This window comes from Heterodontus francisci, chromosome 31, assembly GCF_036365525.1.
Source record: "Heterodontus francisci isolate sHetFra1 chromosome 31, sHetFra1.hap1, whole genome shotgun sequence".
Classification (NCBI taxonomy): Eukaryota; Metazoa; Chordata; class Chondrichthyes; order Heterodontiformes; family Heterodontidae; genus Heterodontus; species Heterodontus francisci.
The window spans coordinates 33589153-33661241 of NC_090401.1; the positions used below are offsets into that span (position 1 = coordinate 33589153).

Sequence of the window (72089 nt, forward strand, 5' to 3'; positions counted from 1 at the left end):
CCAAATTCCACCCATCGATAATAAGCTTGAGACTTGTAAACAGGAACCATTTTTTTTCAAATGTCAGGATTTTATTGAGATCTTTCAGAAATAGAAAAACAACAGTTGTTACATTTTACTTAGTAAAGCATGTATAGAGCCCTTTTCACATTGCAGGATGGCCCCAAAGTACTCACAGCCAATTAAGTACATTTGAAATGTAGTCATTTGTTTAGTAGCACAAATACAGCCGCTGACTTGCTCACAGCAAGGTTCCATAAACAGCAATGAAATGAATGACTATCTACCCTAGTCAGTTGGTCAGAACTTGGAGAACACTTTGCTCTTCCTCAAAAAAAGTAACATGGGATCGTTTCTGAATTAGCAGACAGCTTCAATTCAACATCTCATCTGAAAAAGGACACCTCCAACAATGCCGCACTCCCTCAGTACTGTACTGTGCCAGCCTACATTATGCGCTTAAGTCTTGGGGTGGGGGGGGGGGGGGGTGGCAGGGGCATGGAGGGGTTAAATCTACAGCATTCTGAAAGCGTGCTACAATCAAGCTGACACATTTCTTCAGCACCCCTACCTCCTTCCCAACCCCCATTAGTGCTACCACATGATTTTGGCCTGCTGTGGCGGGACTAATGCAACCTAATGTAGTCCAGCTACATTTGTAGTTCCTTGTTACCACTTCAACTTGGAGATATTGGAAATTTGTTTATATGTTCCGATAAATGTTTATACTTATTTTGGGATGGGCACAACTATTTGAGCCAGCAGGGGAGGAACTTCCAGGGAACACAATATTAGATTGAATTAACTGATTTGGTTGATGGTTCACTTGATAATTAAATAAAAGCCAAAGGAAGAGACATTAGGAAGGGTAATTAAAAGCTTGGTCGAAGAGTTGGGTTTAAGAAGGATCTTAAAGGAGGAGACGGAGATGGCGAGGCTGAGGGGTTTAGGGAGAGACTATATAGAGTATAAAAATTGGCAAGTCATGTTGCAGCTGTACAGAACCTTAGTTAGGCCACACTTAGAATATTGCGTGCAATTCTGGTCGCCACACTACCAGAATGACGTGGAGGCTTTGGAGAGGGTACAGAGGAGGTTTACCAGGATGTTGCCTGGTCTGGAGGGCATTAGCTATGAGGAGAGGTTGGAAAAACTCGGATTGTTTTCACTGGAACGACGGAGGTGGAGGGGCGACATGATAGAGGTTTACAAAGTTATGAGCGGCATGGACAGAGTGGATAGTCAGAAGCTTTTTCCCAGGGTGGAAGAGTCAGTTACTAGGGGACATAGTTTTAACGTGCGAGAGGCAGAGTTTAGAGGGGATGTGCGAGGCAAGTTTTTTTTTTACACAGAGGGTGGTGAGTGCCTGGAACTTGCTGCCAGGGGAGGTGGTGGAAGCAGATACGATAGCGACGTTTAAGAGACATCTTGACAAATATATGAATAGGAAGGGAATAGAGGGATATGGGCCCCGGAAGTGCAGAAGGTGTTAGTTTCGACAGGCATCAAGATCGGCGCAGGCTTGGAGGACCGAATGGCCTGTTCCTGGGCTGTACTGTTCTTTGTTCTTGTTCTTTGTTCCAGAGTGCAGGGTCTCTGTTACTGTGGTTGCAGGTGCCAATAGTGGGGAAAAGGGGAAATGAGATGCACAAGAGGCCACGGTCAGAGAACAGAGAGTTCCTGAGGGGGAAATTGTAGCGATTGAGTGTGGTTACAGAGGTGTCAAGAAAAGTGATACAAAAATAAGTTGGAGTGAAATTTACTATAAAACTAGCAGAGATCTGTAAAACAGTACTTCTTTAAATACAGGATTTCTAGTTTATTTTTTCACTAAAGATTGTAACGGAATCAAAACTTCTCACTCTACATAAAGTTGTCCATGTGTAAAAACAGGCCTGGGAATATAAATACAAATTTTGTCAAGAGTCTCACCATGTGACTTGTTTAGAGTCATAGAATATGAATGTCTAATTGGGAACTGTTTTGTCCTGAGTTGAAAAGGCAGGTTTATATTTGATAGGTTCAATATTATTCAAGGAATAAACACCACTTACTTGAAATTTGCCTGTTATAATTTCAGCATCTATCATTGAAGAAAATGGCTTCCTAACTATTAATATATTAAAAGCAAAATACTGCAGATGCTGGAACTAAAGACCTGCTACCCGACCCGATGGGACCAGATGACAAGTGTCGGGTTCGGGTCGCTCTTCCGGGTCCAGCTTTCGGGCTCAGGTCTGGTCGGACACACACAGCAAGAAGTGTTAAAAGTAAAAAACCTACCTGAGCTGGGAGTCTAGGGTGTCAAAGAGGGAAACTCTGAGTCTGCGCAGTGTCTCTATGCACGCTCATGCTGCAGCTTCCTGCAGATTCAGAGTCATAAGGTAGGTAAAGGGAATATTCCAGTAGTCTGGTTGGGTCGGGCTCGGAATAAAAATGGAGGGACTCGGGCCGGGTCGGGCTCGGGTCCAGTGTGGTTCTGGTGGGTTTTTTTTTGTGACCTGAGCAGGTCTTTAGCTGGAACTGAAATAAGAACAGAAAGTGCTGGAAATACTGAGCAGGTCTGACAGTATTTGTGGAGAGAGAAACGTTAGAAATGTCAGGTCTGTGACCTTTTGCCTGAAACGTTAACTCTGTTTCCCTCTCCACAGATGCTGCCAGACCTGCTCAGTATTTCCAGCACTTTGTTTTTAGAAAATGGAAGGTGTGTGCTTGGACAGAGGGCAGGAGAGATTAAATGACAGAGATGTCATGGAACAAAATGCAAATGGAGTGCTAAATAGTTGTAGCGATAAATAGTTGTAGCAAAAGACAAAGCATGAGTCCAGAGAGAGTGCTAATGGCAGAATAATGAACAGCTCTCTGAAAGCAAAAACATGAAAAACAAGTTTAAGACTAACACATGGTTAAAAAATAATAAATGAAAATATATAAAAATAAATAACCTTGCTCCATAACAAAGCCATTGTTTAGGATTCAAGTTTCATAGCAACATTGTAACTGTTCCTTCAAGTTTGCGGGGTGGCATGCCCATTGGTGTAAGACTGTGTATAAACTCTGGACTGTTATCTTCTTTGGCTATAGAATCAATGCTGAGGAATTCTCTTAATTCACCTGACAGCTTTTCTAAAATTTTTCATCAAAATCTAGAGAATCTTCATTTTTAGCTCGAATAGCTTTCAAATAATTCAGTTGCATCAAATCATTGCCCGCATCATTTTGCCATACTTAACCAATTCCATCATCTCATCCCCCCCCCATACAATCCCCATCCCTCACAGAAACAATCTCTCCAGCAAGATAACTTTGTTGTTGAGCTCCCCTTACCTTCCACTGTTTTTGTTCTCCAACCCCACCCCCACCCTGCCGCCATTAACTGTTGGTAGACGCATATGTGTCACACGCTCCAGTCCTCCGCACGCCCCACCTGCCTCCGCGTGCACCAGGCACACCGAAGTAAACCCACCGACAGACGCGCTCTTAATAAAAACTAAGCATGATCATCATAGATGTTTCCATTTTCACCCACTTGTTTATAAATTACTTATTTATAATTGGCCTCATCTCACAAGAGTGCTGACCACCTTTAAGAAGACTGGAGAAGCCATGTGTAGTGCCATGAATGGAAATATAGCATAAAATTCATATAACAACAGGTTTGATTGTTATGAACCCAGCACAGTATTATAGGGCTAGATACTGGGCAATAGAATGTAAATTCAGGGAATATCCAGTGAAGACCCAAAATTTATAACAACTTGCTTAGGGAAGCAGTGCAGATAATCGATCCACAATAGTCAGTTCTGCTGTACTGAAAATGTCATCTCCAAAGCACTGAGGTAGTTCCAGTGACTAATACAGTTTGTGAAAAATGTTTCATTTTATTTTCATTTCTCAGTTATTTACACTCTGTTGAATAAACAGATTTTTTTTCTGGCCCCCAAAGTACAAAGAAAATCAATCTGGACTTCTAATTCAGTCATGATTTAAAAACACTGTTGTTCTAAAGCTAATATAATGCATTACAAATCTCAGCTATTAAACTCACATGTATGTGATCATTTAGAGCATATCACCCATTAGATCCATATCTAATTAAATAAATAATTAATCCCACAGTAGAACCTTACTTTTAATCTTGAAGATTTCAATTCAGAACAAAATACACAGTCATACAGAATAATAAAGCATATTGTAGTGGAGCAAGCTTATCAACTCTTGCTGCAATAGCACATACCTGTTCTGGATCAGTCTTATTTAAAAATCTGGACCTTGACATTTTAATCCATGATCACCTAAAACCAAATTCCTTGTCTTCCTTTCCCACACAGCTATGTGAATTCGGTCCTCTTAGCACCAAGACTGGTTAATAAATAATACAAAACATATATTCCACAGTGCCTACCGGTCATGGAAGGCATCCAGTGACTGGGTAGACATTGTAAATGAGTGCTCGAAGAGTCACCTGAACATGCACTAGAATTTGAAGCTTAGGCAAGCAGTCAGAGACACCATTTCTAGCAAACTTCTGTGCCTGGATCTGGAGATAGTGGCAGGATGGCTGATAATCTTGGACCATGAAGAGGAATTGAGGATAGTGGTAATAAATCAGTCAATGAAGATCTCTGTAGAATGAGTTAGTGATTACTAAGGCAAGCAAAATATTAGTTTTACCTTGTTAAAGGTGCTGTATAAATGCAGGTTGTTTTATGTGTGAATACTACAATTCTACATTCCACGGAGTCCAAGCTTCAAGGACATTTTATAAACTTAACATATATCTTAACATGAGAGAAGAGTCCTTAACTAAAGGTCAATCAGCCTAAGAGATTGAAGATTATTTCCTTTAACAAACTGAGCAGCAAAAATAGACAGACACAAGATGTTAATTTCCTACACATTACACGACCAAAAAACAAATAATATGGTTTCAAACAAAGTGAAGTTTCAGGGTATGCTGAAAACAGTCGATTTGGCAATAATGATAAGAAAATCAAAATGGGGTTTGTTCTTACCCCTGCTATTGAGAGTTTATACTGAAGTCTGATCAGATAGAGATTTTGATGGATAAACAAACTGGGCTGCCTGCAGCACCACTACACTAGTTGGAATTAACGTGATAGTAATATGTCCCTTTCTCTTTCCACAGATTCTTACATTTCTAAAACAAGCCAAAACATGGGCTTTGTATTTGTTCATGTCTGGTTGTTAACGTAACTCAAAAGCAATTAGGGATGGTCAATAAATGCTGGCCTTGCCAGCAACGCTCACATCCCCTGAATGAATAAAAAAATACAATTCCAGGACCACTTTGAGTACAAAACGATGCTGCTGAATAGCTCCAGCATATGTACAATACCATAAAGGACAGCTTATCAAGTGAACTGGACATCTGGCAGTTGCAACTTTTTTTAATGTTACAGCATGAAAGAAACCCAGAGAGAGATTTCTTCAGATCAAATCCTGAAGGTCCAATTTCTCTTTAGCAAACAAAAACTGACCAAGAGGTTCTCCATTGTAGGACTAAGTCCCTTGTAGTTTAAAAAAAACAAAACATTTAATATTCATCACATAACACTCTAAAACAATTAAGTTTTAAAACTGTAACTGGACATTTTGTAGAAGAATTAACCCCCCCCCCCCCCCCATCATTCAATTTAACAGGAATGAGAAACAACTATCACAATTGCTGCCATTAACATTTTAAGGGGCAAAGAAATGTAGGAGATTGCTGGAACATGTCTCAAGAATCCCTCAATAACGTATCTTTTTTTCCCTTCCTTTTAAAAAAAAAGTTCTGGCACAGTATCTGTTTACTCAGTCACTGCTCTCAATTTTCTCATATATTTGAACTTTTTCATCTGCATCGTCCAGGATTTCTTGTACTGCATGAACTTCATTGCTTCCTGGACCTTCTCCACCTGAGCTCAGGACCTCCGTCTCCCCATCTGGTTCCGTGGATATCCATCCAGATTCTTTGTCGCTTTCCTGAAATTCCAGATCCTGGTCTGGCTGCGCATCCAGATCAATAGGCTCATCATCATGACCAGAGTTCATCAAACACGCACAGTTATTGCACAGCCCATAGCACTTGCCATCATGTTCCACAATTTTAGCTGCAATGCCGGTGAATGGCTTCCTGCAGACTTTGCAGATAACAAGCTTTCCTGACTTGTGGATCTGGGAAAAGTTCAAACAAAATATAAACATGAGGGAAACTAAAGCTACAAATAATATCAGGGATTGGTCAAGACTTCTTTCTAGTGGCAGAAGGGTCAGTAACCAGAGGACATAGATTTAAGGTATTTGGCAAATGAACCAGAGGTGACATAAGGAAACATTTCTTTATGCAGTGAGAGGTTGTGATCTGGAAGGGTGATGGAAGCAGATTCAAAAGTAACTTTCAAAGGGGAATTGAATAATTATTTGAAATGAAAAAAAACTTACAAAGCTATGCGGAAAGAGCAGTGAAGTGGGAGTATTTCAACAGCTTCACCAAAGAGCTAGCACAGGCACAAAGGGTCAAATGGCCTCCTTCTGCGCTGTATCATTCTATGAACTCATTGCTTATGATAACTTCAGTGCCATTATACAAATTGTAATTTTTTTTGGGGGGGGGGGGGGGGGGGGAGTGGGGAGGCAGGTGCAAGTCATCTGTTTATAAGAAAATGTGGAAACAAAACCAGTGTGTAATAGATGTAGGTAGCTCCCACTGACCAACGTTTAAGATCTTTTTCTGAAATTAAGATAGCTTTCAAGTTCAATTCCATCTCTGCTAAATGGGTCAGGACCTACCTCATTTAATATACAGAGCCACAGCTGACACACAATGCTCTATGGTTGAATGACAGCAGAGTTGTATCAGTTTTAGTAGTTCTTAGTTAATCATAAATCTTCTGTAATCTAATGGACATATATTGAATTTACTATGATCTGTTACTTGTATGGATGTATAATGTTAAGCAGGGTTTTTTATTGAGAAACCAAAGCGAAAGGCCAATATCATAAAAAATGCCACCAAGATTGACAAATACAAGGTTAAGTCAAGTAGTAGAGTTTGATTACACTAAGTTTGCATTTTAAAACCCTGTAGATTACAGGAGGAAGACTGAAGGAGGTAAGAAGTTCCATAATTCGGTGCCTGATCTCATCCAAGCGGTCATTCTGGTACTGATCAGTCTTACTTCTCCCATTCCAGCTTACTGTTTACGTTATTATACAACAGATATTGGTCCTACAGAGGTTACAGGAATTCAAGGTCCTGCTTATACTGTGACTAATATAGCAAAGAAAAATGATTTGCAACCTCGAAATGCAACAAGATTTCACACTCACAGTCAGGACATGGCTTCGGAGATGCTCAAGTCGTGTGAACCTCTTGCCACAGGAGTCACAAGGATATGGTCGCTCCCCTGTATGTGAGCGAAGATGCCGCTTCAAGTCAGACTTCCGCTTCACTGTATGTGTACAGAACGGGCACTTGAATCTCATCTTTGGTAACATATTGCAGTCTCCTTAGAAAAAGTGCAGTACAATCTTTTAATATAGAAATTAAAATATTTGCAGTATTCTAAATTTGCATATAACCAGATGAGAGATTGCGAACATAAAAATATAAGTTCTAAAGAAAAAATAGCTTGTTGGTGGCATTTAAATTGTTGGCAGTCTTGGAATAAGGAAAATGTTCTGATGCTACATTTAAAGCTGTACTGTCTCACAATCTTTTGCACTTATTCAATTCCTACGCAAAAGGGACAATACACAGCATCTTACCTTTTTTCCTCCTGCCTATCTGAAATTTACAATCAGACATCAAATAAAATGGGCAACAGTATCTTTCAAATTACTGGACTATTGAAATACCTATATGCAGCAGAACTTGCATAGATTTACTCTCATAGATGTGGGGTTTACTGCCTTCAGATAAGAAAGGCACTAGATAAAGCACCTTTACATAAAGAGACAGAGATGCCCAGATACTGAAACACCCTGGCACTGTACCACCATCCGCTCCCCCCCACCCCCGACTCTAAAGGGTATGCACCATTCTTACCTGCACCTTCTCCACTCCAGTCACCCACAACTTCCAGAATTGTAGGCATTGGAGGATACCAGTCTTCAGCTTTTCGACCTCTACCTCGAGAAGGTTGCCGTAAAGAGTCACCGTTTCTTCGTGGCAACGGCCAGTCTCTCGGCAGGACATCTGGCTCATGCCTGAACTGATAACTCATGTGAGGAGCACTCAGTTCAGAATCTGGTGATCTTTTCTCCTCAGCTTGGGAAACAGTGTTTATGTGTTCTGATGTTCTCGCAGTTACACCAGAACCACACAGACTAGTGACTTTGAAAACAGAGAGTTCAGGTACTTCCTGATGCACTCGATTATTGACGAAAGAGTTCGGCAGCTGATCTCTGGGGGAATTCTGAAGGTTTGCAACTGGCTGATGAAAGTTGAGGTTTCTCCAGGAGTGTCCAACAATAGCCCCCACATCTGAGCTTTTCTGAACATGAACAGAGCTAGCCTCCAGACCTCGACTGCTGGTATACAGAGATGACACATCCCCACACTTATTCTCACCATTACTGGAATGGCTGAAGTATCTCTCTTTCTCACTGATGTCCAGAGAAGATTTGATGAAGCTTTTACAGACACTGATCACATCAGTCATTTGCAGGTAGCTGGCAGCTGACATCACATCAATCACATTTTGGCTTGTGAGAGACAGCCTCCCTGAATATATGAAGTCTAAAATAATTGTAAACGCATCAGCAGAAAAGACGTCGAAAGTGGCTACTGTGGGCTGTCCCACATCCTGTGCATTATGCAGGAGAAGCATTCGGAAGTAGCCACTGCTGGCAAACAAAATGTTACGATGACCCTTGAAGACTCTTCCCTCCACGATGATGCTGCAGTCACAAAACATTTCTTGTTTGCGCTGTTCATTTAACTGTTGAAGTAAACGGGCTTGGTGAGAGGAGATCTCCATTTTGAGAGCAGTCTGCTGTGAACTCAGCCTGCTGTGGACATGAAGAACATCACTTAACTAATGAGAGAATGAAGTCTCAATTCATTCTAAGTTTCCAAGTAAGGTTTTTTAAAAAATGGTCTTCTGTATTAGGCAATAAGGAGGAATTATGTAAAAGGTGCAATAAAATTGATTATACTTTAGTAAACCAAATATATTACCAGGTTCATAAAGTGTCTATCTGAACTGTCTCATAATAAATCTATACATTACGGACAATTCTCAGTTGATTCCTGTTCGTGTTTATTTCTATAGTTTAAGATTATTGCTCAAAGCCAACCTGTAAGCAAACATTTTATGTAGAAAGCACTCCAAGGAGATCACAAAGAATCTATAGGATTGTGGACAGTTCTCCCAAATCATTTCAATGAAGCAGAACTGAAAAGTACTTTAATGAGCGTTTTTGGATAGTTTGTGTCACCCTAAAGTGTCACGAAGTTGCTTTTTCGAAAATATAAATTCATCCCCCTTGCCATATATAGAACTTAAGAGTAGGTAACAAGGTGACCAACTGCATTCTCTTATCTACAATCATATGCTATGTTTGATATATGCACATACTTCCGTAAAATGAAACAGATCATCTCACAATATAGCACTTTCTTCCAGCTTGACCCTATTATACCAAAACTAGAAGCCATAAATGTAAGAGTCACTAATAAATTCAATAGGGAATTCAGGAGGAACTTCTTTACCCAGAGACTGGTAAGAATGTAGAACTCACTACCACAGGGAGGAGTTAAGGCAAGTAGCATAGATGGATTTAAAGGGAAGCCAAATATGCAGATGAGGGTGAAAGGAATAGAAAGGTATGTGGATAAGATTAGGTGAAGAGGGGAGGGAAGACACTAGGATGGAGCATAAACAGCAGCATAGATCGATTTGGTCGAATGACTTGTATCTGTGCTGCAGATTCTATATAATTCAGTGTACAGGAGGAATTAGCATCATATTGTAAAATTCATTACCTTCCACTTTACTTGATGCAAAACCACACAAGAACATTTCAGTGGTTAGAATGGTGCACCTAACAACAACTGATATAAATTCCAACAGTTCAGGAAATATAAAGAAACCCCAATATGATAAAGGATGGAAAGTTGAATAATGCTAAATTGAAATGTTATTGCTTTTATGGGTCAGGCAAAAATTTCAGTTTCCTGGTGTTGGAAGTGTTACTTATATCCATTGACCTTAATCAGAAAGTTAAATAAATTAGGGAGAGTCTATTAATAGTGCGAACTGTGCATGGCAAGGTGGTAAGAGCTCTTAAACAATTCTGACTATTACAGAAAGTGCCGGAAATACTCAGCAGGTCTGGCAACATCTGTGTAGAGGGAAACAGAGTTAACATTTCAAGTCTTTGACTATTTATTTGTTTTTTGTCTTTTACTACAACTATTTAGCACTCCATTTGCATTCTGTTCTATGAGATGTCATTTAATCTCTCATCCCCCCCCCATCCAATCATAGACCTTCCCTCTTGTTCTTCTCCACACCACCACCCCCTCCCCCCCACCTCCCACCTTTTCACTCGCTCAAAGACCTTCACATTTCTAACTTTTACCAGTTCCGAAGAAGGGTCACAGACCTGAAACGTTAACTCTGTTTCTCTCTACACAGATGCTGCCAGACCTGTTGGGCACTTTCTGTTCTCATTTCAGAGTTCCAGCATCCGCAGTATTAGCTCTTAATAAACTATTACAGTCTGTCTGAACATTCTGAATCTGCTCCCCTTGCAAGCATCCTATTTACTCATATACATAATAGCAATACCATGTTTAGAAAAATGTGGGTTGGTGTGTGCTATATGGCAGCAAAATTGAGTTCAGAAGACATCATAAAACACTACAATAAAGCTGGAGTCTAGCTTTTTGTTTATAGCTTTCTATATTTACAGTTAGGAATATGAAATTTATACTTGAAATGTTTCTTTAATTTTTTTGTTATGATTTTGAAATTTTGTTCTGCGGCCCTAAGATCTTTGTTGGGAATCAGGATCAGGAAGGGTTGAGATTTCAGTTCAACCATGCCACAAAGAATTGTCCAGGCCAATAATTATCCCACAACCAACATTGTTAAACAGGATTATCTGATCATTTACTGTTGTTTGTGGGACCTTGCTGTGTGCACACAAGTACAAGTAAAAATACTTAGCTGTAAAACACTTTGGAATGTCCTGAAATCGTGAAAGGTGCTATATAAATGCAAGTTTTTTCTTCAAGGAGTTCTGTCTTAAATTGGCAGTGAATGCTATTGAACTGCCATTAATGCCACGATCTTACCAATAAACTGCTAAAAGAAAAAAACTTGTATTTTTATTAAGTGGAGAATATGGTTAATTTTACCTCAATAAGGCTATTTTATTGCAAGTGAGAAGAACGTAACTGCTTGGGTACATAATTGGTTAAGGGATAGGAGGCAACAAGTAGTGGTGACCAGCAGCTTCTCTAAGCAGACAGAAGTATGCAGTAGAGTCCCTCAGGGGTCTGTATTAGGGCCACTGCTCTTCTTGTTATACATAAATGACCTGGAGTTGGGTATAGGGTGTACCATTTTGAAGTTTGTGGGGGATACACAAAACTTGACAACACAGTAAATAGAGCAAGGGATAATAGCAGACTTCAGCTGCACTTAGAAAAGCTTGTGAAATTAGCAGGCAGATGGAATTTAATGCAAATAAATGTGAAGTGATGCACTTTGGGAGGAACAACTTGGACAGGCAGTATAATCTAAATGATACTATTTTATGGGGAATACAAGATCAAAGGGACTTGGGAGTACATGTTCACAAATCTTTGAAGGTGGCAGGGCAAGCTGATAAGGCGGTTAAGATAGCCTATAGGATAATTGTCTTTGCAAATAGGGACATAGAATACAAAAACAAGGCAGTCATGCAAACCTTTACAAAATACTGGTTCGGCCTCAGCTGGAGTATTGTGCAATATTCTGGGCACCACACTTTAGGAAGAATGTCAAAGCCTTGGACAGTGTTCAGAGGTGATTTACCAGAGATGAGGGACTTCGGTTAGGTGGAAGGATTGGACAAATTAGGATTGAGATTTACTAGAGATATTTAAAATGATGAGGGGTTTTGATGGTGTAGATAGGAGAAACTGTTTCCTCTGGCAAATGGGCACAGTTAACCAGAGGTCATAGATTTAAAATAAGTCAAAATAACTAGAAGGGAAATGAGGAGCATTTTTCCCCAGAGGGCTGTTAAGATCTGGAAAGCACTACCTTAAAGCATGGTGGAATAGGAACCTTCAAATGGAAACTGGGCGTGTACTTAAAAAGGACTAATTTGCAGGGTTATAGGAAAAAGGCTGCGGTGTAGGATTAAATTGCATAGCTCTTTCAAAGAGCCTGTACAGGCATGATAGGCCAAATGGCCTCCTTCTTTGCTGCAATATTCTACGATTCCATATTGCTATCCCATAGCTTGCCTAGTTACCCCCCATTCTTCAAGATGTCGGATAATATAGTGACCAATGTGAGTTTAAAAAAAAACTTTTTCTATACACTTTCTGTCTACAAAATCCAACTTCCTGTCATCAACATTTTCCATTATAAATTCTGTCCACATTTATAATAGAACTTGTTTATTAACTTATCACACCTTCTTGCCAGTTACAATGCTATAGTGCCCAAGTTTAGTATTTCCCAAATACAAAAGCAAAATACTGCAGATGTTGGAAATCTGAAATAAAAACAGAAAATGCTGGAAATACTCAGCAGGTCTGGGAGCATCTGTGGAGAGAGAAACAAAGTTAAAGTTTCAGGTCGATGACCCATCATCAGAACTGATAAAAGTCACAAATGTAATAGGTCAAATGGAGGAGGGTGGAAAAAGAACAAAAGGAAAAGTTTAAGATAGGGCTTAAGACATTAAATGACAAAAGAGTTGGTGGGGCAAAGCCAAAGGGAGTAGTAATGGGATGAGTAAAGAAACAAAAGATGCATTCAGAGGAGTTGTGAATGGCAGAATAACGAACAGCTGCCGTGCGAAAGCAAAAACAAGAGGAATGAAAGAGAAAACAAGATTAAGGCTGAAATGTTCCAGTCCAACTTGGACCCATCCCTCAACTCTTTTTCCGGTACAATAGTAACTGTATCGGTGCTGTTCCCTGCTCTCACTCTGAACTGCAAAACTTCAACTTTGCTTCTAATTTCCACCCTTCTCTCATCTTCACATGGTTCATCTCCAAATCTTACCTTTCCTTCCTCAACGTTTGTCTCCATTTCTGGTGACAGGCTGAAAAGAGGAGGAAATAGCACTGATACAGTCATCAATATACCAGAAAAAGAGTTAGGGAGGAGGCCAGAGTAGAGCTGAAACATTTTGGCCTCAAGCTTGTTTTTCTCTTTTTTCTCTCTCGTTTTTGCTTTCGGACAGCAGCTGTTCACTATTCTGCCTTTGACAACTTTTCTGGACTCATCTTTTGTTTCTTTACTTGTCCGATTACTACTCGCTTTAGCTCTGCCCCAGGAACTCTTTTGTCATTTAATGTCTCCCGTCTTCTGCCCTATCACAGACTTTCGTTCTTTATCCACCCTTCTCCATGTGACCTACTTAAAATCTATTACATTTCTAACTTTTCCCAGTTCTGATGAAGGGTTATCGACCTGAAAAGTTAACTCTGTTTCTCTCTTCACAGATGCTGCCAGTTCTGAATACTGAGGAAAGTTATACTTCATGTGGGGAGTGCAGCCAGAGCCAAGTCATGGCACCATGTGTTAAAGGCCTGTTACCCGACCCGAACCCGACATGTGTCAGGGTCGGGTCAGGCCCCTCTTCTGGGTCTGGCTTTCGGGCTCGGGTTGGGTTGGGCCGGACCAGACATACACAGTAAGTGCTCTGCTGGTAAGTATTGAAATTAAAAATAACTTACCTGAGCTGGGAGTCCAGGACAAAACTGAGTCTGCGCAGGGAGCGAGTGACGTCATCAAGCATGCGCTGCAGCTTCTTGGGAGGTTCCGAGTCGGAAGGTAGGTAAAGGACAGGTCGGGTTATGTCGTTGTCGGGGTCAGGCTCGGGACAAAATCAGAGGAGGTCGGGCTCGGGTCCGCTGCGGTTCAGTCGGGTTCTTTTTCCTGACCTGAGCAGGCCTTTACCATGTGTGGCTCAGTTGTACAGGGGGGCTCAAAAGACGACTAGAAGAGCAATAGTGATAGGATATTCAATAGTTAGGGGAACAGACAGGCCTTTCTGCAGTCGCAGACGTGAATCCAGGATGGTGTGCTGCCTCCCTGCCAGGGTCAAGGATGTCGCTGAACAGCTGCAGAGCACCCCGCGGGAGGAGGGTGAACAGCCAGCAGTCGTGGCCCATATTGTTATGAACGACATAGGCAGAAAGAGAAATGTGGTCCTACAGTCAGAATTTAGGTAGCTAGGTAGGATATTAGCCAGCAGGACCTCAAAAGTAGTAATCACCAGATTACTCCCAGTACCACGCACAAGTAAGTTTAGAAATATGAGGATAAAGAAGATGAATATGTGGCTGGAAAGATGATGCAGGAGGGAGAGCTTTAGATTCTTGGGACATTGGGACCAGCTCTGGGGGAGATGGGACCTGTACAGGCCAGACGGGTTGCACCTAAATAGGGTTGAGAGCGGTTAATAAAGCGTACAGTATCCTGTAATAGGGACTTGGAGTACAAGAGCAAGGAGGTTATGTTAAACTTGTACAAAACACTGTTTCGGCCTCAACTGAAGTATTGTGTCCAGTTCTGGGTGCCACACTTTAGGAAAGACGTGAAGGCACTGGAGAGAGTGCAGAAAAGATTCACGAGAATGGCTCCAGAGATGGGGAACTTCATTTACAAAGAAAGATTGGAGAATTTGGGACTGTTTCCCTCACAGAAGAGAAGGCTGAGGGGAGATTTGATAGAGGTATTCAAAATCATGAGGGATCTGGACAGAGTAGATAGGAAAAACTGTTTTCACTCATGAAAGGATCAAGAACAAAGAGCACAGATTTAAGGTAATTGCCAAAAGAAGCAATGGTGACATGAGGAAAAGCATTTTCATGCAGCAACAGGTTAGGTTCAGGAATGCACTGCCACAGTGTGATGGAGGCAGGCTCAATCGAGGTATTCAAAAGGGAATTAGATAGTTATCCGAAAAGGAAGAATATGCAGGGTTAAGGGGAGAAGGCGGGGGGATGGCTCTAAGTGAATTGCTCATTTGGACAGCCAGTATAAACATGCTTCTGTGCTGTAACAATTCTGTGATCAATTATCCTCAGTCCTCCAATCCCATTTCATTTGGTCTCAAGTCCTTACTTACAACACTACAAGAGATAAACTTTTTTTAAAAAGTCTTCCAAGATAAATTTAATTTATATTTAAAAATAAAGCATACAGCACTTTTTTTAAAAAAGAAAAATAAATTAAACCGGTGATAGTTTTAGGTAAATTAGCAGATTTCCTGGTGCACCTTAACTCATTTCTGCCAACTCAGCTCAAAGTTCCCAAATCCCATCTTTATGTAATGATATCAGCTGAGGTCAGGACTGCGCTCGTTCTGATACTCACACATTAACAACAATCACTTCAGGAGTACTTGGTGCAACCAGTGCCCCCAAAACCAGAATTGGACAATTTGAGGGTGAACACATTATTTTAAGAAAAAAAAGACTCAAGTTTCCAAAAAATGAAGTAAAAATGCGCTACTCCAGCATAACCCTAGCGAGGAGTCGGTTGAGACTAAACTCACCGCGCGCGCAGTATCACTCACAGAACCCGCCCATTTTCTGCGCCTGATTGCAATTGCTCGGTTAAAGTGCCAATCAAACGACAGCGAGACAATGGATAACAATACCGAATAACGCCCGGATCCAATCCGCCCGCTGAGAGCAAACCGCCCATGCTCGCGACCAGCCCGGGACAAACAATCCGCCCGTTCATCGCGCGCAGCCCGTGCTCGAGACCAGCCCGGGACAAACAAACCGCCCGTTCATCGCGCGCAGCCCGTGGCAAACCGCCCGTGCTCGAGACTAGCCCGGGATAAACCACCCATACTCGAGACGAGCCCGGGATAAACCGCCCGTTCATCGCGCACAGCCCGGGACAAACAAACCGCCCGTGCTCGGTCTTGGAACCCGCGCTGAGCCCGGGCAACCCCTCACCAGGTTCCTCAGCCGAGGCTGACTGAAACATATTTCCCCGAGTCGGTCCTGCGCACCGGATGCTATCAGCCCGCACAGTCCCGGCCCAGCGACCGCTCAATCAGCCAATAGCCCGGGCTCCGTGCCACCCTTAATGGGGAGCGGGCTCCGTGCCACCCTTAATGGGGAGCAGCCCCCCCCCGGTCGTTCCCTGAATGTTTGATTGAATCCCGGCAAAAAGCCCCAAACCCTTTTCTTACCCACGATCGACGCTGCACTCCACCCGTTCCGACCCGGACGTACTTTTAACGCCCGGATTTACACCCGGAGGCACTTAAAGGCGAAATATAACGAACTATTGAAGTGTAATTTTCAGTCCAAGTGCAATGTTTGTACATGTTTTGACCGCTTTCGAGGTTGCTGTCAGTTTCCCACGTTATAGTTTTATTTTAAATGGTTTGTCTTAAAACAGTAGACAGTCACCATTTTGCATTGGGCTGCGGACCTCCCCATGGTCGGTTTTAAATTGCAAGAGTGGCGGCTGTTACATGTGCATCGTTGGTACTCTCCAGCTGGGTGTACAGAGGATCATATACTTAATGCACATGCAGCCGGTGGGGCTATTATTTTAAAAACTGCACAATGATGCTGAAAAACCGAAGCAGGAAACTGAAAGAGACTTCGGAGTCTTAAGCTTCCCCCCTCTAACGTCCAATTAAGGTAGATCATTGAGTGCACATTACGAGCGATTATTCACAAATTCGTACACTATTCCTATAATGTAGAGTATTAGGTTTCAACACTTGAAATATACAGGACAAGGATGGAATTGAATAATCGTCAAAGCAAATCGAACAAATTCACATTGAGGGATTTTCTAGGTTCGGTTGAAGCTGGAGTTAGGGTAGACAATGAAAAGCTGTTCCCATGGTACATGGACTAAGGGACACAGATTTTAAGGTTTGGGGCAAGAGCTGCAAGGAAATGGGATGGGCATTTGAGAGAAATAAACTTGCAAGGCTATGGCAATGGAGCGGGAGGATGGGACTAACTGGATTGCTGCACAGAGAGCCAGAACAGACTCGATAGGCCAAATGGCCATCTGCATAATGACTATGATTCATTATTGCATACGCCAGAGGATGCTAAAATCTACTTAAAGAATCAAACTTAAATTTTCATCTCATTGGATGCACTCAAGACTACCTCCCAACCTCTCAAATGATCCATCATACCTCTATCAGCCATGATCTTGTTGAATGGCGGAGCTCGAGAGCCCGAGTGGCCTACTCCTGCTCCTAATTCGTATGCTTGTAAAAACTGAGAAAGAGAAAAAAAAATATTGCAGCTACTGGTTTCAATTCTCACTGGAAAATCTTTTTAGCAAACAAACCTAATCAACCAAAACAGTCAAGTTCAATTTGCCTAAAATACAGTGGGACAAAGAAATTATGAACACAGCATCAAAGAACAGTTCTGATGAAAGGTCACAGACCTGAAACGTTAACTCTGTTTCTCTCTCCACTGATGCTGCCAGACCGGAGTATTTCCAGCATTTTGTTGTTAAAGCCAAAATATTTAACCTTAGTTCAATTATAATAAATCTAAAGCAACCTGTTGAATAATGTATTAATTTTACAAAAAAGGCTTTGTTTAAGGCAATTTCATTCCCCCATATTGGAAAATGAAGTTTGTTCAGAAATATGGAAGACTCTTGGGTTGATGAGAGACAATCTTGGTAAAATAATTTCATTTTTGTTCCTTTTTGTATGTTTGTTCTGATAGTTTTATTTCTGCCAGGTACAGTGGACTCTGGTCTTCTAGTCCTGATAGTATCTTTCTCTTGAACTCAAATAGAAAGCCTTCAAATTTACCACATGTAGTATATAATCTCTTGAATCCCTCTCCTATTCACCTTACTTTCTTGGACCTTTGCTTATGTTCACTCCCCCTAAGAAGGCAATCTACTTACCCTTCTATTGTCCTTAATGTGGTACTTTGTATAATTCTGGAAATTGCTCAAATTATCCATCACCATGAAAGTTTTAGTTTAATCTATAATCATTCGTGTGGTTTTGACAAGGCCTTTCCATAGTAATCTTGTACCATCCTTCATATCTTGGACATTTCTCAAGCCTTTGACAGTAACTAAAATTGTATGGTTCAGATCTTATCATATAGCCTCACACCAGAGCTGTGTTCATGGCTAACCACATTCCATTCAAATCATTCTATTGGTGCTGCAGCTGATGTCTCAAGTCACTGTTTTCCTATTAAGTCATAGGTTCCCCAGAGTTGTCCTCTCTTTATATCAATGGTCTCCTCCAGATATCACTCAAATGGGGGCAGAAGAAGTGGGGTATGATTCTTAATGAATACTTTGTCTTCACAGACAGTAGAGGAGGAGGAGTATGGAATATCAGGGGATAAACATAATGAAAGGGGAAATATTAAATAGTTTAGCATCTTTGAAAGTAGATAAATTGCCAGGCCCAGATGAAATGCATCCCAAGCTCTTGAAAAGCAAGGGAGGAAATAGCGAAGGCTCCGACCATCATTTTCTAATCCTCTCTGGCTGCAGGCATAGTGCTAAAGGACTGCAAACATTGTACCATTGTTTGAAAAGGGAGAAAGGAATAGCCCGAGTAATTACAGACCAATCAGCCTAACCTCACTAGTTGGCAAATTATTGCAGAAAAAATTCTGAGGGATAGTAATAATCAACATTTAGAAAGATATGAATTTGTTAAGGGAAGGTTGTGTCTGACTAACTTGATACCTCCTCAAGACATTCAAGGGTCAATCAGAGTTACGCATTTGATATTGTCTACGTGGATTTTAACAAGCCTTTTGACAAGGTCTCACATGACAGACTGGTCAGTAAAGTAAAAGCCCATGGTATCCAAGGGGAAGTGGTAAATTGGATCTAAAATTGGCTCAGTGGCAAGAAGCAAAGGGTAATGGTTGAAGGGTGTTTTTGTAACTGAAAGGCTGTTTGCAGGACTCAGTACTAGGTTCCTTGCTTTTTGTGATGTATATCAATGATTTAGATTTAAATGTAGGGGGCATGCTTAAGATGTTTGCAGGTGATACAAAAAATGGCCATGTGGTTGACAGTGAGGAAGGAAGAAAGCTGTAGACTACAGGAAGATTTCAATGGACTGGTCAAGTGGTCAGAAAAGTGACAAATGGAATTCAATCAGGAGAAGTGTGACATACTGCATTTGGGGAAGGCTAATAAAGACAAAGGAATACACAGTAAATGGAAGGTTACTGAAAAGTGTAGCAGAATGGAGCGCATGTCCACAGAACCCTGAAGCTACCAGGACAGCTAGATAAGGTGATTAAGACGACATACATTCCTTTATTAGCTGAGGCATAAAAAATAAAGAGCAGGGAAGTTATGCTAGAATTGTATAAAACACTAGTTAGGCCATAGCTAGAGTACGGCATACAATTCTGGTCACTGCATTGCAGGATGTGATGACACTAGAAAGTACAGAGGAGATTTACGAGGATGTTACCAGAAGTGGAGAACTTAATGAGAAAAGATTGGATAGGCTAGGGTTGCTTCCTTTGGAACAGAGGAGGCTGAGGGGAGATTTAATTTGAGGTGTATAAAATTATGAGGGGCCTAGATACAGTGGATAAGGAGGACATATTTCCCTTTGCAGAGAGGTCATAACCAAGGGACATCGATTTAAAGTGATTGGTAGGTTAGGGGGGAGTTGAGGAGAATTTATTTTTCATCTAGAGGGTGGTGGGAGCCTGGAGCTCACTGCCTGAAAGGGTGGTATAGGCAGAAAATCTCATCACATTTAAAAAGTACTTGGATATGAACTTGAAGTGTTTTAACCCAGCGATTCTCAAAACTTACTTAAATTGAAGCACCCTTTTTCAAATGGATTAGTAATTATGGACCCCCCCAATCTAAATTATACTAAATAATGCTCATGAAAGATTGTTTGGGGCGGCACAGTGGCGAGCACCGCAGCCTCACAGCTCCAGCAACCCGGGTTCAATTCTGGGTACTGCCTGTGTGGAGTTTGCAAGTTCTCCCTGTGTCTGCGTGAGTTTCCTCCGGGTGCTCCGGTGTCCTCCCACAGCCAAAAGACTTGCAGGTTGATAGGTAAATTGGCCATTATAAATTGCCCCTAGTATCGGTAGGTGGTTGGGGAATATAGGGACAGGTGAGGATGTGGTAGGAATATGGGATTAGCGTAGGATTAGTATAAATGGGTGGTTAATGGTCGGCACAGACTCGGTGGGCCTGTTTCAGTGCTGTATCTCTAAATCAAAAAATCAAAATCAATAATCATTTTAAGACGATAGGTATTTACAACAGATATCAGTGAGTTGGGCGTGTCTGCTTCTCACTGCAGAGTCTGTCTCTCCTTGGAAGGAGCCCAGGGAAAGCAGGAGAATGAACATGGAAGCATATCAGGAAAAAAAACTAGAGGAGCAGGGAGAGAGAAACACTGGAGTAGCAGAGCACACCTGTAATTGCCACTCATTTACTTACTTTTGACCACAGTGCCCTGGGCAGTTGCCCACCTGTAAGACTGGCCGTGTGTCACAGACCTTTTGGAAGGTCTCTGTGAACTCCTAGGGGTCAGTTTGAGAACCACTGCCGTACCTACAAGGCTACAGACCAAAAGCTGGAAAGTGGGATTAGGCTGGATAGCTATTTTTGGCCAGCACAGACACTGTGGGCTAAATGGTTTCCTATTGTGCCATACATTTCTATGATTCCAAGTCTATCCACTCGTGCTGTTGGTTCTTCTTTACATTTATCAAGTTCCCTAAAACCACACCTTGCTTTCAGTCACCTCTCTGTGATGTCTGCAAACTTACATCTAAATCTGAAAAGCATTCAGCAAGGCAATGACAATCTTATTTTAATTCTTCAAAGATGCTTTCTTCATGTCTCTAAGAAGTCTAAACAGCAGCTGCTATTGTTATCTTTGATGGCTTCATTTACAATCTTCATTTTTGACCTCAAATGGAACTTCCATATCTGAAGAAGCTTGGTTTCCCCTTTCATACATTACTGTTCTCTCCCACTTCAACAATTCTGAATTTTATCTAAAGGCGTAAAAAGTTTAGCACTGCTTCCATATTTTGGGAGGCTTTTCTAGCACCTCTCTCACACACACCTATCAAATGACAAGCTTGTTATTTTCTCCTGTTAGATATCTATAAATGCAAATTGTTGTTGCTGTGAGAATCCATCGACACTTCTAATTCCACACTTTGTACAAATTATAAATTTCAGTTGAAAAACCTTCAGCAAAAAGAGGAAGAAACCCAGTTAGTTACTCCCCCCCCCACCCCCGAGGTAACAAAGAGAGAAGCCAAGCAGCTACCAATCTAGATGAACTTTCAACAATAACTAGCCTCTAACTGATCTTAGACCATGTCCTCACAGGGAGTACCTGAGCCTTAAAGTAACAGGGTAGTTTAGCAGTTAAACAATGCAGCCCCAGTCCAGAACCAGGCTCCATGAGCAATATTACAGGAAATCAGCTAGTTATATTTGTGCCATCACTAAGACCGCCTATTTCCACCTCCGTAACATTGTCCGACTTCACCCACATCTCAGCTCATCTGCTGCTGATATCCTCATTCATGCCTTCCTTACCACTAGCCTTGACTATTCCAATGCACTCCTGGCTGGTCTCCCAAATTCTACTCTCCATAAACTTGAGGTCATTCAAATCTCTGCTGACCTAACTTGCATCAAGTCCCGTTCCCCTCTCACTCCTGTGCTCGCTGATCCTACATTGGCCCCTGGTCAAGCAGTGTCTTACAAACATCCGAATTAGGAGCAGGAGTAGGCCCCTCGAGCCTGCTCCGCCATTTTTATTTTATGATACAGCACTGAAACAGGCCCTTCGGCCCACCGAGTCTGTGCTGACCAACAACCACCCACTTATACTAACCCTACAGTAATCCCATATTCCCTACCACCTACCTACATTAGGGGCAATTTACAATGGCCAATTTACCTATCAACTTGCAAGTCTTTGGCTGTGGGAGAAAACCGGAGCACCTGGCGAAAACCCACGCGGTCGCAGGGAGAACTTGCAAACTCCGCACAGACAGTACCCAGAATCGAACCCGGGTCCCTGGAGCTGTGAGGCTGCAGTGCTAACCACTGCGCCGCTGAACTGATTACTCCACATTTCCACCTACCCCTGATAACCTTTCACCCCCTTGCTCAAGAACCTATCTTCCTCTGCCTTAAAAATATTCAAAGACTCTGCTTCCACTGCCTTTTGAGGAATTGAATTCCAGACTCACGACCATCAGAGAAGAAATTTCTCCTCATCTCTGTCTTAAATGGACAACCCCTTATTTTTAATGACCCCTAATTCTAGATTCTCCCACAAGGGGAAACATCCTTTCCACATCCACACCGTCAAGACCCCTCAGGATCTTATATGTTTCAATCAAGTCGCCTCTTACTCTTCTAAATTCCAGTGGATACAAGCCTAGCCTGTCCAATCTTTCCTCGCAAGACAGCCCACCCATTCCAGATATTAGTCCAGTAAATTTTCTCTGAACTGCTTCCAATGCATTTAAATCCTTCCTTAAATAAAGAGATCAACACTGTACACAGTACTCCAGACGTGGTCTCAGCAATGCCCTGCATAACAGAAGCATAACCTCCCTACTTTTGTGTTCAATTCTCCTCGCAATAAGTGAAAGCATTCTATTAGCTTTCCTAATTACTTGCTGTACCTGCATACTAAGCTTTTGCAATTCATGTGCTAGGACACCCAGATCCCTCTGCAAGTCTAAGCTCTGCAATCTCTCACTATTTAGATAATACTTTTTAAAGAACATTTCTGCCAAAGTGGACAATTTCACATTTTCCCACATTATACTCCATTTGCCAGGAGTTTGCCCACTCATTTAACTTGATTTTAAAATTTTCATCCTTGTTTTCAAATCCCTCCATATCCTCGCCCCTCTCTATCTCTGTAATCTACTCCAGCCTCACAACCCTCCAAGATATCGCCACTCCTCTAATTCTGGCCTCTTGTGCATCCCTAATTTTAATTGCTCCACACTTTCAATTTCCCAGGCCCCAAACTCTTGAACATGCTCCCTACACTTCTCTACCTCACTTTCCTCTTTCAAGACGCTCCTTAAAACCTACCTCTTTGACAGAACTTTTGATCATGTGACCTAATATCATCTTTTGTGGAAGTGTCTTACTTCGTTTTATAATGCTCCTGTTTAGCGTCTTGGGAAATGTTATTTCATTAAATGCACTATATAAGTGTTATATACAGGATCTAGAGAGCTTCTGCTGCACTTCAAAGAGTCATACTTTGTTGCAGATTGTAAAACAAACCCAAGCCATTGACCTGGAGCTTAAAATTTAAAGCATTCATAATTGCTCACTGATTATACTTAACTGCAAACAGTTACCTGGATTACTCAGAATACTACAGCAGTGATCTTAAAAGGACAGGCTAAGATTCACAGCTAAATAGCACAATCATGCTACCAATCCTAGATCTACTAGTCTTCAACAAATAGTAATTGTCACATTGAGATTTTTGAAAGGATTTAAAAATGAATTATATGTGTTAAGCTTTAAAGCAAAGTAAATTCTTGGGAGAGGGACAGTCAGTTTGGCTGTCAGGCATACGAGAAAATTCCTGATGGGGAAATGAGTCAGAGACACTGCTCTTTCCCTTCCTATGAATGCAGGGTGAGAAAAGGAGGGGAAAGAGAGGCAGGTGGGCAATCTGCAGTTTTTTTAAAAAAAGGAATTACAAGTCAAAGGCCTGGAGCTAAGACGCAGGTGGTCAGTTTTTGCAATTAGTTGTTTGAGAGAAAGCTAATGCCAAAGTAAGTCAGCCCACAAAAAGGACAAGAGCGTGTGGTTTATCTTTATTTTTTTCCTCATTTTCAAGAAGAAAAGCAAATTTGAATGAACAAAGTGAGGTTTGTTTACAAAGGTTATATTCACTTGCTATCTGTAAAATAAAACAGTTTAGCAATTCAGACCAGGGCTCATCTCACTAAAATGTTTTTCAGCCTGCCAACGTATGAACTAGAGAAGTTCAATTGAGGCCAAATATAAAATACACTGTATCCGAGGGTCCTATTTTTAACCTTCAGGTTCCATCATACAATTAGATAAAATTGCAGTAGGGGCACACTTCTGACCTTAAGGCATTCGGACCACTTAGGGGAGTGACCAGCACCACTGTATCTAAAAGAAGATCAAAGGCAGACCCAAAATTTGTAACAGTAATGTTAAGGAAATGTAGTTTACCTCCTCCATTGACTTTATCTACTTCAATTTCCCATGTTCCAAAATTGGCTGCACCACATGTCCGAATAATACAAAATACTTTAACATACAATATGAAAATGCATTTTAATAACAGTAATACTGTAGAGATACATAGCTACAGTGTAGTTAACCTTTTAAGCACTAGGTCACATTTGTTGTGCTGATGGGACTATGGAGATTCTAGGATAACAAATATGTCATAATCCAGAGCATTGATTTTTGTTGGGATCTGCAACAGTTAACAAATACAGTTATTAAATTATCACTTTAAAAAAAAATGTAGTCAACAACTGCCATTTTGTTGGTTGGCCATAAAATACTTGATTTTATCATTTTGTTGCTCCTACTGGCAATTACACATCAACAGTGTCCACAGGGTCGCAAGCTGTGAAATTCAATGCTGAAGTACCAAAATAGATATGGTCCATTAACACGTTGGGGGGGGGGGGAAGGAAATCAACGTTCTTTAAAGGAAGTAGGGTAAACAGATACTCAGAAGCAACAAGTTCACATCAAGTGTCCAAGTCACAATAGCACATGGGGTCTTATACATTGACAATGGCAGCAACTCTGCAATTTGCTGTGCAGTATCCAAGAACTGTTTTATGACAATGCTGAACTTAATGATCATGATCAGATATTCTTATTGCAGCTCAGAGCACATTATTAACACCAAATTAAAATGACTCAAGGTCAGCATCTTTGCTACTGTAAGCAAAATTGCTATGGCGATCATAAAAAAAAAATTCAAATTGTGCAGTTAAAAGATGCAATCCTGTATAAACACACCTTTTCTTTTGAAAAATCTTTCATAGGCAGTGCAGTGGTATAGCATTTTGATGCAGCAAACAACTTCGCCACAGAGAGGGGTGGGATGTGGGCTTATAATCTGTTAACCTCCACACCAAAAGTTTCTAACCTGGGGGTGAAAAGGCAAAGTTTAAAAAAAAAAGGACTGGACACCACAAGCTACACTTGCAGACATCCCAGTGGCCACCTCTGGAGCAGCATCAACAGAAAGAACCTGGAAGGTTGCCTGCTGAGCCATTTTGGTCAGGAAATGATGCAGTGTAATAATGTGGTGGAACAGAGGTGGAAATAAGGGCCCAAATCCATTTTCATTTTATTTAGCAAAAACTACACGGGCAAATACACCCTCCATTCCCACAGTTCTATCACCAATTAAAAATCACCCAGCATCAGTTATAGCAACAGGAGGCTTACTGTAACTGACGTCATTAATTCAGCTGACAGGCTTCAGAACATACTGTAATACAGCTATAAATTCCATTCGTTCTCCAGAAGAAAGATTGCAAAATGGGAGGGCTGAGGAAGACAAAAAGAAAATCCCTTTCTTTGTATTAAGATAATATTTCTACTCATCAGCAGGGATATTGCTACAGTAACACTAAATACCATTAACGACTCCACTATAAAGGAACACTCCTTTTAACATTAATTCAGCGTATAGAACTTTAAAAAAAAATTGTACAAGATTCTAATTCATGCATTCATGTAATTACATTGTTTTTGAGACGGAACCTGCTTTTCAGAGAGATTTTTAAATTACATCTTAAAAATTAAACCAACAGTACATTAGCCATTTTACATCTCTGAAGGTTATGGTGTCATCCAATGGGGTGGAAAGTGCTTGAATTAGGGAACCAGGGGATTTTGCTCTGACACAATATCGTTACAACAACTAAAATGCCATATTAGGTTCCGACAGCATAGTTTAATTCTGCCATATTCTCAGCACCCTGTGTGAATAAAGTGAGGCTTAAGGGATTATTCATTTGCAATATGCTACCTCCCACATCTTGAGATGAATGTTATGGTGCTCATGAATCAAAAGCATTACATTCAGTTTTAATGGATTTCAATTGTTGGGGGTTCACGGAGAACAGCTATGCCATTTTTTCCCTCCACTCTTTCCTCCCCACCAGCTGATTGTCAAACAATCCAACAGCTAAATTACTGTTAATAGCTCCTCGATGCTGAATATGGTGCCTCAGTCTGGTCCTGAAAAGACTACCTGGACAGTTTGTAAGGGGTAAGTAAAATGCGCAGCCACAATTTTTGATTGGAAACGTTAAAGTTTTGCTTATTTATTAAGTTTGAAGTTGTACGGGATCTTGATATTTTGAAATGGAACACTTTCTTATTTTGGGCACTCTGCACTGGCAAACACTCCAGATTGGATGTGTTTGTTACCAGTAAAACTTCCTTTATTTTGCACCAACAATGCAAGATCCAATTTCTCTCCAGACTCAGTCTCTTGTGGGCATGGAGTAACTGTTGGTAATCTGCTTCCCGTACTGGCAATATTGCTAGACACGGCACAGGAGTACACCAGATATTTATTTGCATTTCCCATATTTTAGCTTAACTTGGCTCCACTCAACAGCTGCACAGGCAATTTAATTTGCATTCCACCATGTGTTGCTGCTGCAACAGACTACTTTTAATCCCAATCTTAGCTGGGTAACTAATGCATTAGTGTGACTTCTCCCATACCACCCATCTCCCTAGTGCCTAAATAAGTTGGCCAATAAATTATGAAAAATTTATGCAATGTATTCAAATTTACAAGTAACGGGAGCAGTTACAGTTAACCGATAGAGCGGACTTATCTCACTACTCTGGGCTGGATTTAATATCCAGGTCCTGAATTAAAAGATCAGAGTGCTAAATAACTTCATCATCTGATTTCTTTTACTCTCAACTCTTACGAGAGGATCAGAAAGGGGTCAGTGACACTGATTGAACAATTTGTTTGTATAATTTGGATAGCTGACAAATAAAAAAAAAATTCACAAGGAGGGTTTGCTCATGTGCACTACCCATTTATCAATGAGTGCCAAATTTGGGAGCTAGTTTGTTGTGTCACAGATAAATGATGCAGAGACCTTACACAGAAAGGCATATACTTGAAACCAATATGAATGAGGTGGGAGAGAAAGATGAATCAATGTTGGTTATTAATCAATAGCTTTCATATTTTGAGATTACTGCCCATGGCTCTATGATTTATGGCCTTCTGTTTTAAGTTTTAAAACATTCTCTGTTCCCAGAGAAAGAGGACAATGTTAGTCTCAGTATAATTGAGAAACAAACTTTACAACATGCACATTAAAATCACATCCACTCAGTAATTATTAAAAAGATGAAACTTTAAAATACAGTGTCAAACCAACAGAAAAGATTAGACACCAAAGGAACAATGCGTCAACAAGACACAGGGGTACTGTTTCCACCCCATTATGCAGACAACACAAAAGAATGACAGTTTATAGAGTAGGGACTAGCAAACAGCAATATAACCTATTAGATAAAGGTGAGAATTCCTTTATAGATGAGCAGTCTTGTCTGCTACATGACCTCTTAGGCAGGTCAAATATGAATTTTTAAAAAATTATTGCAGTTTAAAACATTTCTGATACACCCATCAGAACATGTACACTTTTATAACGGACGAGTTTCAGCTTCGTTTCCTGGAGGACAAGTTCCTTTTAAATACTACTTTCTAGCCCAAAGATTTCACCTTTCAAAAGTGAACCATAGGGTTCATCAAATTCTTTATCATTCCAGCTGTTCATTTTTCACCTGTGTTTAGCCAAACCTGTCGGCTGCCAGGAATGGGAATAAATTTAACCACATACAATTAAAAAAAAGACAAGACAAACAGAAGAGACAATAATGAGAATGGATACAATTATCATAAATACATAGTCAAGTGCTGGAGAGCCGTTCTCAGTTGTTTGGAGTCCACCCTACCTCCCTCCACCTGTGCCATATCCTGGTTAAATAATGTTCAGTATCCCACAGAGGGCTGGGAAATCCAGTGGTTCTGGCTTTTGGCCCCTAAAAATAATTCTAAGAGAACAGATTTTACTCAACTGTAGGAATACCAACACAATATCCACTATGTACAAGTTATAAAACATCCACGTATTTAACCAACAGTGAATACTTCAATACAACAAGACCACCATATTTTAGTGCTATTTTAAGAACTTTATGTCCATAGTTATTCAATGCACAGCATTTCAAGCTGTTTGATCTTGAAATTCTAAGTGATTTGCCAGTGACACAGACCAGTCAACCACTAATGTTTACTTTCCCAGAACAAGTCACTTACTTTAGAATTATTCCAGCACTGTTATGCAGAATATTGTTTGGAAAGAAAAGAAAGTATTTCTCACCAACAGAAATAGTCAGCAAAAGCTGTAAAGGGATTGGCTCTAGATTTTCTGCTAATGCAGAGAATTTCACTTTGGTTTTACCAGCAGATATTTGGCTCTTTCCACTTGAGAAGTTGTCACAGAAAGAGGCTTCTCAGCTCGGCAGCTATACTGTAGCATTCTTTTCTCCAGTTTACTGACCTCCTAATAGACTCCATAGGTAGGGGTTCTTTCAAACTGCTTATATCCCATTCAGAAATCAATGAGGGATCTGTAGTGGCTGGAGTTTCTTTGGCCTTGAAGTTTCCAACTATATACAGTGGTACATAACTGCACCTGTTCAACATGATGCTAAGGGAGGAGTATTTGCAACCCGTCTGGAGAGGTAAGGATGGCACTAAATAAATCCTTCACCATCTGTCAAGCTTCTCTGAATCTGCTGCTTGTCATCCACATTGTCTCCAGCAGACTCATTCTCCTCACTTGATTCTATGTACACAGGCCAGTTGGCATCTTTGTCCTCCTTCTCCTGATTCTCCAAAACCTGCTCAGTCTGGCTCAGATTGACCGGTGATGTCTCCTCATTGGTGGTCATCACACATGTGCAACTATCGCAGAGGCCAAACCGCCTTGCACCATGCTGCAGGTTGCTGGTAAATGTTCTCCTGCATCCTTTGCAGACAATTGGTCGGTTCGAACGGTGTACCTGAGAGAGGTGGAATTCAACACATATAGTTCAATTTTTGACCATACATAGATGTTTTAATCGAATGGAAAACAAAAGCACTCCAAAGTTAGAACTAAAGTTGAACAATAGCCCACATTTATTTTAACAAATGGCTATGTATTTTGTGAAATATTTCTTGACAATTATGGAATAAAAGTCACATTTATGTCAGAGACATATCATAGATTACACCCAACCTAAAGGAAGGACTGAATAACAAGCAGTACATTTAGCAGTAAATCAATCAGTGATAGTGTAATTGGACCACGTATGGCATGCTCCCCACATATGGGTAAACTAGCATGCAGACAATTTAAAAAGAAACAACGGCCCCAACAGACTCCTGCATTTGGCTAAAGGACGCAGCAAGTTTATGTGATGCTGACAACCAGTGTTTAAATTAAAGTGTAATTCACTTCAATCTTCTATAATAAAAACAAAGTGCTGGAAATACTCAGCAAGTCAGACAGCATCTGTGGGGAGAGAAACAGAGTTAAGGTTTCAGGTCTGTGACCTTTCACCAGAACTGAATTGATGAAAGGTTCCAGACCTGAAACGTTGGGCTGAAAATTTTGTTCCCAGCTTGCATCAGGTTCCGTGGTGGGTTGGTGGGGGGGGGGGTGGCGCCAGAGAATCAGAGGGGCAGCAGCCGCCATGGAATCCGCGCCAGGATTGATGGGCCCATCTTCCCAGCAGTGGGGAAGCTCTGTGGTGGCCTCTCCACCGCTCTGCAACGGGACCCTGCTTTCCACATGTTAATTAGATGTTTGCATTAATTTAAATGTAGCCCGCAGCAATCTTACCTTCAGTTCCTGATCTTCAGCGTGGAAAGCTGGCACCACCAAGGTGGGGAAGGAGTCAACTCTGCAGTATTTGTATAAGGAGGGGGAAGGGGTCAACTCTGCACTTTGTTGAACTGTCTGCAGGGTTGACAGCCTTTTAAAAATGGCACCAGCACCTGCTTCCGCATCAGGTGACACAGTGAACGGCACTGCTAATGCCGCCCCCACCACATGATTGGGGGGGGGGGGCGGGGGGGAGCAGCCGTCCTGAATATGCTAAGTGGTCGCCCGCTGCAGAATCACAGCGGCAAGTCCCACACGGGGCAGCTGCCATTTTCTGCACCCAGTGGTAGGCCAATAAAATCCAGTCCATTAACTCTGTTTCTCTCTCCGCAGATGCTGCCAGACCTGAATATTTCCAGCATTTTCTGTCTTTATTTGAAATTTCCAGCATCCACAGTATTTTGCTTTTGCGTTTCAATCTTCTGTTCGTCTTGTTGTTTAATTGCCTTTGTCATATAGCAGTTTTTCCTCTTGTCATGCAACACCAACACCCAAGTCATTACCCTACTGCATTCTAAAAAGTGCAGCTGTGGAAGCAGAAATAATCACTCCATTGGTAACTAGTCCAACCAACAAACACAGAATAGCTGAAAGCACTGTGCCATGTTGATTGGTCAGTACAAGCTTTTTAGGTGTGTTAACACTTTTGCAGTAGTTCTAGAAAATTCAAATTACTTACAAGAATATTGCAGATCTAAAACAAGTTACTGCATATAATTTCTGAATAGCTTTGGCAAAGAAGGCAGACTCATCTACCTAGCTACAGGTTGGGTCAGAGAATGGCTCACATGATTGGAGGGATACTGATCCCTGTTGTCTGCACAGGTACTTACTGACCAGATTTGCAGCTTTGTTTTTGAAGAAAGTACTAGGTGTCCCAATGCCTCTGATGGTAAAGGCAGAGTACAGCTGAGCCTCGAAAAAGTGGAAGGACCCACGATTGATTCTTGATCTATATTGGGTTAGTTGGTACGGCAGAGCGGACATTTATTTATTTAGAGATACAGCACTGAAACAGGCCCTTCGGCCCACCGAGTCTGTCCTGTCTAGATATTCTGTCAGATAAAGTGACATTGGTAACAAATGCTGGCTTTGCCAGCGACGCCCAATCCCATGAAAGAATAAAAGAAAAATTGTTCACTCCCAAGGAAGTACATGTGTCTTACATGTAGCAGTGTGCCTCTACTGCCCAATATCTAACTAAATGATACCATAATCCATCGGTGTAACAATAGGAACTCCTTGTGATCTAAAGGGGATATTGTACCTTTCACATGCAGTTCTCTAATCTTCTGATGGCAGACTGAAACTTCCAAGTGAGAAAAGGCCAGATATTATTGGTCAAGGTGCTTTTTTGTACAGATAGCAAGTGAGTTTACAGAGTAATATGTGTAATCAAATCTGACCTTGATTCAACTAATCACAGACCCCTCCTCAAGGACGATTAAAATACACTATAGTAACCCCAGTAGCCGGCTTGTTCATCCTTTCTCTGGTGAGCCGTCTGATCCTGCCTGACTCTGTTTTTCAGATGCCAGGTTTACTTCCCAGTCCTAACTGGCTGGCTGAGCGACTGTCCAAAGTGTCCCTCTGTCCTTTCCTCTCCGTTTTCCCAATCAGAGGGCAGTCTAACTTCTTCCCTGTTCCGTGACTCACCAGTATGTCCGTCAATAAAACAGGATACCTCTCCTTCTCCCTTGGATTGCAGGTTTAAGGAAAAACATCTTGTACTATTTTCAGAATTAATATAGGCTATCCAGGCTTAGAAGGCCTGGGATGAGACTATCGACCCTCAATGTTTCAGTTTGAAGAGACAGGGAGCCATGACATTCCACAAACTGGATCAACTAGTTTTAATACAAACTTTCAAACCCTAAAGTCAGTAGCTTTTTATTTTAAAAAAAAACTGTGAATTCACTGTTTTAAAATACGACATAACTAATTCCCAAACAGTTTCCACAAAGAAAAGTAGTCAAAAATCCAAAAACGTGATACCATAATTGGCCTCAGCACCCATCTAGATAAAGTGTTAAAAAAAAAGGCCAAGGTACGTACACCAGGTCACAATCCAGTGACTCTTGCTAGAAAGTTCATGTGGGCACCTGTGAGAACAGGATCATGATCATCAGTGAAGCTTAACACTGTCAAATAACCTAGAGAAATTCATTATGGCAAGTCACATGTGTAGCTGTATATAACACAAAGTATTTTAAAAAGGGAAAATAAAGTAAAGTAATTGATCAAAACAGGAAGTTATAACTAAATAGCAGTCAGTGAAACTTGCCTGGACAATTAAATACTCCTGAGGATAAAACACTCAGGAGGCATAGAGGTGGAAAAAGTGAGTAGAGGTATTAAGTAAAAATATCATCGCAATAAGGATTTAAATAAGTAGTTCAAACAACATAATTGAAAAATAACAAGGGATCAGTCACATTGCTGACAGTACATTACAGACCACTAGACAGTGGAGAAGAAACTGAGGACTACATCTGTAGACAAATTAGAAAGACACACATTAATAACTAACATTGTATATTTTAAATTACCTCAAAATATACTGGAATAAGAACAGCGTGTGTGGTGAAAAAGAGGCGGTTTCCTTCATCAATATGTTGCTAACTCAAGAAAGAAAGAAGCACTACTTTACATGGAAAGTTGGGGATCATTTAGGAAACTATGGCTACAATATAAATAGGTTCAGCATTGACTGGAAAAAGAAAAGTATATGAGATAAAAGATACTTTGCCAAATTAAATGCAAGGAAAAATAGCAAACAGAAGTGTAGATCAGATATGGGAAATACTTGAACAGGGAATGGAAGTCAAGTACATCTGAAGTGGGTACAAGAGGAGACACCTGGGGGTGTTTGTGCACAAATCTTTGACAGGACAAATTAATAAAGCAGTTAATAAAGCATATGGAATCTTGAGCTTTATAAATAGAGATAGAATACAAAAGCGAGAAAGTTATGTAAACCTTTATAAAACACTAGTTCGGCATCAGGTGGAGTATTATGTTCAATTCTGGGGATCACACTTTAGGAAGGACGAGAAGACTCTGGGGAGGGGACTGAACAGATTTACTCCAATGGTTCCAGGGATGAGGGAATACAATTATGTGGATAGACTGGAAATGCCCGGGTTGTTCTCCTTAAAAGCACAGAAGGCTACAAAGTGACTTGATAGTGGTGTTTAAAACTGTGAAGGGTTTAAATAGAGTAAATAAAGAGAAACTGTTTCTAATATTTGAAGGGGGCACAGATTTAAGGTAAATGGCATAAAAAACAAAGGCAACATCAGAAAAAACTTTTTTTAATGCAACAAGTGGTTAGGGTTTTGAATGCACTGCCAAATAGGGTGATGGATACAGATTCAAGGGAATTGGATAAATACAAGAAGAAAAAATGCAGAGATGTGAGGAAAGAGAGGGGGAGTGGGGCTAACTGGATTGTTCTTCCAAAGAGCTTCCGCAGACTCGATGGCCAAATGGTCCCCCTTCTGTGCTGTGCCATTCTATAATTCCATGGGCTGAATTTTACCAGCCCCTCGACACCGCAAGTCGCGGCTGGTGGGAGGGGAGGGGCCAGTAAAATTCTGGGGGAGAGAGGGCCGTCTCGAGAAGGGCCCACCGCCCATTACTGGCGGCTGGGGGACCTCAGTGCGGCCCCCCCGCCGTCTGGCAGCAGGCCCTTCAAATACATATTTAAATCAACATTAATGATATTTAAATAAGCTTACATGCGGCGGCAGCCGTCCCATGTCGACTTTACGGCCGCCGTTAGTGCTTCATGTGCCTTCGGAGCTCCATACGGAGTTCCGAGGCAAGAACCTGGTGGGAGGGGGAAGGAATAAAATTTAGGACAGGAGGGGTGGGGGGGAGTGGGGAAATCAATTTTTATTGAATGTGGGGATGGTGGGAAGGGGTTGAAGGGCAAAAGTTAGAAGGTTGGGGGGAAAGCTCGGGTTGGGAAAAAAGCAAGTGTTGGTCATATCGGCCAATGAAATAAATGACCATGGGGTGGGGGGGGGGGGGGGGGGGGGGGGTTGGGGGATGGGCCTCCACATCTTTATTATTTGTTGATAAATTCCGATTGATGTACCTTTAAAAATTAAAATTGTAAGGGCTTAAAGCCCTTTAAAAATGGTGCCAGTGCCTGCGCCGTGGCACCAGACATCCCCTCTATTTAAATCAGCCCCCGCGCGTAATATCGCGGGGGCTCAGGGACGGCGCATCCACGCAGGATGCACAGCGCCTTCAGAGTGTGCTGCCACGAACTGCGGCGCACTCGTAAAATTCAGCCCCTAATTCTAATAACGTAAAATGGGAGTGTATTGAAGGTTGGGGATCCATGGATGAATCAGGCGCTAAGATCAAATCTGAAACTAAAAATAGCGGGTTGTACTTGACCAACATTATAGAATTCTTTGAAGAAATAATGGAGGATAGTTAAAAGAAACAAACACAGTGGATGTGGTTTAAATTAATTTTCAAAAAGCATTCAATAAAATACTATGAGACATATGGCAAAGATACTGGCACAAGTAACTAAGGACAATATCTCTGATGACAGAATCATATTCAAGTATTTTCCCCACAATTCATGTTAAACTGACATCTTCAGTTACCTGTTTTCCCCCCCTCCCCCCAACTTCTTAAATAATGGTGTGCCATTTGGAATTTTTCCAATTTAAGGGCACAATTCTTGAATCTAGAGTGCTTTGGAAAATTATGACAATGCATCTGGAATTTCCTCATCTATTTCCTTTAATACACTGGGATGGAATCCATCAGGTCCTGGAGATTTGTATACCTCAAGTTACCCATCGTTGCTGTCAATTTCAGTGGCATAACGATGATGAACGTTGACAGTTTCACTGTCATTACCATTGCAAAATCTGGGCCATTAACGACTTGGATGGAAGAAGAGAGTTGTAAGACCAAGTTTGCAGAAGACACAAATTTAGACGGTACAGTAAGTTGTGTGGATGGGTGGAAGAAGTTACAAAAGAGACACGCAGACTAAGTGAGTGGCAAAACTACGGCAGATGAAATTCAAATGCAGGATAACGTGAGTTCATTCACTGTGATCAGAGAAAGATAAATAGAAATATTTTCTTCATGAAATGAGACTAGGAGCTGTGGAGGAGCAAAAGGATTTGTTTGTCAATGCAGACAAATCACTAAAAGCTGGTGCACAGCTTCAAAAGTTAACCAACAAAGCTAACAAAATGTTGGGCCTTTATCTCAAGGTGCTTGGAATTGTAAAGGGAGAAAGTGATGTTTCAGTTTACAGAGCCTTGGTCAGATCCCACCTGGAGTACTCTGTTCACATTTGGAAATTGAACCTCATGAAAGAAATGCCGACCTTGGAACAGGTACTGCACAGATTCATTTGAATGATATCATAAATTATGAAGACAGGTTGCATAAACTTGGCTTGTATTTCCTTGAGTTTAGAATGTTGAGGGGTGTTCAAATCGAGGTTGTTAAAAATGATAAAGGAATTCGATAAGGTAGATACAGAACAAAAAATTTATCTGTTGGGGATATCCACAAGGGGACATAATCTTAAAGTTAAAGCTAGGCCATTTAGTAGTGAGGTCAGGAAGTACTTCTTTCCCCCTTCCACAAAGCGTAATGGAAATCTGAAACTCCCTCCCCCAAAAGAATATGAATGCTGGTTGAATTAAAATTTCCAAGACTGAGATCAATAGGTTTTGTTGGGCAAGGGTATCAAGAGATATGCAACAGAGGTGGGTAAATGGAGTTGAGGTGCAGATCAGAAGGACTGCAATGAAGGTTCACCAGACTGATCCCTGGGATGGCAGGATTGTCCCATGAGGAAAGATTGAGGAGACTGGGCCTATATTCTCTAGAGTTTAGAAGAATGAGAGACGATCTCATTGAAGCACACAAAATTCTTACAGGGCTCGACAGGGTAGATGTTGCCCCTGGCTTGGGGGCGGGGGGGGGGGGGGGCGCAGTCTAGAACCAGGGGACACAGTCTCAGAATAATTGGTAGGCCATTTAGGACTTAGATGAGGAGGAATTTCTTCACTCAGAGGGTGGTGAATCTTTGGAATTCTCTACCCCAGAGAACTGTAGAGGCTCAGTCATTGAGTATGTTCTGATAGGTTTCTAGATATTAAAGATACCAAGAGATATGGGGATAGTGCGGGAAAATGGCATTGAGGTAGATGATCAGCCATGATCTAGCTGAATGGTGGAGCAGGCTCAAACAGCCAAATGGCTTACTCCTGCTCCGATTTCCTATGATTTAGTTGAATGCTGGGGCAGGCTTGAGGGGTAAAACAGCTGTCTCGTATTCCTAATGTAGCCACACAGATACCATGTTGGCTGAAAGGTGAAAACAAAGATTTGGTGTGAAACATTTCTTGGAACAGGAAGATATGCTCAGATTGTTCCATAGAGGTCTGTGTTCTGGGGAGATTTAAAAAAAAATATTAAAAACATAAACAGCCTCAAGAATTAAGACCAAATTAGCAAATTGTGACAAGGTCTGTGAAAGACTCCAGAGGGGCCAAGATAGGCTACTGGATGGTGAGCAGCAGTTAATGCACATAAATGTGAAATAATTATAGAGGAAGTAAATGCACCTTAAACAGTAAAACTTTAAATGGAGTAGAAGAACCTTGTGTGCAGATACACAGGTCAATAAAAATGACAGTTCAGCTAAGTATAGTCATGAGGTGGCAAACAGGATCCTTTATTTTGTATTTAGGGGCACATAATATAAAAGTGAGGAGCTAATGTTGAATTAAGTCCAAGTTAGAATATTTTGCTTAGTTTTGGGCATCCTGTTCAATGAAGTATATGAAAGAAGTGCAGCAATTATTCATTAGGAAGTTATTAAAAATGAGCAATTGTAGTTGTGAATAGAGACTTGAGAAGTTAAGGCTTCTTTCAGGAGAGTTAAGGTTAAAAGGTGATCAGATAGAGGTATTCATGTATATAAACGGTTACAATAGTAGAAATAGTATTCGATTATTTCTGCTGATTGTTGCATCTTGATAGCATTTCGCCCAACTTCAAATAAACAAAAAAGAACCAAAGCAGAAGTTAGAAAAAAAAGTCTAACTAAAAGGTGGTTACAATGCAATTTTCTGCCAGATACCATTGCTGAAGCAAGTCTACAGACACTTTTAAAGCAGTATTTGTTTCTTAAAGAGAGAGTATTAAATTGTAGAGGGAGACAGCACAAGAGTGGGACTGGACTAGGTGAAGAAAAACAACATCACTGAAGAAAAGACTTGGATCAAGGAGCCCTTTACATTCTAAGCTTCGAAGACTGCCACAAGATGGTGGAATACCAGTGGGACCCTACCCAGAAATAGTTAGTGCCTTCAGGAAAGGAGGGGAGCATATTGGAAGTTGGAAGAAAATAAAAGCAGAAAAACAGCATATAGACAAAGCACAAGCAAGTAGTGTTCTGTGAAGATATTTGCTGACATTGTGCTAGATAAAAAACACCAGCATTTTCCCCAAACAGAGTTAAGGGTCACTGTAGCAGTAACCTAAAAAGACTTTATAAAGTGCCTTTTATGACTTCAGGATATTCCAAAGTGCTTTACAGACAATTAAGTACTTTGGAAGTGTAGTGACTGTTGTAATGTAGGAAATGTGGCAGTCAATTTGCACATAGCAAGGTCCCCCATACAGCAATGCGATAATAATCAGATCATCTGTTTTTAGGTGTTGGTTAAGGGAAAACATTGGCAGGGAGAACACACCTGCTGTTCTTCGAAATAGGGTCATGTGATCTTTTACATCTAGCTGAGAGGCAGACAGGGCCTGAGTTTAACATCTCATTTAAGAGATGATACCTTCAACAGTGCAGCACTTGAGTGACAGTCTAGATTGCGTGTTCAAGACCTTGGAGTGAGCCTTGAACCCAATGCTACAATATACAGAGTTTAAATTGGCCAAGAAATTAGCCATGTAGAAATTAGGGGGTTAAAGTGATATGATCACAGAATATCTATCCATTGTGGAGGGTGTGGAAAACATTTTTCCTAAAAGCAAGAAGATGCAAACTTTACTCACACTTAAAGCATGGCTTCGGAGATGCTCGAGTCTGGTGAATCTTTTTCCACAGGTCTCACAAGGGTATGGGCGCTCTCCAGTGTGTGAGCGCATGTGTCGTTTTAGGATTCCTTTCTGTTTAGCTGTGTAGGTGCAAAATGGGCACTTGTATATCTTTTTTGGCACAATTATTCCATTCCCTAGAAACAGAAACCATCAGCATTACAACATGGACAGGCTCGGGTGAACCACTGGGGGTGGTGGGAAGATGGAAGAATGTAATTAATAACATTGAGAAAGTATTATTTAGAAAGCATCCATAGGAATAAATCTCCATATGAGACAATACAATACCAAGTGCACCCGAGAACATTTTTACAAGGATAGTAATGACCCCAAAAATCAAAATAAAATTTAGAAACTTTCTCAGTTAAGCTTCTGCACAACAATCTGAATGAAGTACTACTGAAAATTGAAGACAACTCTGTTCTCTCTCCACAAACACTGCCTGACCTGTTGAGTATTTCCAGAATTTTCTGTTTTTAGATCATTGATTTTATGATATTAGGGAAATTAATTAAGTTACAGGAGGACATCCAAGGATCCGGAGAGAACTAGGGAAAGAGTCAGGAGAGGACCTACAAATCATATTTCCATTTAGTGTGGATGTTTGCCAGAGAACTGAAGAATGGTCAATGCAATACCCACTGTCAGACAGGCAGCCAGTGTAATTACAAGCCATGTAATTTAACATCTGTGGGGGACATTTTGGAATCTTTAATTAAAGACAAATTTACTAAATTTCTAGATGAAAATAATTAGAACCAGACAACACAGATTTTAGAAAGGCGAATCATGCTTGACAAACCTGATATCTCTCTCATCCTCAAAGAACTATATGACAGATGGGGAAACAGGGCGGATGTGGTATACACTAACTTTCAAGATGCCTTTGACAAGGTCCCACACAAGACACTACTGGAGGAGATTAAGGGATTATAAAATTAAGTGAAGGGTAGCAAATTGGATTAATTGTTGGAGAGTAAAATTTAAGGGCAGCTTCACAGTGGAGGAAGCAGGTAGCAGTGTCCTACAGCGTTATGTAGATCAATGATTTATATACAGGGCTACATGAAGTGGTGGTCAAATTTCCACACAATGCTAAAATCGGAGGCAAAGTAAATAATTCTGAGGAGCAAAGGAAGCTGCAAGGCGATAATAAGATGATGGAATGGACAAAAAAAATGGTAAATAGAATTCAATATCACCAAGTGTGAGGTGGTATATTCCAATAAAAAGTAAAAGTAATAATCATGCTATGGGGAAGGCTGGGTTATGAGGGAAGAACAGAGGCTTTTAGGGGTTCAGAGTCATTAGACATTAAAAAGCATCACTTCAGGTGGATAAAGCCATTAAAAAAAAGCTAATGGAAAACTGTGTTTATGGCAAGAGGTACTGACTATAAAAGGTTCAAGATGTAATGGGTGAATCCATATAATATCTTACTAAGACCACAGGTGGAGCACTGTACAGTTTTTGGCTCCACACTATATGAAGGATGTTGAAGCATGAGAGCGTACAGTGCAGATTCACCACGATGCAGTCTTGTATGAGGATATACAAATATGAAGACTTGAAAAATTGAGTGGTGATAATTTGGACTCAGTACCACATTAATTGTTTGAGGCAAACAACATAGAGGCATTTTCCAGGGAAGCTAGATACATGAGGAAGAAAGGATTAGAAGGATATGTTTATAGGGCGAGATGAAGTATGGTGGAGGAGGCTTGTGTGGAGCAAAAACACCAACATAGACTTGTTGGGCCAAATGGACTGTTTCTGTGCTGTAAAATTCTATGTAATTAGGGCCGTTTTCAATGGAAAAGGCACAGTACGAAGTGATTTGATGGGTTGCTTAAAATCATGAAAGGTTGAGACAGCAGACTGTTTCCAACGATTGTGGGATCTAGAATGAGGAGACAAAGATATTAGATTAAATGTAAGAGATTTAGAGCAGAAAGCACGAGAAACTTTTAAAGAAAACACAATGGTTGTGAGGCTGTAGAATGCACCACCACAGTTAGTGATTGAAAAAAGGCCATGTTACCGTTTAAGAATAGGTGAGATAGGTGGTTGAAGGAAAGGGATGTGGAAACAGTTTGGGCACATAGGATTAGGACTCCTTGCTTGGAGGATAAAACCAGTGTGCATTGGTTGGCCCTAACAGCCTGTGTCTGTGTTATAATTTCTATGTAATAATTATAGTGGTTTCTTTGATGCCTTTATTAGCACTTTGATTACAGGGTGCGGGTACCAGCTTTCTGGATGACACAAGTCCCTGCATCAGCAGCATAACAAATGTACTGCCAGGTTCATTTGAGCATGAAAACTAGATTAGATCAGATACTTAGGGCCAGAGTACAAGAGAAAATACTGAATACTCACGGTTGGGATTACTAGATTGCTGAATGTATCTCTACCAGTCAGTCCCAATCAGCCTCAAGATTCTTGTGGTTTCCCTGTCATTAGCACTAGCTGTATATAATGCTTTGATCTAAATGTTCTGATGTTTAAAATGATATTCATGATGATGGTCTTTACGAGACTGATATATAGGGCAAGATTTTCCAATTTATGGTCAGTGCAATAGCATTAGTATGAAGCCTATTTATTGGTGTATGATTCTAAGGAGTAAACAAACTCTGCTCCACGACCTCATCCAAGTAGTCAATATTCACGTGAGCCTCAACAATTGAGTGTTAGCAGTCTATTTAACCACAAGAGCATCACAACTGAGGACTACTGCCGTCTTCAAATAAATACTCATCATTTTACAGCAGGAGTGATGTAGAGCAAAAACACTGTAACCCAGGGGCTCTAAGAAAAAAGACTTGCATTTTATATCACCTTTCACGACCACCAGACATCTCAAAGCACTTTACAGACAATGAAGTACTTTTGAAGTGTAGTCACTGTTGTAAAGTAGGGAATGTGACAGCTAATTTGTGGGCGTCAAGCTTCCACAAACAGCAATGTGATAATGACCAGATAATCTATTTTTGTGATGTTGATTGAGGGATAAATATTGGCCAGGACACCAGGGATAACTCTCCTGCTCTTCGTCGGAATACAGCCATGGGATCTTTACATCCACCTGAGCGGGCAGAAGAGGCCTCGGTTTGATGTCTCATATGAAAGACGGCACCCCCAGCTGTGCTGCACCCCCTCAGTTAACAGGGACTAATCAGATCCCAGAACCTGAAGAAAACAAGCAGCTAAATTCACTGTTTGAGTATACTGAGACCCAAAGCTCACAACTTGATTCGACAAATATCCATCCACTACCCCACTTTTTAATCTTCCTAGTCACTACCAACTCAAGTATTCAGGCATTTTTTTTTAAGCTTGGCCCAGCTTTAAAGCTAGTTCATTCATTACCCAGGAACATCACAGGTGACACACTATCAGTTCAAGAAAAAAATATTGAAAATCCACCCAAATTCTCTCACAAAACATGGAAGGCATTTTAAAATACAATACATAACAGATATGTAAATGGATGTAAAAGGAACATAACATTAGAAATAGGAGCAGGTGTAGGTCATATGGCCCCCCACCCAAGCCTTGTCCGTCATTCATTAAGATCAGGGCTGATCTTCCAACTCAACTCCACTTTCCCACCCTATCCCATGATTCCCTTAGAGTCCAAAAATCCATCAATCTCAGCCTTGAATATACTCAACACCTGAGCACCCATAGCCCTCTGGTATAGAATTCCAAAAAAAAAATCACAAATCTAAGTGAAGAAGTTCTTCCACATCTCAATCCTAAATGGCTGACTCCTTACCCTGAGACTTTGACCCCTAGATTTGACTCTGCAACCAAAGGAAACAGTCTCTCAGCATCTGATCTGATCAAACCTAAGATTTTCATACATTTCAATTAGATTATTTAAATAAAGTGCTTCCCCTATCTGTACTTTGCTACAATCAATGGTTGAAAGATTATTTTTAATTAACATTTGTTTTAGTTTTTCTTCACTTTTCCAGAAATACAAATTTTCAACTTTATTTACTTTAAGGCAGGTATGAAAAGAACTACATCAATCAAGACAGAATGTCAGAGAGGAGCTTGCTATTCCAAGATCTGAAACTCTTCAAACTATCCCACTGATAACTGCTGTGCCAATAGAAATGCTGAACTATAAATTACAGTAGCAATACTTCAAGTCCACCTTAGCATCTGGACAAACATCAGCTGATTTTTAAAAAATTCTTTCTTGGGATCTGGGTGTAGCTGGCAGGCATCCCTAATCACCCTTGGTAGGCAATTTCAGAGGGCAGTTAAGAGTCAACCACATTCCTGTGGGTCTCGAGTCACATGTAGGCCAGACCAGATATGGACAGCAGATTTCCTTCCCTAAAGAATATTAGTGAACCAGATGGATTTTTACGACAATTGATGATAGTAATGGTGCCATGAAATGAGCTTTCAATTCCAGATTTTTAAAAATTATTTGAATTTATTAATTAAATTTAAATTCACCAACTGTCATCGGGGGATTTGAATCCATGTCCCCAGGGCATTAGCCTGAGCCTCTGGATTACTACTCCAGTGACATTGCCATGACGTCACTGTCTCCCGAGAGACAGATCAGAGAGCTAGATTGAATTTGTAAAGGGCAAGTCATGTCAAACAAACAGAGTTAAATTTTTTTGAGGAGGTAACCAACGTGGTAGATAAGGGAGTGTCTATGGACGTTATTTATACGGGCTTCCAAAAGGCATTTAACAAGGTTCTAAGCAAGAGGCTATTAACAAAAATGGAATTGGAGGCAAACTACTGGCTTGGATAGGGAATTGGTTAGGAAGTAAGAGACAGAGGAGGGCTAATGGGCACATACACAAATTGATATGATGTGACTAGCGGTCTTCCCTAGGAATCGATACTAGGGCCACAGTCTTTCACTATGTTTATAAATGACTTGGATGAGGGAAAGCCATATATACAAGTTTGCTGATACTATGAACGCTAGACTTTGTAATAATGTTAAGTTTTTAAAAACTGTGATCTTTAATACAATGTAAAATGGACATTCAGAGGAGACATGTGACCTCACACCAATTCTGCCTGAAGACAAGCAAGGGGTCTTGGCTACCATGGAAACAAGTAACCCAGATCAAAGACCCTTTTGAAAGCAGGGTGCAAGGCTGTAACACCTAAAGGACAATGGGTTTCACTCTCCCAGACTTAAAGACTGGAAACAGGGAGCCAGGGGCTCTAAAATGTAAATTCAAGTTGAAACAGTTAACACCTGGAAACAAAGGAAGACCCAGGTGGATTTGCTATGGTTAGACTTATGGAATCTGAGAATTGTAAAAGGCAAATGACTATTGACTTTGAACTGGACAAATTCAACAGGCTTTCCGAGGTCTGGAGGCTGAAAGGAAGAAAAGAAGTCCAGCAAGAAGAGCTGTGCAGCCAAAAGAGAGAGAGAGCGAGCGAGCGAGCACTTTGAATCCGGTTTGAAAGTTGAATTTTGCAGAGGAGAAAAGACCAACAGGGTCACCAGAGATTGCTTTATTAATGAAAAGCCAGTCAAATGTACTCAGAAGAATTGAGCGAAGGGGACACTGGCTTTGAGAAGGACACTGGGAGATGCAACCCAGTGCAACTGGGAGGAGTTTGGGACTTTTAACTGCAAGGACACCTTTTTGGTGAGAACACTGTGTAACATATAAATGCAGTCTGAGCTTTTCAAGTGCGTTAATAAGTTAATGGGAGATACTGTTCTCTGTAATTTAGTATATTTGCTACCTACTAAGAACTGCTTTGTAAATGTTGAGTTTTAGTTTAGTTGATATAGTAAAAGTCTTAAAAAGTGAAATCTTGTCGTGTAATTCTTTAATGGGTCTTGGGAGTTCATATCTCTTGTTTTAAAATGAACCGTCTCTACTGAGGTTGTAACACTGATAACCCAAAATTAGGTGGAACAGTAAACAGCGTAGATGGGAGCAGAAAGTTGCACGGCAAACCTCCACAAACGGCAATGTGATAATGACCAGATAATCTGTTTATTTGTGATGTTGACTGAGAAATAAATATTGGCCAGAACACCGGGGATAACGCCCCTGCTCTTCTTCAAAATAGTACCATAGGTTCTCTTACATCCATCTGAGTAGATGGGGTTGTGGTTTAACATTTCATCTGAAAGTTGGCACCTCCGACAGTGCAGTTCTTCCTCAGTACTGTGCTGGAGGGTCAGCCTTGATTTTTGTGCTCAAGCCCTGGAGTAGGACTTGAATCCAGAACCTTGTGACTCAGAGGCGAGAGTGCTACCAACAGAGCCACAACTGACACATAGAAAGACTATTTTCTAGCTGCCAAGAAGCAGAGAGATTTAGGGGTACAAGTGCAGAAGTCACTAAAAAACAGGTGCAAAAAAAAATTAAAACATTAATGAGATGTTGACCATTATCTTGAGAGGGCTTGAATACAAAGGGGTGGAAGTTATGTTACAGCAGTACAGAGTTCTGGTTAGACCCCATCTACATTCAGTTCTGGGCACCACACCTCAGGAAGGATACTGGCTTTGGAGCAGGTGCAGCGCAGAGTCACCTGAATAATACCAGGGTTAAATAATAACATGTTGCATAGATTAGGCTGGTATTCCCTAGAGTTTAGAAGATTAAGGGGTGATCTAATTGAGCTGCTTAATGTGATTAAAGGATTTGATAAAGTAGCTAAGAGTGAAATTATTTTCTCTGATGGGGAATTCCAGAGCAAGGGGGCATAACTTTAAAATCAGAGCTAGGTCATTCAGAGATGATGTTGGAAAGCACTTCTTCACACAAAGGGGAGTGGAAATATGGTACAATCTCCCCTAAAAAGCTGTTGAGGCTAGGTCAATCGAAAACTTCAAAATTGAGATTGATCGATTTTTGTTAGACAAGGATTAAGGAACCAAGGCAGGTAGATAAAATTACGCTACCAATCAACCATGATCTAACTTAATAGAACAGGCTCATGGGGCTAAGTGGTCTACTCCTGGTTCCTATGGTACAGTCAGCTAGTAACACTGAGGCAGAAATCAAATTCTATAGCAGTGCTATACAAAGTATGTCAATACTTCTGTCTCAGATCCAGTACATTTCAACACACAAATTCCAGATCTACAGGTGCCCTGTAAAAATCATGCCCTGAACACAGACAGCACTAATACTGACACCAATCTTTAAGCAACTCCTCAGCGTTATTAATTTTATTTTGAAATAAAAGGAACTGATTCACGAGGAGAAACTGTCTCGAGGCAGGTCAATGATGTTAGATTATTTAGCAGTACAGCCATCATAAAAATGTGTTTAAAACAGGTACTTAAAGAAATAGCAACTCCTTTCACAGTTAACCTACAGTCCACACAAGGACTAGTGATAAAACTTGATTTGTTCTGAAATCTAACATAAGTAGGATCTTGTTCACAATAAAAACCAGAGTGAACTGTAGGAATTAAGTAATTGTGTTCCCCAAGAATATCCCTGGATAAGTATTCTGATGTTAATTAGTGTTGATATATATCACATCATATCAAGAAAACAAGCAATGTGCGGAAAAACTTGCAGTTCAAAAGTAATAAGAACTAAGCAATAACTGATGGCTGACAATAAACACACACTAATCCAGAGTAAAAACAAACCACATCTTATAAACACAGCCATATGCTACGAGGAAAAAGTTTACTGAAACATCTAGCTTGTGGGTTGGTGCTCAAGGTTTGCCCAAACATCTTCATGTTGGAACCCATTGTCCCAGTCACGCACTCAGTCACTGGTGCGTTGCTAACCATACTGACCTTCAGCTAATGGACCAGTATTAAACTGAATCTAAAATGAATTTGTATGCGTTTTATACAAAAAAAGCCTCACTGCCACCTTATGGCAATCTAAAATTGACTAGGTTGACTTTGCGAAATCCTTTGGTTGCTGATCCAACCAACATTTTCCTCAGTATTACATCAGCTTCACTATGGCACACATGATGTGCTAGTGAAGTTAGTTGATCCAATGTTCTTGTATAGAAAACGTTTTGGCTATTTGAATTTCACAGTACCTAAATTATTGGGTTGGTCATCAACTGTAAAAGTGAATACAGTACATAAGGATTCAAATTCCTATGATTGAATACTGCTCCTCCTTCGTATTGCTGATGTGATTAATTTAGGTATCAGTTAATAATGAGGATCTCACCTGCATCCTCCCCATACCAATCACTCTGTACATCCATCATATTGGAGAAGGAGCCCCCTCCATCCTCCGGACGCCCCCCTCTGGAAAAGTGCTGTATCAGATCCTCCTTCCGCTGGACGTTCCCTGTCCTCAATAAAACCTCTAAGAACTGTTTCATCTGATAATTTTCATAGGCTATCTCCATAGCCGGGGCAGACTGCAGCCTCTCCTCAGCCTGGTCTGTGGCAGATGATGTAAACTGCCGGAACCTGTCAACTGATTCTACTTCATCCTCGTCAAACTCAACTTTAGGTTCTGGAAGTTTAGGTAGCGACGGTGGGGGTAGTTTCTCTGGAGAAAGGTTATCCTGATCTTTCTGTGCAAGATCTATGGGATGATAAGCATTACACTCATTCCAGGGAATGCTTTGATTATTGTCAGGGCTTGATTCCTGTTGTTGAACTGATGGAACAGGGTTTGCACATTGATTCCTACAAAAAGACACAGTATCTCCAAAGGCTGCTACATTATTCCCATTCTCCACATGATTGCAGTTATCATCCTTCTCATCTTTCACACAGATGTCAAGAGAAGATCTGATGTACAATTTGCAAAAGCTAACCACGTCAGTCATTTGCAGGTAACTAGCTGCTGACATAACTTCGATAACATTCTTACTGCAAAGGTTCAACTTTCCAGAATAAAGGAAGTCCAGTATTATGGAAAAGGCCTCAGATGTGACGATGTCCAGGGAGGCAGTGCTAGGACGCCCACCATCATGGATATAGTGAATCAGCAAGGCTCTGAAGTAGCCACTGTTAGCAAATAGAATATTCCGGTGAGCTTTGAAGATCCTTCCCTCCACAATAATGCTGCAGTCACAGAAGAAGTCCTGCTTCCGCTGTTCATTTAGTTCTCCCAGAAGTTTAGTGTAATATGACGTGATCTCCATCTTTTGTGAGCAGGACTTTGTTAAAAGATGTTTTGTTGCCTGTAAAATAATTTTAAAAGATCAGAAAAGGTTTTTTTTAAAATTTGTGTTCAAAGTCAAGGATATTAGTGCTGCAGATGGAATTCTTTTCCACTTTGGCACTCGTCAGCATCAAGTATAATAACGCTCAAGAGAATAAAGGAAGAATAGGGTTATGGAACAGGCCTCATATCACCATATCCAATAGTCAAAGCTCCCTTTACTCTGTCCTGAAAATGCACTTTAACCCCAATGAAAGAGCCCCATTCCCCAGTGCACCAATGAAATTTTCCACTTCCCACATCAGATTTCCTTACAGCCTCTCCATCCAGACCACCTACGCATTGTCCACTTGAGATGGCTTATGAACTGTTTTGTGCTGTGAAATCATGCTCACTCGAAACTGAACAAAATGCAAATCTGGTACTAGGTTAGAAAATGAAAGGCACCTCTAGATTGACATTCATGAATGATATAGGCACTAGCTGACTGAGCCATTGCTGATCTCAGTTAAGCACCCATCAGGGTTTCCAATGGATCTTTGAATAGTCATAGTAATTTATAGCACAGAAAGAGGCAAAGAATAACATAAAAATGGACATTTAATTTTAATTCAGGACAAGAGAGGCACAAATGTGCATATATCAGATAAACTGGATGTTTGGCAATGATTTTAAAATGTTTGAACGACATGGATGGATCAGAGCAAAACAACCATCCACATAACCAATCAGATCAGAGTACTGTAAGTATCAGGGACTAGGTTAGTATTCAATGTTAACAGTAAATCCAGTAACAAAAAAATGCCCATTATCGCACAACAGTCGTAATATACCTGACAAAAATAAAGAATCTTGCTCTTACCATTAGGTAGCACGACTGCATAAAAATAACTTGCATTCATAAAAGCACAACAAAACGCTTCACACTGCTTTTGAGGGCAGAGCCAGCTTTTCATGCACCGACTAGATTCAATTTCATTTTGCTGTCCTGATTTTTAAATTTAAGAAGTGATTCCAAAGAGTTTGATTTTAAACAGTTAAAAGTACTAAACTTGTTTATGAAAACTGGATATCGAGCAGCAAATAGAATATCTATGCCATCTAAATTTCCAAAATTATGAATATTATTTATGAACAGGAACAAACCTGTACTTAGGGAAGCTCAATTCTGCTATTGTTTCAGGTCCTGTTCTCATGGGCTATTTTTCTTAAATATTCGGTTCTTGACTCTTTATGACGTCACAGGGACTTTATCTGACCCATAACAAGAAATCTTTCGGAAATAAACTTCCTATCAAACACCAGGCCCATCAAATTCAATACCGAAGCTAAGGAAGAAAGATTAAACCATGTCAACGGTCTAACTGTCCTGCTGCAACAGCACTTAACAGTTACCAATGAAGACTACAACAGGTCAGAGTGTAGGATTACAACCACTCATTCTCTTCAGCAAACATCCCTCTCACTTCAGTTCTTATCTCATTGACTTGTTAAAGGCCACAATCACCCAACTGGCTCCATATTTACCTTTTTTCCCTTTGGTCAGAGCAAAATATCTCACCGATGCCCCCGCGCCCACACGCCTCGCCAACCTAACCTAACCTAACACCGGAACTCGCTACGGCACTCATTGATTGACAACATCGCGCACCAATAGAAAACGCCATCTCGCGAATGGTTGAGCGCCATAGCTAATGGGAGGTGGGGGTTAGTGGGCGGGACCATTGGGATAGCAAGTTAGGTTGCAGCAGCTGGAAGCTTAGTGAGCGTGCGCATCATGCTGCATTCGGGAGTTGTAGTTTTCTTTCCCGTGGGTCGCTGCGGCAGCCGGGCTGGAAGGAACTACAACCCCCAGCGTGCAGCGGGCCGAGATTCATCTGGTCCACGTCAGTGACGGTAAGTGGCCCAAGTCCAGTGCAGTGATGGTTTCCGCTCAGTTCAGTGACATCCAATGGAACCATTCATAACCGACCTAATTATCACCTAGCAACCGCTGGCTCATGTGCTTGATGACCTGTCGGTGCTGGGAGATGTGACCAGGCCGGAGTATGTGGACCCTGCCGGCTCAGGCCTGGACTGTCATTGTTATCATCCCGCCTGAAGGCTGATTCTCACAATCCCACTGCAAGTGTGCCAAATGTCCTGATTGTCCCTCAACTGCGCCTTATTTTATGTTTAGATGTGAAGTTGTGCGTTATTTCTTTGCATATTTTCCTACTAAAACGAAGTGGATTAATTTCACTGCTGACGAACATAGAATCATAGAATGGTTACGGTACAGAAGGAGGCCACTCGGCCCTCTGTGACGGTGCTGGTTCTCTGCAAGAACATCTCTGTTAGTCCCACTCTCCTGCCTTTTCCCCATAGTCCTGCAATATTTTCTCTTCATAATTATCCAATACCCTTTTGAAAGACATGATTGAAGCTGCTTTCACCACACTCTCACAGTAAATAGGAGCAAGAGTAGACCATATGGCCCTCGAGCCTGCTCCACCATTCAATACAATCATGGCTGATCTTAGGCTTGAACTCTTTTCCTGCTAACCATGTCCCATGATTCCCTGAGACTTAAATGTACTCATCCACAACCCTCTGGGGTACAGAATTTCAAAGATTCACAACCCTTTGAGTGAAGTAATTTCTCTCCTCTCAGACAGTGCATTCCAGATCCTAACCACTCGCTGCAAAAAAATGTCTTTCCTCATGTTGCCTTTGATTCTTTTGCCAATCATTTCAAATCAGTGTGATCTAGAAATCCCCCATCCCTGGCACCCTCTCTGATGCCTTCACATCCTTCCTAGTGTGGTGTCCAGAATTAGACACCAATACTCCACTTGAGGCTGAACAAATGTTTTATAAATGTTCACCAACTCCTCCTTGCTTTTATAGACTATGCCTCTATTGAGAAAACCTAGGATCCCTTGCTCAACCTGCCCTGCAACATACAACGAATTTGTGCACATATACCCCGAGGTCCATCTACTCCTTTAGGATTACATCCTTTATATTGCCTCACCTCATTCTTCCCCGCCACCCCCCCCACCACCACCAAATGTGTCACTTCACCTTTCTCTGCATTAAATTTCATCTTCCATGTGCCCTCCCATTCGCCAGCCTGTCTATGTCCTCTTGAATTCTATCTCTATCATCCTCACAGTTCACAGTACTTCGAAGTTTTGAGTCATTACCAGATTTTGAAATTGTGCCCCGCACACCCAAATCTAGGTAATTGATATAGATCAAGAAGGTGGCGCAGTGGTTAGCACTGCAGCCTCTCAGCTCCAGCGACCCGGATTCAGTTCTGTGCAGAGTTTGTAAGTTCTCCCTGTGACCACATGGGTTTCCTCCAGGTGCTCCGGTTTCCTCCCACATGCCAAAGACTTGCGGGTTGTTAGGTAAATTGGCCATTGTAAAACTTTCCCCAAGTGTAGGTAGGTGGTAGGAGAATTGAGGGAAGGTGGGGATGTGAGAGGGAAAATTGAATTAATGTAGGATTAGTATAAATGGGTGACTGATGGTCAGCGTTGACTCGGTGGGCTGAAGAGCCTGTTTCGGTGCTGTATCTCTATAAGCAGTGGTCCTGTGTTTTGAAAGTACATCCATTTTTTGTTAAATTTTGAGGACGTGTTTTATTTGGGAAAACATGGATTTTTTTTCACTGAGGTCATTGAAAGGACTGAGGTCTTGTTTGCAAACAACATGTATTGGAAGTCATCTGTCTTCAGATAAATACCCAGCAGGGGGCTTTTTTGACTTGGAGAAGATGTTTACAGAGAAGTAATAGGTCAAGATTTATAGGGATCAGGAGGCTTGACTCTTGAGATATTGTTTTGGTTCGCTTTGGACAGTGTGTGGGAGTTTTAAAAAACAGCCAAGAGAGCAGTCACCCCAGCTTAGTCTTTTACATTTCTTTGAAAAACCTGCCAGTTTTTTCATTTCTTTGAGAAGCTCTTTGAAGCGAGTGTAAGAAATAGAGAAATTGATGCTACATTTGTCCCAAAAGACCTGCTTGAAACACCGGTTGCCGCATTTCTCCTGAGATGCTGCAAAAATCTGTCGGATAAATCCTTGACGCTGCCTGAACGAATTGCTCCAGAAAATGATCCCAGTGACAACTGTCTACGCGTATTTGGGTCGCCAAACCAAGAAAAGGGACATCTGACATCTTTCCATACCTTTTTTTCTTCAAGAATTAGCAAGTATTTGGCCAAAGTATTCTTTTTTTGTCTTTTATTTGTAACAGAGTTCTAAAAAGAAAATCTTTATCTTTTTCGGTTAACCGGGGTGGGGTGCGGGTGAGGGGCTAAGGTAAAAAGGGAACTTTCATATTTTAATCTTTGTGTTAATGCTTTGCTTCATTACTGATTAAATCTTGTTTTATAATAAACTGATAATTTTGTTGTTTATTAAAGAAACCTGGTTGGTATCTTTTATTCTGGGATAAAAATAAAGTGTATGGTTGACCGTATCGGTAACTGGGTAAACATTTAAATATATGATGTGACCTATGGAGAAGTGGAACTAGAAACAACAGTGCACTCCTCCCGCCTCGCTCGTAAGGGTTATGGAGAACGGGCAGGAAAGTGGAGTACAGGCCGAGATGAGATCAGCCATCATCGTATTGAATGGCGGAGCAGGCTCGAGGGGCTGAATTGCCTACTACTGCTCCTAGTTCTTATGTTCTTAAGTAACATCTAATACCAATCCCTGGGGAATCCCACTATATATCTTCCTCCAGTTCGAAAAATAACTGTTCACCACACTGTCTGTTTCCTGTCTCTTAGCCAATTTCGTATCCATGCTGCTCTGTCCCTTTTATTCCAGGGGCTTCAACTTTGATGACAAGCCTGTTATGTGGTACTTCATCAAATGTCTTTTGGAAGCCCATGCACACCACATCAACCTTCTGTGTTACTTCATCAAAAAACGCAATGTGAATTGGTTTTTTTATTCTTTTCAAAGGATGTGGGCATCGCTGGCAAGGCAGCATTTGTTGCCCATCCCTAATTGCCTTTGAGTCATAGAGTTATACAGCACAGAAACAGGCCCTTCAGCCTATCATGTCTGTGTCGGCCATCAAACACCTAACTATTCTAATCCCATTTTCCAGCACTTGGCCCATAGCCTTGTATGCTATGGCGTTTCAAGTGCTCATCTAAATACTTCTTAAATGTTGTGAGGGCTCCTGCCTCTACCACGCCTTCAGGCAGTTTGTTCCAGATTCCAACCACCGTCTGGCTGAATTTTTTTTTCCTCAAATCCCCTCTAAACCTCCTGCCCCTTACCTTAAATCTATGCCCCCTGGTTATTGGCCCCTCCGCTAAGGGAAAAAGTTTCTTCCTATCTAATCTATCAATGATCCTCATAATTTTGTATACCTCAATCAGGTCCCCCCTCAGCCTTCTCTGCTCTAAGGGAAACAACCCTAGCCTTTTCAGTCTCTCTTCATAGTTGAAATGCTCCAGCCCAGGCAACATCCTGGTGAATCTCCTCTGCACCCTCTCCAGTGCAATCACATCCTTCCTATAGTCTGGTGACCAGAACTGTACACAGTACCCCAGCTGTGGCCTAACTAGCATTTTACACAGCTCCATTATAACCTCCCTGCTCTTATATTCTATGCCTCGACTAATAAAGGCAAGTATCCCATATGCCTTCCTAACCACCTTATCTACCTGTGCTGCTGCCTTCAGTGATCTATTGACAAGTACACCAAGATCCCTCAGACTTTCTGTACTTTCTAAGGTCCTACCATCCATTGTATATTCCCTTGCCTTGCTAGTCCTCCCAAAATGTATCACCTCACACTTCTCAGGATTAAATTCCATTTGCCACTGCTCCACCCATTTTACCAGCCCATCTATATCGTCCTGTAATCTAAGGCATTCCTCCTCACTATTCATGACACCACCAATTTTCATGTCATCTGCAAAATTACTGATCATATTTCCCATATTCACGTCTAAATCATTAGTGTACACTACAAACAGCAAGGGTCCCAGCACCGATCCCTGTGGTATACCACTGGTCACAGGCTTCCACTCGCAAAAACAGCTCTCGACCATTACCCTCTGCCTCCTGCCACTAAGCCAATTTTGGATCCAATTTGCCAAATTGCTCTGGATCCCATGGGCTCTTACCTTCTTAACCAATCTCCCATGCAGGACCTTATCAAAAACCTTACTGAAGTCCATGTAGACTACATAACTGCTTTACCCTCAGCTACACATCTAGTCACTGCCTTGAAAAATTCAGTCACGTTAGTTAGACACGATCTCCCCCTGACAAAGTCATGCTAATTATCTCTGATTAATCCCTGCCTCTCCAAGTGGAGATTAATCCTGTCTCTCAGAATTTTTTCCAATAGTTTCCCAACCACTGATGTTAGACTCACCGGCCTGCAATTACCTGGTTTATCCCTGCTACCCTTATTTGCTGTCCTCCAGTCCTCTGGTACCTCTCCTGTGGCCAGAGAGGATTTGAAAATTTGTGTCAGAGCCCCTGCTATCTCCTCCCTTGCCTCACATAACAGCCTGGGATACATCTCATCTGGGCCTGGGGATTTATGCACTTTTAAGCCCACTAAAACAGCTAATACTTTCTCCCTTTAAATGCTAATATGTTCAAGTGTATCACAATCCCCCTCCCTGATCTCTACACCTACATCGTCCTTCTCCATAGTGAACACAGATGAAAAGTAATCATTTAAAACTTCACCTATGTCCTCCAGCTCCACACACAGATTGCCACTTTGGTCCCTAATGGGCCCTACTCTTTCCCTGGTTATCCTCTTGTCCTTAATATACTTATAAAACACCTTAGGATTTTCTTTTATCTTTCCCGCCAGTGTTTTTTCATGTCCCCTCTTCGCTCTCCTAATTACTTTTTTAAGTACCCCCCCCCTACACTTTCTATACTCCTCTAGTGCCTCCACTGTTTTCAGTGCTCTGAATCTGCCATAAACCTTTTTTTCCCCTTATCCAATCCTCTATATCCCTTGACATCCAGGGTTCCCTTGACGTGTTGGTCCTACCCTTCACCTTAACGGGTGCATGTTGGCTCTGAACGCTCACTATTTCCTCTTTGAATGATTCCCACTGGTCTGATGTAGACTTTCCTACAAGTAGCTGCTCCCAGTCCACTTTGGCCAGGTCCTGTTTTATCATATTGAAATCGTACTTCCCCCAATTCATTACCTTTATTTCCGGTCCGTCTTTGTCCTTTTCCATAACTACCTTAAATCCTACAGAGTTATGGTCACTATCCCCGAAATGCTTCCCCACTGACACTTCTACCACATGTCCAGCTTCATTCCCTCGGATTAGATCCAGTACTGCCCCTTCTGTTGTAGGACTTTCTACGTACTAGCTCAAAAAGCTCTCCTGTATACACTTTAAGAATTCCGAACCCCTTTAAGCCTTTTGCACTAAGACTATCCCAGTTGATAATAGGGAGGTTGAAATCCCCTACTATTATTACCCTATTATATTTACACCTCTCAGATTTGCCTACATATCTGCTCCTCTATCTCTTCCTGTTTGGAGGCCTGTAGTACACACCCAGCAAAGCGATTGCCTCCTTTTTGTTTTTAAGTTCTACCCATATGGTCTCATTTGAGGAGCCTTCTAAGATATCATCCCTCCTTACTGCAGTAATTGACTCCTTCATCAATAGTGCAATGCCACCTCCTCTTTTATACCCTCCCCTGTCACACCTGAAGATTCCATATCCTGGAATACTGAGCTGCCAGTCCTGCCCTTCCCTCAACCATGTCTCTGTGATAGCAATAATATCATAATCCCATGAGCTAATCAATGCCCTCAATTCATCTGCCTTACTAGTAAGACTCCCTGCATTAAAATAGATGCAATCCAGCCTTGCATTTTTTACTTATGCCTTAACAGGCTATATTTGCTCTGCTTTCCAAACTGACTCACTTTCTCTTCATATTTGACTGTGCATCGCCCCCTACTGTACCTCCACTCTGTATCCCACCCCCTACCAAATTAGTTTAAACCCCACCCCCAACAGCACTAGCAAACCTCCCAGCAAGGATGTTGGTCCCGTTCTGGTTCAGGTCCCACCTTTGCCAGAAACAGACCCAGTGATCCAGGAAAATAAAGCCCTCCCTCCTGCACCATCTCCTCAGCCACGCATTCATCTGCTCTATCCTCCTATTCCTATACTCACTGGCACGTGGCACCGGGAGTAATCCAGAGATTACAACCTTTGAGTTCCTGCTTTTTAATCTGCTACCTAGCTCCCTAAATTCTTGTTGCAGGACCACATCCCTCTTCTACCTATGTCGTTGGTACCAATGTGTTCCATGACCTCTGACTGCTCACCCTCCCCCTTCAGAATGTCCTGCAGCCACTCCGTGACATCCTTGGCTCTAGCACCAGGGAGGCAACATACCATCCTGGAGTCACGTTTGCGGCCACAGAAACACCTATCTGTACCCCTGATAATAGAATCCCCTATCGCTATAGCTCCTCCACTCCTTTTCCTCACCTCCTGTGCAGCAGAGCCATCCTTGTTGCCACGAACTTGGCTGTTGCTGCTTTCCCCTGGGAGGCCATTCCCCCCCCCCCCCCCACCAACAGTATCCAAAGCGGTATATCTGTTTGAGAGGGGGACGGCCACAGGGGACTCCTGCACTACCTGCCTGCGCCTACTACTCCGCCTGGTGGTCACCCATCCCTTTTCTGCCTGTGCAGCCATTACCTGCGATGTGACCACCTCGCTAAACGTGCTATCCATGATGTCCTTAGCATCGTGGATGCTCCACAGTGAATCCACCCACAGCTCCAGCTCCGTAATGCAGGTAGCCAGCAGCTGCAGATGGATACACTTCCTGCACACATGGTCGTCAGGGACACTGGATACGTCCCTGATTTCCCACATAGCGCAGGAGGAGCATATCACGGGTGCGAGCTCTCCTGCCATGTCTTACCTTTGGATTAATTAGTTACTCCCTTTAAAAAATACTAATTACACTAGGGGCCTTGTTCTACACCAAATAATACCCACTACAATCTAAATTTCTTAATAAATTACACCAGTTAAAAAAAAAACACACTTTAGTCGTACTCACCTTATCACTTGAGGTTTTTTTTAAAAAAACTTGCCCCTTCTTTTTTTAAGCTATTTAAATGCACTAACAGCTGTTATTTACCCAACCAATCACCTTGCAGATTTCCTGTGATGTCACTGTAAGTTTTTTCCCCCCCTCTTTCGAATCTCAGTGCACACCAGCAGTAGTGGTGGGCTGCCTTCTTGAGCCATTGCAGTTCATCTTCCTTCTTGAGCCATTGCAGTTCATCTGGTGTAGGTACACCCACAGTGCAGTTAGGGAGGGAGATCCAAGATTTTGATCCAGTGACAGTGAAGGAACAGTGATATATTTCAATGTCAGGATGGTGCGTGACTTGGAGGGAAACTTGCAGATTGTGGTGTCCCCACGTGTCTGCTGTTGAGGTTGAGGTTGCAGATTTGGACGGTGCTATCGAAGGAGGCATGGTGAGTTTCTGCAATGCATCTTTCAAATGGTACTGCTGCATCTGTGCGTCAGTGGTGGAGGGAATGAATGTTTAAGTGGTGGATAGGGTGCCGATCAGTGTCGCGCATGGTGTCGATCTTCCTGAGTATTGTTGGAGCCACAATTATCCAGGCAAATGGAGAATATTCCATCACACTTCTGACTTGTGCCTTGTAGATTGGGGACAGGCTTTGGGGAGTCAGGAGGTGGGTTACTCACTGCAGAATTCCCAGCCTCTGACCTGCTCTTATAGTCACAGTACCTATGTGGCTGCTCCAGTTCAGTTTCTGGTCAGTGGTAACCCCCAGGATGTTGATAGTTAAACATAATTTGCCCTTAACAAATCTGTGCTGGCTTTCCTTAATTAATCCATATTTATCTAGGTGACTGTACAAGTAGCAACTTTAGTTCCCCACATGTTATTGTGTTCATATTGACTTGAAAATTGGACAGGGTGCATTACAACGGCCGAATCCTTAACATCTATTTTGTGCCCTGAAGTTGAATTTCACCCCGTGATGCCCCTATATTCAGCTAGGATTTAAGTTTACCATTGTTGGCAAGCACCTTTTATAATTTATGGGCTTCACTTATTCTCTGCTTGAAAGGAGTTGAGTTTAATTATTCCAGTAAATAGAGGCATGGCAGGGCATCTCATGTGCATCTGCATATCCTGTTCCATGTAGGAAATCTAGGTCGCTTCTCGTGTCCTGAACAACTACATGTGCAGGAAGTTCTGTAAGCTGGAGCAGCTCAAGCTTTGGGTTTCAGAGCTTGAGCAGCAGCTGGTGCCACTGTGGTGCATCCGCAAAGCTGAGAGCTATGTGGATAGCACGTTTCTGGATGTGGTCACCCTGCAGCTTAAGTGTGTGCAGGCAGAGAGGGAATGGGTGACTGTCAGACCATCAAGGAGGACCAGGCAGGTAGTGCAAGAGTCCCCTGAGTGCATCTCAACTGGTGAGAGTAATGGTTCATCTGGACAGTGCAGCCAGAGCCAAATCAATGGCACCACAAGTGGCTCAGCCTCAGCTGTACAGTGGAGCAGGAGGAAGGTTGGAAAGTAATAGTGATAGGGATTCTATAGTTGGGGGAACATGCAGATGTATCTGCAGCCACAGACTTGAATCCAGGATGGTATGTTGCCTGCCTGGTGCCAGGGTCAAGACTATCATTGAGCGGCTGCAGAGCACTCTGAGTGGGGAGGGTGAACATCCAGAGGTCGCAGTCCATATTGGTACCAATAACATAGGTAGAAAGAGGGATGAGGTCCTGCAGGCAAATTTTAGGGAGCTAGGAACAAGACTAGCAAGCAGGACCTCAATGGTAATAATCTCCACATTATTCCAGGTGCCATGCAGTAGTGAGTAAAGCAATAGGAGGACAGAGCAGATTAATGTGTGGCTGGAGAGATGGTACAGGAAGGAGGGTTCAGATTCCTGGGACATTGGAACTGGTTCTGGGGGAAGTGGGATTGGATTGGTTGCATCTCAACAGAGGCAGGACCAATGTCCTCACAGGGCAGTTTGCGAGTGCTGTTGGGGAGGCTTTAAACTAATTTGGCAGGGGGATGGGAACCAGGATGTAGCATTAGACAGAAGAAACAAAGTGCACAAAGAATTAAGAGAGACAGATAGCACCAGAGTAAGAAATAGTGAACTATTAAGTGCAGTCAGAGTCCGATGGAATGCAGTAAGGTCTAAATTAAGTTTACAGTGCATGTATGTAAACACACAAAGCATGGTAAATAAGATTGGTGAGCTGAAGGTGCAGAAAACCACATGAGAATATGACGTGTCGGTAATGGAGACCTGACTCCAAAAAGGGCATGACTAGATACTAAATGTTCCTGGATGCAAGATGTTCAGGAAACATAGGGAAGGAAAGCAAGAATGAGAGATGGCAGTTTTGATTAAGGAGAATATTGCAGTGCTGGAGAGAGAGGATGTCCTAGAGGGGTCAGGACGGGATCTGTTTGGTTAGAGTTAAGAAACAATAGATACTGGATATTCTATAGGCTACCAACTAGTGGGAAAGATAGAGGAGCAACTTTGCAGGGAAATTACACAGAGGTGCAAGAACTATAGAGTAGTGATAATGAGGTACTTTAATTATCCTAATATAATCTGTGATATTAGTGTAAAGTGCAGAGAGGGTGGACGAGTTTTTGAAGTGTGTTCAGGAGAATTTTCTAGATCAGTATTTTTCCAGCCCAAAGAGGAAGGAGGCATTGCTGGATGTGATTCTGGGGAATGAGGTGGGTCAAGTGGATCAAGTGTCAGTAGGGGACCATTTAGGGAACTGTGATCATAGTATCATAAGGTTTAGATTAGCTATGGAAAAGGACAAGGAGCAATCTAGAATAAAAATACTTCGTTGGAAGAGGGCCAATTCCAGTGGGGTGTGAATAGATTTGGCCAATGAAAACTGGAATCAAAGATTGGCAGGTAAAACTATAACAGAACAATAGACTACTTTTAAAGAGGGGATGGTTTGGGTACACTCAAGGTACATTCCCACAAGGGGGAAAGGTAGGACAACTAAAGCCAGAGCTCCCTGGATAATGAGAAAGATAGAGAGTAAGATGAAGCAGAAAAAGCGTGTGTATGCCAGATGTCAGGTTGATCATACAAGTGAGAACCAGGCTGAATATAGAAAACTCAGAGGGGAAGTGTAAAAGGAAGTAAGAGAGGCAAAGAGAGTCTGAGAAGAGACTGGCAGTTAACAGCGAATCTAAAAGTCTTCTGTAGGCAGATAAATTATAAAAGGGTAGTGATAGAAGGAGTGGGACTGATTAGGGACCAAAAAGAGGATCTACCCATGGAAGCAGACAGCATGGCTGAGGGATTAAATGAGTACCTTGCATCTGTCTTTACCAGGCAAGAAGACACTGCTAAAATCATAGTGAAAAAGTTGAGACACTGGATGGGTGAAAAATTGATAAAGAGGAGGGATTAGAAAGTTTGGATGTACTTATTGATAAGGCACCAGGACCCGATGCATTCAAGGATACAGAGGGAAGCAAGGGAGGAAATTGCAGAGGCACAGGCCATTATCTTCCAATCCTCCTTTGATACAGGGACAGTGCTAGAGGACTGGAGAATTGCAAATGTGACATCCTTGTTCAAAAAAAGATGTGAGGATAAACCCAGCAACTACAAGCTTTTCAGTTTAACCTCGGTGATGGGAAAGCTGTTAGAAATGATAATCCAGGACAAAATTAACAGACTCTTGGACAAGTATAGATTATTCAAGGAAAGCCAGCATGTATTTGTTAAAGGCAAATTGTGTTCAACTAACTTGACTGAGTTTTTTTATGAGATAACAAAGATGGTTGACAAGGGTAATGTAGTTAATGTGGTGTACATGGACTTCCAAAAGGTGTTTGATAAAGAGCCACATAACAGGCTTGCCAGCAAAGTTAAAGCCCATGGAATAAAAGGGACAGTGGCAGCAGAGTGACAGGAAACTGAGTAATGGTGAAAGGTTGTTTTTCAGACTGGAGGAAGGTTTACAGTGGAGTTCCCCAGGGGTCGGTACTAGGACCACTGCTTTTCTTTATATATATTAATGACTTAGACTTGGGTGTTCAGGGCTCTGTTTCAAAAATTGCAGGTGATACAAAACTTGGAAGTATCAGAAACTGTAAACAGGATCGATGATAGTCTTCAAGAGGACATAGACACGCTAGTGGAATGGACGGACAAGTGGCAGATGAAATTTAATGCAAAGAAGTGTGAAGTGATACATTTTGGTAGGAAGAATGAGGAGAGGCAACTTAAGATAAAGGGTGCAATTCTAAAAGGGGTGCAGGACAGAGGGGCCTAGGAGTTTATGTACACAAATCGTTTAAGGTGGCAGGGCAGGTTGAGAAAGTGGTTAAAAAGGCATACGGGATCCTAGGCTTTATAAATAGAGGCATAGAGTACCAAAGCAAAAAATTGATGATGAACCTTTATAAAACACCAGTTCGTCCTCAACTGGAATATTGTGTCCAGAGGACATAAATATAAGGTGAATGGCAAAGGAACCAATGGCAACATGAGGAAAAACATTTTTATGCAGCGAGTGTTTAAGGTCTGGAATACACTGACAGAGTGTGATGGAGGCAGATTCAATCATGGTTTTCAAAAGGAAATTGGGTAAGAATCTGAAGAGAAAAAAGTGCAGGGTTACAGGGAAAGGGCACGGGAATGCGAATAGCTGAGTTGTTCTTGCAGAGAGCTGGCATGGACAAAACAGGTTGAACAGCCTTCTTCTGTGCTGTAACCATTCTATGATTCTATGACTTTAGTGCCCTTGCAAGGTGGCAGTAAAGGTATTGACATAAAAAAATGTTCAGACAGAACGAATGGTGTGAAAAAATATAAAGGAACGCCGGTTCAGGTTGTTCCATTTTTGTTTCAGTCTGTCATTGTTTTATTTTTGTTTGATGTTTTGTCTTCTTGCATAGATATTAGTTATACAAGTTTATTGTTACATGATTTGTGAACTTCGCTCTTAATTTTACCAAGATCAAATGCCATGGTTGGAACTGAGCACTAGAATATGTTAGATGTGTGGTTTCACACAATGGGGTTGTTCTGTGAACCAGGATGCAGGAAAAATAACAAACCCCAGCTGTCAGTGCTTAAATGCAGTCAATCATAGTGGATTTACCTGACTAATCTACCAGTTCCAGTGCTACTCTAAAATTAAAAAAAGCAAGCTGAATTGCAGAATATAAGTCTACATAAAAAACCTTGCAAATATAAAATAAAAACAAGAAATGCTGGAACCACTCAGCAGGTCTGGCAGCATCTGTGGAAAGAGAAGCAGAGTTAATGTTTTGGGTCAGTGACCCTTCTTCGGAACCCTTGCAAATATAATACTTTCCATGCACTTAGGATGCCTGCTCCACAATATTTTACAAGCATTGTCATTTCTCTTTAGTGGGGAGACATGGCAACCGACTTGAACACAGCGAGGTCCCACAAATATAAGTGACATTAATTTGTTTTAGTGGTGTTGGTTCATGGAGTAATATTGGCCAAGACACAGAGTAAACTCCCTGTTCCTGTTTGAAAAACTACTATGGAATGGTTTAATGTTCAATTGAACAGGCAGGCTGATTGACTCCCACTTTCTATCAAGCATCATTCCTTGCTTCCTACTTGCCCTCACCCTGCCTGAAACCATCCGCATATTTGCTTCTGGTCCTCTAATCGGGCTGCTACTATTGATTCAGGAGATGTACAAGTATGAATGCATCCACCTGCCTCTATAAACTGGGTAGTTAGACAGGTCCTTCTGCTCTCACCAGGTAATATGTATTGAACTGGTTTAATGCCCAAAAATCTTCTTATTTTTCCTAGTTAACCTGTTAGGTTATTAATCCAAAGTCTGTTTCCAGGAAAGGCACAAAGTAAATATATTTGAGGGTTACTATTTGTACGCTGCTCTCATTCTCTCTCACTTCAATGTTTTGTTTTTCTCTGCTTCATTCCCAATCTTTGTGATTTGTTCTTCAGCCAGTTCCTTTCTAAATTCTGGACTTGCCAAAACCCTATTGATGGCTGAATTTGCACTGGCTGCAGTCTCTGCACCAGAGCAACGATGGATGCTGACACTCTCCCCAAGAATCTCTACCCCATTAACTAGTTACCATGGATGGACAATAATTGAAACCTTGCCAGTGTTGCTCACATCCAAGGGAAAATATGTTTAAAAAAAAGTTCTCTTTAATGTCAGTTTCTTCTGGCTAAAGTTCTAATAATGATTTTTGTTCAGTGCTTTGTGTAAGAGCCCTATTCATCCAGAATTAGCTTTGAAAGACTAAGAAGCCAGTAATAAAAATAATATGCTATGGATATCTTATTCTTCCAATAGGAAAGCTCAATATTGTTAGGGATAACTGATCTGAATCTAAAAGATAGTAAATAATAATATTTACTATTTTGCTTGAAAATTTATTCCCTTTTGTAGTTGTTCTGAGAACCAGTAAAGTCCAAATATTGGCATACATGCCAATCTAAAATATCAAAGTTGCCTCAAACCTCAAAAAAGCTGTCAGCTCAAGAATGACCCTGATTATAAATAAGAAGAAAAAAAGTAAACAGTGACATCACAGGCAAGGTGATTGGTTGGTGAGTAACTGCTGTTAGGGAATAACTCTAAATAGCTCGGTAAGTAACCAAAGTAAAGAGAAAGGTCTACAGTTTAAAAAATATAATAGGTAGTTTTTTTTAGGGAATCAAGGTCCCGAGTGTAAATAATCTAATTTTGAGTAATTTAAGGGAGTAAATTGAGAGTGAGTCATGGCAGGGCAGCTCGGCAGTGTGGAATGCTCCTCCTGTGCAATGTGGGAAGTCAGGGACACTTCCAGTGTCCAGGGCGAACACATGTGCAGGAAGTGTCTCCAGATGCAGCTACTCGAAATCCACGTTTCGGATCTGGAGCAGTGGCTGGAGACACTGTGGAGCATCTGCGAGGCTGAGATCATCGTGGATAGCACGTACAGGGTCACACCGCAGGTAAAGACTGCGCAGGCAGAAAGGAAACGGATGACCACCAGGCAGCGTAGAAGTACTAGGCAGGTAGTGCAGGAGTCCCCTGGGTCCATCTCCCTTTCTAACAGATTTTCCATTTTGGATACTGTTGGGGGAGATAGCTTCTCAGGGGAATGCAGCAAGTCTGTGGCACCACGGGCGGCTCAGCTGCACAGGAGGGGAGGAAAAGGAATGGAAGAGCTATAGTGATCGGGGATTCTATCGTAAGGGTTGCAGATAGATGTTTCTGTGGCCGCAAACATGACTCCAGGATGGTATATTGCCTCCCTGGTGCTAGGATCAAGGATGTCACGGAGCGGCTGCAGGACATTCAGAAGGGGGAGGGTGAACTGTCAGAGGTCGTGGTTCACATTGGTGCCAATGACATAGGTAGAAAGAGGGATGAGGTCCTGCAACAAGAATTTAGGGAGCTAGGTAGCAGATTAAAAAGCAGGACCTCAAAGGTTGTAATCTCTGGATTACTCCCGGTGCCACGTGCTGGTGAGTATAGGAATAGGAGGATAGAGCAGATGAATGCGTGGCTGAGGAGATGGTGCAGGAGGGAGGGCTTCAGATTCCTGGATCACTGGGTCTGTTTCTGGCAAAGGTGGGACCTGTACAAGTTGGACGGGTTGCACCTGAACCGGAACAGGACCAACATCCTTGCTAGGAGGTTTGTTAGTGCTGTTGGGGGCGGGGGTTAAACTAATTTGACAGGGGAATGGGATACAGAGTGGAGGTGCAGTAGGGGTTGATGCACAGTCAAATATAGAAGAGAAACTAAGTCAGTCGGGAAGGCAGAACAAACATAGACCTGTTAAGGCACAAGTGAATAATGCAAGGCTGGATTGCATCTATTTTAATGCAAGGAATCTTACTAGTAAGGCAGATGAATTGAGAGTGTTGAGTAACACATGGGAATGTGATATTATTGCTATCACAGAGACATGGTTGAGGGAAGGGCAGGACTGGCCCCTCTATATTCCAGGATATAGAATCTTCAGGCGTGACAGGGGAGGGTGTAAAAGAGGAGATGGATTTGCACTGTTGATCAAGGAGTCAATTACTGCAGTAAGGAGGGATGATATCTTAGAAGGTTCCTCAAATGAGACCATATGGGTAGAACTTAAAAACAAAAAGGGGGCAGTGTACTACAGGCCTCCAAACAGGGAGAGATAGAGGAGCAGATATGTAGGGAAATCTCAGAGAGGTGTAAAAATAATAGGTAATAATAGTAGGGGATTTCAACTTCCCCAATATCAACTGGGATAGTTTTAGTGCAAAAGGCTTAGAAGGGGCGGAATTCTTAAAGTGTATACAGGAGAGCTTTTTGAGCCTGCACATAGAAAGTCCTATAAGAGAAGGGGCGGTACTGGACCTAATCCGAGGGCATGAAGCTGGACACGTGGTAGAAGTGTCAGTGGGGGAGCATTTCGGGGATAGTGACCATAACTCTGTAGGATTTAAGGTTAGTTATGGAAAAGGACAAAGAGGGACCAGAAATAAAAGTACCGAATTGGGGGAAGGCCGATTTCAATATGGTAAAACAGGATTTGGCCAAAGTGGACTGGGAGCAGCTACTTGTAGGAAAGTCTACATCAGACCAGTGGGAGTCATTTAAAAAGGAAATAGTGAGAGCTCAGGGCTAACATGTTCCCATAAAGGTGAAGGGTAGGACCAACAAGTCCAGGGAACCCTGGATGTCAAGAGATATAGAGGATTGGATAAGGGAAAAAAAGAGGCTTATGGCATATTCAGAGCGCTGAAACAGCAGAGGCCCTAGAGGAGTATAGAAAGTGTAGGGGGGTACTTAAAAAAGTAATTAGGAGAGTGAAGAGGGGACATGAAAAAACACTGGCAGGCAAGATAAAGGAAAATCCTAAGGCATTTTATAAGTATATTAAGGGCAAAAGGATAACCAGGCAAAGAGTAGGGCCCATTAGGGACCAAAGTGGCAATCTGTGTGTGGAGCTGGAGGATATAGGTGAGATTTTAAATGATTATTTTCATCTGTGTTCACTGTGGAGAAGGACGATGTAGGTGTAGCGATCAGGGAGGGGGACTGTGATATACTTGAACAAAATAGCATTGAAAGGGAGGAGGTATTAGCTATCTTAGCAGGCTTAAATGTGGATAAATCCCCAGGCCCAGATGAGATGTATCCCAGGCTGTTATGTGAGGCAAGGGAGGAGATAGCAGAGGCTCTGACACAAATTTTCAAATCCTCTCTGGCCACAGGAGAGGTACCAGAGGACTGCAGGACAACAAATGGGGTACCATTATGCAAGCAGGGTAGTAGGGATAAACCAGGTAATTACAGGCCAGTAAGTCTAACATCACTGGTAGTGAAACTTTTGGAAAAAATTCTGAGAGACAGGATTAATCTCCACTTGGAGAGGCAGGGATTAATCAAGAATAGTCTGTATGGCTTTGTCAGGGGGAGATCATGTCTAACATACTTGATTGAATTTTTCGAGGAGGTGACTAGATGTGTAGATGAGGGTAAAGCAGTCTACATGGACTTCAGTAAGGCTTTTGATAAGGTGCCGCATGGGAGATTGGTGAAGAAGGTAAGAGCCCATAGGATCCAGGGCAATTTGGCAAAGTGGATCCAAAATTGGTTTAGTGGCAAGAGGCAGAGGGTGATGGTTGAGGGTTGTTTTTGTGAGTGGAAGCTCACTGTGACCAGTGGTGTACTGCAGGGATTGGTGCTGGGACCCTTGCTGTTTGTAGTGTACATTAATGATTTAGACGTGAATATAGGAGGTATGATCAGTAAGTTTGCAGATGATACGAGAATTGGTGGTGTCGTAAATAGTGAGGAGGAAAGCCTTCGATTACAGGACGATATCGGCGGGCTGGTAAGATGGACGGAGCAGTGGCAAATGGAATTTAATCCTGAGAAGTATGAGATGATGCATCTTTGGAGGACTAACAAGGCAAGGGAACATACAGTGGATGGTAGGACCCCAGGAAGTACAGAAAGTCAGAAAGACCTTGATGTACTTGTCCATAGATCACTGAAGGCAGCAGCACAGGTAGATAAGGTGGTTAGGAAGGCATATGGGATACTTGTCTTTATTAGCCAAGGCATAGAATATAAGAGCAGGGAGGTTATAATAGAGCTGTATAAAGCGCTAGTTCGGCCACAGCTGGAGTACAGTGTACAGTTCTGGTCACCACTCTATAGGAAGGATGTGATTGCATTGGAGAGGGTGCAGAGGATATTCACTAAGATGTTGCCTGGGCTGGAGCATTTCAGCTATGAAGAGAGACTGGATAGGCTAGGGTTGTTTTCCTTAGAGCAGAGAAGGCTGAGGGGGGACCTGATTGAGGTATACAAAATTATGAGGGGCATTGATAGGATAGATAGGAAGAAACTTTATCCCTTAGCGGAGGTGTCAATAACCAGGGGGCATAGATTTAAGGTAAGGGGCAGGAGGTTTTAAGGGGATTTGAGGAAAAAAAATTTCTGCAAGTGGGTGGTTGGAATCTGGAACAAACTGCCTGAAGGCGTGGTAGAGGCAGGAGCCCTCACAACATTCAAGAAGTATTTAGATGAGCACTTGAAACGCCATAGCATACAAGGCCAAGTGCTGGAAAATGGGATTAGAATAGATAGGTGCTTGATGACCAGCACAGAGACGATGGGCCGAAGGGCCTGTTTCTGTGCTGTATAACTCTAAGACTCTATGACTCTAAGTGACATGTGATAACAAGTGATTATGCAGGTCGGGGGCTGATAATTCTGCATCAAGTGACTCACCTCTTGATACCCCCACCAGATGCCTTTTCACCATCTACAAGGCACAAGTCAGGAGTGTGATGGATTACTGTCCACTTGCCTGGATGAGTGCAGCACAAACAAAACCCAAGATGCTTAAGACCATCCAGGACAAAGCAGCCCGCTTGATTGACACCCCATCCACCACCTTAAACATTCACTCCCTCCACCACCACACCATGGCTGTGGTGTGTCCCATCTACAAGATGAACTGCAGCAAGTCATCAAGCCTCTTGGACAGCACGTCCCAAACCCGAAAACTCTACTGCCTAGAAGGACAAGGGCAGCAGTTTCATGGGAACACCACCACCTGCAAGCTTCCCTCCAATTTTATTTCCTCCACTATTAGTGGCCACGTTTTGAGTTGCCTAGGCCCTAAGCTCTGGAATACCCTTCCAACACCGTTCCATCTCTCTACCCCGCTTTCCTCATTTAAGACCCTCTTTAAACCTACCTCTTTGACCAAGCTTTTGACCTAATATCTGCTTATGTAGCTTGGTGTTATATCTTGTTTTATAATGCTCCTGTGAAGTACCTTCGGACATTTTATTACGTTAAAGGCACTATATAAATATAATTTGTTGTTGTTGTGAGTCACTCACCATCCTGACTTGGAAAGATATTGCCATTCCTTCAGAATCCTGGAACTCCCTCCCTAATGGCGCTGTGGGTGAATCTACACTACATTGACAGTAGTGGTTCAAGAAGGTGGCTCACCACCACCTTCTCAAGGGCAATTAGGGATGAGCAATACCGTGATGCCCACATCCTGTGAATGAATTTAAAAGGTAGGCTGTACATGTATCCAACTGTCCTTCACTGATTGGGGGGGGATAGAAAAAAAACATATGTTTCAGACAAACATGAAAGTAGTTTTATATTTCACAATCGATACATTTTTAATCTAAAAATAAAAAAAACAAAATGAAGATTTAGATTTTCAACAGGTTAACCAGTCAACACTTCTCCAAAAAATACTTCAACAGTCACTCTCCCACATCCAGCACCCCTGCTCAGACACAGAGGCACTCTAAGTCCTTCAGATCGAGTTCATAGACTACATCTAACTTCCCAGCCTTTTATAGAAACACCCTTACCTCCGCCAACCTTCTCAGTTGTACTGGCACTCCCCCTTTCTTCCCCCCACCCCCATCTCCACTTCAGCCTGGCACTTTCTCCCAACTCCAACCCAGTTCATGCTTCCACTTTCCTTAAATCCCACGACATTATTCCTCAGACTTTTTTTCCCAGACACTAGTCCCTCTTCAATAGGGCAATGGCCTGTCCTCCTGCACCATCCTTGGTATTCTTTGCTGCATCCACCATGGCACCCATCACTGGCTCACCCAGAGCAGGGACCTCAAATGCCTCATATGGTATTTCCAGTCGACTGTCTCACCCAGCTCACTTCGCTGCGGTTAACCTCTCTTGCCCTCACCCCATCCTGCTAACCTCTTCCACTGTTCCCCCTTCTGAGCCTGCTTGCAGTTCAACAATTGCCACCCACCCTGTATTGTCATCCAGAATATATGGTTCCTCAAAAGCAAGGCTCTCGATGTCCTGGCACTGACAGAAACCAGACTTACAGGTGGTTAATCCTTCCCCATGACTGAAGCCTCCTTGCTTGGCTATGCATTCTGTTATTTACCCCACATGCACTACTGTAGTAATAACATAGTTCTTATTGCTTCTATCCCTATTTCTCTGGCACCTTTTTCCCCTTTGAACATCTCACACTCTTCCATTTATTCCAGCTCTAATTCAAAAATCTGTTATGTATTGCCTTCCCAAGATCCATACTGACATTCCCAAAATATCCCTGTTCTCTGCTCTCCTTGTCTCTGCAGTAAACAATTTCTTACCCTCACTGAATTCAACCTACATCTAAACTCCCCAGCCCTACTCCTCTGATTCTCCACTCTCTTGCCTGGGGAATCCAGAACTATGGGTCACAGTCACAGAATAAGGGTATGTCATTTAGGACTGCGAGGAGGAGAAATGTCTTCATTGAAAATGTTGTGGATCTTTGGAATTCTCTACCCCAGTGGGCTGTGGATGTCCAGTCGTTAAGTATATTCAAGACAAAGAATTTTGGAGACTAAAGGAATTAGAGGATCTGGGGATAGTGCAGGAAGGTGGAGTTGAGGTAGATCAGCCATGATTGTATTGAATAGCACAGCAGGCCTAAAGGGCCAAATGGCCTACTCCTTCTCCTATTTCTTATGTTCTTAATCTCATTCATCCTTCATATAAACTTCACCACCCATTTCCACAACTAGCTCCTAGGCCATACCATCTCTCATGCCCACTAACAAGGTTTTGGTCACCAGAAAGGCTATCTGTGGTTATTTTTTCATCTCTCTTACCACCCACATCCCCTTATTTGTCCCCCCCCTCCCCCCCCCACCCCACCTCAAAACCAAGTAAAGAGCTCATAGACTTCCTTGTTTCTAAGACAGTTCTCTCCAATTACCATCCTGTCTTTAGTTCCTCCCTTAACTTTACAATGTCACCAAACATGTTGCTTCCCAGCTTCATGCCTAACTGTCCCAATGCTACCTGTTCAAATCCTTCCAGTCCTTCTTACCCACACAAAAATGGTGCAGCTCCCTGCACTATCAAGCAGGTTGGTCAGAATTGATAAAGTAAATTAACTGAGGTTCAGGTTCACAGGCATAATTCCTCACAGCAAGGCAGTCATCTCAATTTGGTCATTATGAGAGGAGCTGAGGTGAGCGAGAAAGAAAAATCCCACCTCCTTCGTACTTATGGATTGAAAGAGAGAGCTCCAGTATGACCGTTTATCCCTCAGCTGGCTGAGGGAAATATGAGTCATTTCACCATTGGTACTGTATTCAGCTTTAAAACACAATGAAATGGTCTGATCAGTTCATTATAAAACATGTGGTGCATTATGAGTATATCCTGATAGGACAAAATCACAAATACAGCAGTCCTGTCAAAGGCAGGGCTCCCAAGTGTGTTGGCACTAATCAAACAAAGGTGGCTTCGGTGGATCGGACACATCTGCAGGATGGAAAACGGTTGCTTACCCAAGGACTTTCTGCATGGTGAGGTAGCCAGGGACATACGACCAGTGGGGCGCCCAAAGCTCTGCTTCAAGGATGCTTGCAAGCATTATATGAAGGCCCTAAATGTTGACTATCGCACCTGGGAGTCATAAGCTGGCAAAAGAGGGAAATGGCGACACATCCTGTGGACTCATGTGCACTACCACGACGACCAGTTGCTACAGCAACTTAGCAACAGGCGCCAACATCAAAAACAACTCACAGCGTCACCTGGCAGCTTCACATGCGGCACTTGTGACAGAACCTGCTTCTCAAGAATTGGCCTTCACAGCCATCAATAAAGTGAAGACAACCCACCTAATGGATTGTTTACTACGTGTCCATCATCTTTCATAGATGGAAGGATGCCAACCAACCAATGGAGCCCTACAATAGAGACGAGAATGTAGGTTTGAAATTGTGAATAATATTATGACACTTGTCTCTCTATTTTTATAACTAAATTACCTTTTTAAACAGTGCTTAGTTTTTCCAGCTGATGTTTGGTGCAATCCCACTGTAAAAGATCGAGGGTAACCTACTAATGTCTTTTGTATACGGAGATTAAACTTTGTATATTCAGCAGTACAGTGTGGCATGGGTATATAGTATTGTTTGTATATTGAAAATAAAAGGCATTCTTAGTGAAGCAGGTCGTTTTTTAAGTGTGGTAGAATAAATTGCTGAAAACTAAATTCGCCACCAAGAGGCACCAAAGAGCTAAGCAAATTATTTGTTCTGCTGTTCTGATGAATTTCCAAGACACAGATAAGACGTTCAAAGAGGCTGGGCAATCATAAAATTAATAACACAAAAATATATTAAATATAATTACCATTCTTACAGTGTTGCCCTTAATTTCTATCAGCACAAACTAATACCTGATGTGTTACTATTTGTACAGTATCTGAAGTTCTTTAGATAGGTATGTAAGCTGAGCACTGTCAGATATTTCAGAGACAAGTACACCAGGGATTCTGTTTTACTGGCACATGGGGGCGCTTTAAACTCTCCAGACTTAAAAAAGAACGGATTTCTACAAGTTTCTGGAACGGGTGAATGTGAAACAAACCGATGAATAGCACATTTTGAATTACATTGTATAATGTGGTCCTTATAAAACAGTATATCATCGAACTTACTTTGAACAGTGCCTAGGAGCACAGGTAGTTTAACATTGGTATAATAGAATGCTTTTCACGCCTACCATATCGTACATCTTGAGTCACACTTTGGTGACATGCTTTTTGGTTGGCTGAAATAAAAATTCCAACTCTATCAGAACTCGAGAATTGGCCAATCAAAACAGACAATTGAATTAAATAAAAACAGAAAGTGCTGGAAATACTTAGCAGGTCTGGCAGCATCTTTAGAGAGAGAAACAGAGTTAATGTTTCAGGTCTGTGAATTAGGGATTAGGGATGGACAACAAATGCTGGCTTTTCCAGTGACACCCACATTAAATGAAACAAATAAAAAAAATTAGCTATTTCACAATGATAAACCTCATGATATTCCCTCTTGTGATCCATGCCCAACACCTCCCCCTCCCCAGTATTGTTAATCTCCACAACTTCTTGGTGCCAAGCTCTACAACTATCTCTCATTCTGTCAAACCCCAGGATCTCGTCTTCCATAGTTCCCTCAAATCCCAGCATTCCCTCCACACTGCTGTAGAAATAAGGATATTTTCCCTCGCCTGTCCTAGCAAAACCCAAGATCTC

General features: G+C 41.8%; 2 protein-coding genes across 7 annotated transcripts; both read right to left on the minus strand.

Annotated features, from left to right (window-relative positions):
* Positions 1 to 3352: 3352 nt before the first annotated feature.
* LOC137347128 (zinc finger and BTB domain-containing protein 8A-like) lies at positions 3353 to 24486 on the minus strand. 5 transcript variants are annotated; one of them, XM_068011253.1, is made up of 5 exons: positions 24432 to 24486; positions 17371 to 17455; positions 8054 to 9018; positions 7336 to 7514; positions 3353 to 6180 (listed from the first exon to the last, which is right to left on the minus strand). In XM_068011253.1, the coding sequence occupies exons 3-5, from the start codon at positions 8985 to 8987 to the stop codon at positions 5818 to 5820; spliced, it is 1476 nt and encodes a 491-aa protein (XP_067867354.1). In that variant the 5' UTR covers positions 8988 to 9018; positions 17371 to 17455; positions 24432 to 24486; the 3' UTR covers positions 3353 to 5817. The 5 variants fall into 5 exon arrangements, with proteins under 5 accessions (XP_067867354.1, XP_067867356.1, XP_067867352.1 ...); XM_068011255.1 differs by lacking the exons at positions 17371 to 17455; positions 24432 to 24486 and adding an exon at positions 16396 to 16556 and having other exon boundaries at positions 7336 to 7457; XM_068011251.1 differs by lacking the exons at positions 17371 to 17455; positions 24432 to 24486 and adding an exon at positions 16396 to 16552.
* Positions 24037 to 49065, minus strand: LOC137347129 (zinc finger and BTB domain-containing protein 8B-like). 2 transcript variants are annotated; one of them, XM_068011257.1, is made up of 4 exons: positions 48976 to 49065; positions 46498 to 47467; positions 38276 to 38454; positions 24037 to 29342 (listed from the first exon to the last, which is right to left on the minus strand). In XM_068011257.1, the coding sequence occupies exons 2-4, from the start codon at positions 47426 to 47428 to the stop codon at positions 29034 to 29036; spliced, it is 1419 nt and encodes a 472-aa protein (XP_067867358.1). In that variant the 5' UTR covers positions 47429 to 47467; positions 48976 to 49065; the 3' UTR covers positions 24037 to 29033. The 2 variants fall into 2 exon arrangements, with proteins under 2 accessions (XP_067867358.1, XP_067867359.1); XM_068011258.1 differs by lacking the exon at positions 48976 to 49065 and adding an exon at positions 48595 to 48953.
* Positions 49066 to 72089: the final 23024 nt, after the last annotated feature.

Bases quoted from the DNA above. Each gene is read 5' to 3' on its own strand.
- LOC137347128 (XM_068011253.1), bottom strand. From the start codon at position 8,987: ATGGAGATCTCCTCTCACCAAGCCCGTTTACTTCAACAGTTAAATGAA. The intron at 7,515-8,053 runs GTAAGAATGGTG...ACTTTTTCTAAG, and splicing joins CTGGAGTGGAGAAGGTGCAG to GAGACTGCAATATGTTACCA. The intron at 6,181-7,335 runs GTGAGTGTGAAA...AACTTTTCCCAG, and splicing joins TCCGAAGCCATGTCCTGACT to ATCCACAAGTCAGGAAAGCT.
- LOC137347129 (XM_068011257.1), bottom strand. From the start codon at position 47,428: ATGGAGATCACGTCATATTACACTAAACTTCTGGGAGAACTAAATGAA. The intron at 38,455-46,497 runs GTGAGATCCTCA...TTCTGTTTCTAG, and splicing joins TTGGTATGGGGAGGATGCAG to GGAATGGAATAATTGTGCCA. The intron at 29,343-38,275 runs GTGAGTAAAGTT...CACCTCTCTCAG, and splicing joins TCCGAAGCCATGCTTTAAGT to GTACACCGTTCGAACCGACC.